Source organism: Schistocerca nitens, chromosome 3, assembly GCF_023898315.1.
Source record: "Schistocerca nitens isolate TAMUIC-IGC-003100 chromosome 3, iqSchNite1.1, whole genome shotgun sequence".
In the NCBI taxonomy this organism is placed as follows: domain Eukaryota; kingdom Metazoa; phylum Arthropoda; class Insecta; order Orthoptera; family Acrididae; genus Schistocerca; species Schistocerca nitens.
The window spans coordinates 747,209,788-747,281,876 of record NC_064616.1 but is presented as its reverse complement, the minus strand read 5'-3'; the positions used below and the strand labels follow the sequence as shown (position 1 = coordinate 747,281,876).

Genomic DNA, 72,089 nt, shown 5'->3' with positions numbered 1-72,089 from the left:
GAAATATTCTGGAAGGTCAATTGCAGTCAAAGGAAAAGAGTTACATAAGGCAATGATGAAATATGCTGATTAGTACTTTCAGCCTGGAATCAAGTATACAGACTGACAACATGACACATTGTGCACCATTGTACATACGATGATACTTGATCAAACACCTCCTTTGACTTATTTATACAGTGTTTAGCTTTCATGTCTTTTATTTATGAGAAGCAGTCTTTTTATAAGAGTAAGGAATTTAAATTTTTAATCTTAAATACCTACTGATATATTAATAATGCTGGTAATTTCTTCTTCTTTGGGCAGAAAGGTACAAGTCCAATTAGCACAGTTTACCAGGAGACACTTATATCATTCTATCTGAAGGTTATTTATATTTGTGTATGTTCACCCCAACGGAAAAATTTCCTGGTCAAAGTATTCAAAATATGCTTATATCTTTTCAGCCCAAATAGAGTTTTTACTGTTCCCTGTAAGTGAGTCATAACTATCTCATTTCTCTCTGTTTATGACATATACCCTTTTGCCTAAAGAAGAGAGAAAATTATGTTTTCCCTTACAAACAGAATTCAAGTGGTATAAAATATAAGGCCACTGTCTCCATAAAAATATTAACCACCAACTTTGTTTTTCCAATAGGTCTATGTATCCTTTTCCTCAATTACACCATGTGTTGATGGGATAGATTCAGTGATACAACTACTTTGTATGACAAGAAATAATGGAGAAAATTATTTAAAATTTGAAATGTCAACTGTTCTTGGAAACAAAATACTGTAAGTAAGCTTCAGCACACTTAACAATGAAATTATAGTTTTAAACATGCATTCCATCGTACTCCATTACATCCTTTGAGAACTACAAACAATAGGGTATCTACTATCATAGCAGAGCATTGTACCACTGACATATACAAAAACTTGCAGGTTATGCATAATTCAATCCACAGAAAGAACAGGAAATTTAAATTTTAAATGTATTTTTAACTCTTTTACTTCAGTGTCACAGGTACGAAGTAATTTTATCACTAACTCTGCCTAATTGAGTGCTGCTATCCTGTAGTCAAAAAGCAGCTTAGCTCTGTATGGGGAAAAGAAAAAGATTACAACCTAGGATGTGACAACATGCACAGTTAAAATGTGAATGCCATTTGACAATGTTGGCCAGAGGGCCTCTTAGGGGTTCCATTGCAAACAAGCAGATTTGTTTTCTGAATGTCATGATTCTATTACTCAGCTGTTCGGACAAGCTGTTTATTACACAGCCGGTTTCAATTTTAAATTGAACATATCTGATTACATAAAGATCTGACATACACACCTGACTTCTATGGATTTAATGGTCTCTCATAAGACATGAAAGGCTAATAGAATTTTGGAAGGTTCCTCAACCTTACATTAATGCTGACCTATTTCAAAAACATCCAAAAACAAAAAAAAAAGGAAGGAACAGAGATCACCAAATGCAGAACTAGGAGAATTTCAAATAGACCATGTAGCAATATCCGAACTAAAGCAGAAGGAAATTGTGTACGTAAAAGTCAATAAGGGAATGAATATTGAAACAGAACATTAGTTATCAAAAATAAAAATCCATATTATCCCTTGAGCAAATACACAAATGAAAACCCAAAAAGTACAGAAGATAGATAGAAAAAACCTTTAAAAAGATTCCTTTGTATTCAGACAATAATTATAAGAAACTAAGAGTGAAAACTGAAGATACATTTCCAGGTTAATTACAGAAGTTGGCAGGGAAGTGGCCCCTCTAAGAAGAGCTCTGAAAACATTTCAGAATGCAGATTGTGATGAAGTTTTAGACAACAGCATACTGGCATGGCAAACATGGCAGAGGAAAATGAGGGCATGCTGAAAAGAGATGCCTCCAATTTTTTTTGTGTGAAAATTCTTAGAGCTTTTTAAATAAAATAATTGTTATTTACATTCTACATCTTCATTCCTACATATTTGCAGCTTTCTGCCAAAAGAGGGCTCCGAATTGTAGCCTGTAACTTGGTGGTGTGTAATGTAACTATGTTGGTGCAGGAGAAAGAGTATGCTGTAATCGAGATTCCAGGAGTTCACCCACACATGGAGCGCCCTCTCCTTTACCATGACACAGCCAGACCACACACGAGTGCTGCAACATCTGCAACAATCCAACAACCTGTATGACTGTCATTGATCATCCTCAATATGGCCCCAACTTGACCGTATCTGATGTTCATTTGTTTCCAAACCTTAAAGAACACCTTTGGTGACTTCACTTTGATAGTGTCCAAGCAGTGCAAGCAGAGATGAAGTTGTGGCTCTGTCAGCAAAGTCAAACTTTCTACAGAGAGTATGTTGTGAAATAAAGATGTAGACATGAAGAATAAAGATGTAGAATGTTAATATATTTTTATTCAAGAAGCTTTAAGGATTTTCATATTTAAAAAAATTGGGGGGCATTACTTTTCAGCACCCACTCATAAGAGCCAGGAATATTTTCAAAACTTCAAAGAAAAACAGAAGTCAACAGCCAAAATACTATGAAATGTTTTGAACATGAAGTAATTTGACTCTATTGAAGAATATTTTCAGTAGATCAACACAATAGACTCATAAAATATTTAATAAAGAGCTACACAAATATCAGTTTCCACATTTATGCTTTGGGACAGAAAATGGAGAAACAGCACTGAATAACATAGAGAACTGTGTAATGCTAACTGACAACTCTGGAAAACTGCTCAACTGTGAAGAATGAAGGGAAAGACCAACCTTCCTCCCCCTGGCTTTGTAAAAACTCAGGAAATTGACAAAAAACTACGACGACATAAATCATATGGAGAAGATGGCATACTGTCAGAAATGTAGAAAATAAAGCATATGGAGAAGATGGCATATTATCCAAAATGTGGAAAATAGAAGGTCCAAACTTTAAAAAAAATTTACACAACATATTCAAAAAAACTTGGTGTACAGAAGAAATAATGGAAAAATGGAAATGTGCACTAATCCATCTCCTCCACAAAAAGGTGGCTTCTTCAAAGGAAGATTATGCCTGGAACAAACCTTTAACCTTAATTCAATAAAAAGGCACTTCACAATACCAGGCTACACAACACCAGGGCAAAACTATGTCATCACCTTTGTGGATTCCCATCAACTGATCAACCATATTATCTGCATTACAAGAAATGCAAGTAGATAATAAACTACTTACAGGGTGACAATTATTGAACTATATGAAATAAAACTATCATAATTTCTGTACGGTTTGCATTAGGACATTCAAATTGCATGGTTGGCTGCAGGGCATGATGGGAATTAGTAAGTGCTGTATGGTTTGGTTTGGCGACGAAGCCCACTTTCATTTAGATGGGCTTGTCAATAAGCAAAACTTGCACATTTGGGCGACTGAGAATACGCATTTCGCGATTGAGAAGTCTCTTCACCCTCAACATGTGACTGTGTGATGTGCAATGTCCAATCACAAAATAATCGGTGAGATATTCCTCAATGGCACAGTGACTACCGAACAGTACGTGAAGGTTTTGGAAGATGATTTCAACCCCATTATCCAAAGTGGCCCCAATTTTGACAAAATGTGGTACTAATGCAAGACAGAGCTTGACCTCATTAAAGCAGGAGAGTGTTTGATGCCCTGGAGGAGCACCTTGGGGACAACATTCTGGCTCTGGGGTATCCTGAGGCCACTGGCATGGGCCTTGGTTGACCGCCATATCCCCCAGATCTGGACACATGTGACTCCTTCTTGTGGGGCTATATTAAAGAAAAGGTGTACGCAATAACCCCAAAACCATTGCTGACCTGAAAACAGCCACTGAGGAGGTCATCGACAGCATTTATGTTCCGACACTTCAGCATGTTAGGCAGAATATCACTATTCATCTGCGCCACATCATCGCCAATGAGGGCATGCATATCGAACATGTCATAAACTAAATCTAAATATCTGTAGTGATGCTTACATGTTGAATAAAGTGAGTGCACACTGTAGTTTGTAACTAATTAAAATTTTTTATATAGTTCAATAATTGTAACTCTGTAAATTGATTAAAGAATATCTCAAAAAAACTAAATCAAAAGTTAAATTTCAAGGTAATATTTCTGAATCAGATAGACACTCCTATTTACTCTTTTAATTTTTGGAAAAAATCATTAAGAGAATGGGAACTGCATCACAAAAGGCTGGAATAAATCAACAAATAAAAATAGGAATGAAACAGAAAGGAATTAAAATCAACTGCCTGTTCTTTGTCGATGATCTTGCAGCATTTGCCGCAGATTAGCTATCAGCCAAATGAACTTCCTCAAAAGAATACCAGCAAAAGTAGGCCTACACATTCTAACATCCAAAACAGAATATATGACAAATATCATGGGTGACCCTAAATCAATCAAAACAGATTTTGGAAAATTAACAAAGTTCAAAAATATCTAAGAGAAATCCTTCAAACCAAAGGGTTGGCCAAAGGAGCACACAACAGCAGCAGAGCAAGAGAATGAAAAGAGTATTCAGACTATAGGAAGAAGAACCTCATTCAAAAGAACAATTATTCTGAGTAATAATTTTACGTGTTCTATAGTTGGCCGGATTCAACACAAGAACAAGGTGTACATGATGTAAGCTTCATGAAGAGCTAAGAGACAATCAGTGTTAGCTCATCATGCAGGTTACAATGCATTGGACATCACTCAGCATTAATCATTTTGTTATTGATACTCAAGGCAATGGCCTTGCCGCAGTGTATACACCGGTTCCCGTGAGATCACCGAAGTTAAGGGCTGTCGGGCGTGGCCAGCACTTGGATGGGTGACCATCCAGCCATCATGTGCTGTTGCCATTTTTCGGGGTGCACTGAGCCTCGTGATGCCAATTGAGGAGCTACTTGACCGAATAGTAGCGGCTCTGGTCAAAGAAAACCATCATAACAACCGGGAGAGCGGTGTGCTGACCACACGCCCCTCCTATCCGCATCCTCACCTGAGGATGACACGGTGGTCGGATGGTCCCGATGGGCCACTTGTGGCCTGATGACGGAGTGCTTTTATTGCTACTCAAATATGTGATTAATTCTTTGGACATTTTGACTCATACGAAGAGTATCATTAAACTTATAGAGTTCAGTTAAATACATCAGATCTCTATGTAACCTGATGAGTGTTGATTTCAGTCTTAAACTTTGTGTAATAAAGATTATTCTGTCTGAACAGCTAAAGGACTCCATTCAAAAAAATATTTAACAACTGTTCAACATCACCAGATATGCTTTCTTTATTCACACCCACTGAGCTCCTTGTCATTGTTAAATGGATGTTGTCTCTTACAACCGGACAGTATCCATTTATAACATTAAAAGTAAACTTTTGGAGTGTCACAAGTCATTGAAATATTTACGGGTAGTACTATGAACATATGAAAATAGGGAAGAAAAATGGAAGAGTTAGATTCATTGAGAGGGCCCCGCTTAAGCACAGTGTCTCTGTAAAGAATGCTACATATGTGACACTAATGTGACTTATTCTACAGTACTGCTCTAGTACTTGATGTGCTTATCAAATAAGATCTCACAGCAGGTATCAAGTGAATTCAGAGGCACAATGCTAGGATAACAGGCTACCATATTCCACATTAAAGTGTAACAACAATAGTTGGGAAACTTAAATGAAAGTCTAGAGAAAACACAATGCTGAACTGGCAAAACCCTTTTGTGTATGTTAGAGAGAATTTTGTATTTCAGGCAAGCAATATAACAACTTTGGTGCCTCCTTTACATACCTCATACACAGAACATTAGAATAAGATGAGAGAGATTGGAGTGTGTACAGAGGCTTACACAGTCATCTTTTCCTCACTCCATATGTGACTGGAATAAAACAGTGTGCACTAATATGGCAAAAAAGTACTCTCCACAATATACCCTACAGTGACTTGCACTGTATATATTTTGAAGCATAACTGTTCAGTTGATCCTGGTGAGTGCATTTAGAATGTGATGTTGTGCTTGTGCTGGTGGCTCTTTTTGGGAGCTGGCGGTGGTGGTGGGTGCGGGGATGGAGAGGGCGCGGGGGGGGGGGGGGGGGGGCAGAGCATCCAAGGCTGACAGGTAGGTCATCAGCAACAGTGTCACTTGATCTAATTCTGCAATACACTGCAAAGATATCTGGGATATAACCCATAGTATCGGTGCATAATCCAGTGATCAGGAAGTTAATGTACCACATCTCTTGCTGTCGGCCAAATACTGCTGTTGTTTTTGTTGTTGGAGATCCAGACACTATATTATGTGAGGCAAGAATGCTGTAATTAGCATACTTGATCTATTCGGTTCAACAAATCCGTACATGCGATTTTACATGAGAAGGTGCAACATCTGTGATGAAACAGTTTCAGATGACAAATGTTCAAAAACTACAATAAACATGGATATAATTCCCATCTACAATTAGGGCTCACCAATTATATCAGACCTAAAAAAGTATGGCTTAACAGAAAAATATATTAAATCAGATATTCTTCCCTCTTCACCTAACATTGAAGAAAAAGCTTCAGCAACACATTACCTTAGAAAAGCCTTTAAAAAGCCCTAGCAAGAAGTTTTGTGTAAGTCTGGAATTGTGTGTACATTTTGTGCTAGTGTGTTAGTGGAAATTTCACCACAACAGTGTATTCATCACTTTTTTATTGTAAGCAACTGATTCTTGTGAACTAAAAATATTAATAAGTAATGCAGCCTTTGTTTAACAGACATGTTTAAATGAAAATACTTTTGGGATACTGAAAAGTGATCACAAAATACAATGAAGCACAGCTGCTCACTACTTTACTATATTTCAAGCACTCCATATGACACTCTGTTATAGGTTGAATAAATTAACTTTCTGACTGATAGATCACAACAGAACTATGATTGGTTAGCAGGAGCCTCATACCATTTAACTCACTGAAATGTCAATCAGAAAGTTATTTTAATTGAACTATTAAGCATGTGGCCTCAGAAATAGAATTTACACATTTCATTTATTCCTGTCCAACTATCATAATTTTCAAAGAGTAAATTCATTATAATGACAATTATTCTAACTTCTTCTTGTGCTGTAATGAACCACACCGTTTACACCTATTTAAAATAAGAAAACATTGAGGTATTGTTGCTCGTTAACATGCATACATGCATTTTTTTTTGGGTGGGGGGGGGAGGGGGGGGAATTGGTTGTTAAAACGATTTTCTTATGTTATTTCACCAGCAACAGATGATGAAAAATCTTCATAAATGCCAGCAACTGTGCTGGGTAACATTAGTAAATTATCCAAATAACTACTGGGTTGAGGAAACTAAAATGCATATTATCATGCAGCATGATAACAACAAAGAAGTAATTTTGATGTACCACCATGAGCTGCAGTTAAAATAAACCTTTATTCAGTACCAATTCCCACTGAAACAGTCATTCTGAGGCAACAAAAATTGATAGTGAACAGGGTTTATTTCATTAGCAGCACTTGGTGGTACATAAATATGACTTTCTTTAAACACCTATGAGTACTGGGCACCACCTGTACAAAATATAATGCAACCTGACAAACTTCTATGAGAGGTCCAACAATTTTAAACTATGTAAATGCCTTGCAGTTTACTCTGTACATTTAACTTCGTTAACATGACAAATAATACAAATTCACTAACTAGAAATAGTAAAAGATTAAGAAACGGAAACAGTAGGGTTTAACATTGTGTCAGTGATGGTGTCATTAGAAATGGAGCACAAGCTCAAATAAGACAAGAGAGAGGAATAAAATTGGCCATGTTCATCTCAAATGAATCATTCTGGCATTAATTTTGACTGGTAATAATAATAAAAAAAACTCTAGAGATTCTTAATCCACATGGTTGGACAGAAATTTGAACTCAAATTCTCCCACATGCAATTCCAGTGCCCTAACAGCTGTGCCATTTTCACTCCATTACAGACTAAGAAGGAAATTGAAAACACATTGTGGATAATGAAGCAATGAATGATGCAAAGGACTATTACCATGGTTTGGTGGCTGCAATGGAGAGTGTGCTGAAATAAATCTCTGTGTTGAAGTGGTTCTTGTAAATACCACACAACATTCCTGCTTACAGCAAATATGATTTGAGGAGTGTCTGTTGTAAAGCATTAACAAAAACAATGAAGGATCTGTATCAACATTTTATTTTAAATATAGAATTAATGTCTACAGTACTTCCCTATGAGATAGTCACTTCCTGTGAGATAGTATTTTGATGGAGTCAAACTGAACAAGAGGACAGTGAGGAGGTTACTTTACATAGCACAGGAAATGATAGCAATCTACTGTAAATGAGAAACAGTAATGATGATATGGACCTCATGAACCAAGGTCTTTGCCATAGTCCAAGAGGCTGCCATATCAGTCCCATAACAGCTCACATTTTGGTTATCTACTATGGATTTGTATGATTTTAAACATTTCTAAAAAGATAACAACACTTTTCCATTCACATACAGGGTAGGACTATTACTTGTGGAAATGCAGCACATTGTTCTCTCAGAATGGAAAAATAATTTAGCAAAGTCCTAAACTGTAATTATATAACACTATAGTTGGAGTCACGAATGATGGCGGTCGAGTTTAGGCTTGTTCTGCACACCTATGTCACGCATAATCCAACAGCCAATGAGCATTCAGTACTTTTCTGAGTGCTCTGTTCTGAATGACGTAGCTAATGCGAGCATTAAACCTGATCATAGGGAGTGAATTTGGTGAATTTATATTTCATTTGTTGTGAGTTGTCACTGCTGATGGTGGTGGTGGTAAGTGACAAATTATGCATAAGCAAGTGAGAGACAGAATTTGCAGAACATATGCTTCTTTCAAGCAGAAAGCACACACAAGCATGTACCGCAACTGTCGCTTGGAATCGTCAACAATGCTATTCTTGTCTGTGCCTCGATATGCGTGAACTGCCATCGTTCATGGATCGGACTATAAGAATGGAAGAATGGTATATACATTTACTGCCCCTTTTTCTTTTACCTTTCAATGAAAAGATCATGTAATGCAACATCATGCAGAGGGTGGGCAGGAGAAGGTAGAGCAAACATTAACTGTGGTACAGTATGGGTTTCTCACAAATCTTGTTCACCAGAGGAGTTTCTCACTACACAAACCCAAGGCCCAACAAAAGAGAAACAAGAGTGCTTGGCTTAAAAGGAAGCTATTTGTCGTGGTGCACTTTGAACAATGTTGTTACACTGCAACTAGTTTCACAAAAGTTGATCAACTGAGTGGCATTGGAAGGAGCAGTGAATTACAGATGTATTCTTTCTCTCTGATGGAAAAAGTTTAGTATGTGCTCTCACATAGGAGAAACATGTATGATGTCGGACATTTTTGCACTTAAAAATATGTTCAATTATTGGTGACTGTCATTAAAATATGACCCATTTGAACGTATATACTTCTGCATTTGTTGCTTCCACGGTTAAAAATGTATCAAATGTCTTTTTCTATGAAGTTAAACAGAAATATCAAGTTTTGTATGTCTAGACAAGCACAAGAACATATGTGTGGCAAGCAGACAATCCACCATCACTGAGATCAGCTATGAATAAAATAGTTCAAGGTCAAAAAACAGTCATCCATTAAAAAAAGTGCCATGACAAATAAGAGAGGACTTTAAAAAGTAAGTTATACCCGTCGTCCCGTGTTAAGACCATTGCGCAACAAGAGTTGCGAATTGTCAGAAGAGATTACATTCTGGGTTTCCTGTAGAGACAGTTCTCCTGTCGTGCAGGTAACTGGTGAATCAATGGGTGGGAGCGAAATAGCACGGCAACTGGAAACTTACTCCAAAGCTGAAGTATTTGGGACAATATGATTCTTGTGGGCAAAGTGCCTAAACTGCACACAAATTCACAATGAAAATCTGCCAGTATATGGACCAAATGCAATGTCACATCCAGCTGCTGTGAAATGGTGAGAAACGTTTGACCAAGACTGCACAATGTTGGTGATGCAAATTGGGAGTGAAGGCCACTGACATTGACCACAGACAATGTCCATGCAACCAAGGAAGATTTGTAGCAATCGCAGATTCCTCAATGGTGAGGACATTCACACCGCAGTTCTTGAATGGCTCCACAACCAAGGAATGGATTTCTATAGTCTAGGAAGTGAACAACTGGCAAAACATTAGAATCATTGTTTAGAGGGACTTGGTAATTATGTTTAAAATAGTGTCATGTAACTCTGTCACTTTGAAGTGTACGGTGGCAATCAATAAAATTTACCTGGCCCACCATAATACTTACAACTCACTTTTTGAAGTGCCCTCACAGTTCCTTAGTGATGTATCCAGTCTTGTTTTCATACTGTCATACCTGGTATATCAGCTTTCCAATAAGTTTCACGAATTACAAATTGTCGGTGGTGGGCTACAGAGCACAGCATTTGTAGACTTTGATGGACCATAAGTACCACTGATGGTTCAGTTCACTGGCTACATAGTTAAATTATTTGAAGAAAGAGAAGCGAGAGTCACAAAATGCATGGTAATTCCATTACTCTTTTTAAAGAAATCCTAAATGTGCTAATGTGTTACAATCGAAGAAAAGCTCATCAGGAATAATATATTCTCTGCTTATACTTTCTTCATCATAAGAATAAGCTTGATGTAAACAAACACAAACATGATGATTGGTCAGAAGCCATTGATCACATAAAATAGTGTTGTTATGCTCTTGGAAGTAGGTTCTATTTACGTATTAAATATCTCATTACTAAGTTATGGTAAATGAATATTTAAGATAGTCTAATACATAAACAGCTATCATTGTTTGTTATTTTAATCACACTTTAGCTATATCATTTTTATTCCAAAAATTGTGTACAGTCACTGTTGTGCTCCGACTGTTGCAGTGTTAATACACAGTGTGAAAATGACCGGCCCTGCTTTGTTTTGTAGTGAAAGTCGCACATGGAACGCCATTAGAAAGCGGTGAAAAACACATTGTTTATAATATTTTTCACAAGTTTAATGAAAAAATTGGCTCTGAAGTTTTCTGAGAGTATTTACTATAGCGTAAGCATTTCATTAATGGCATGCGCAACTGAGTCAGTAGCAACGCAGAATGATAAACTAGTGTAGTACATGGGTTGATGGTTCAAATCTTGCTTTCGTCTTCCTTTTTTTTCTTGTTCAGTTTCAACTACCTACGTCTTTTAAATCTAAAATTCATCAAATTTGTGCTAATTAACACATATCTAATCATAATTTTTTATGAAAAATGCATTTCTTCCAGTTTCTAATTATATATTGAATGCAAGATTCCAGTTTTCATTAAAATATAAATTCTTAAGTATCAATATTTTATAAAAGATTGTTAATAAAGGTTGCTTAAAAAGAAACCATAACAAATTAAATTTTTGGGACGAAAATGACAAACAGTCTACATTTGGAGTATGTCTATCGTTTTATATCACAGATGTGGTGCCACATGAGCCAGAGTGATAAGTGTTGTAGAAACATGAAAAACAATCATTTTCACAGCATTGAGCATGCCATACAAACACTGCATTTTTACAGTTTGCTATATGAACCAAACAGAACTGATGGGCAGGCAAATTAGGGGATCTGTCACGAGAAATAAGATGACATTTAAGCTGCCAAACATACTGGAGCTAATGCATGAAACTTTGTCACACATCACTGCTGAACACTGATGAGATACAGAACAGTATGGCCAGTGCTGTCCAAGTTAAATGCACTTGTAAAGCTATTATCCCATACTATTAATCAGTAAATGTGCATGCAATGCACAGCATGAAATGTATCTTCATTATCGTGCTTGACTGTACTCAAGACAGCTTAGCTTCTGCTCCATGTGAAACGAAATCTAATTAGATTCCAGCAAACATGAAAGAATATGTGATGTGATGTTTACATCAGGTTTTTTCTTATGATTAATCCAGTAGAAGTGTACACTAGGCAAACCTCCTTACTTTATGTGGCACTACTTTCACTTCCTCCTTTCCTGAATGGTGTGTTGGAAATGATTTTATCTGTATATACAAAGTGAAGAAATCTTCAAATGTGTCAACACAGTTGCTCACATATCTTCTATGGCCAATATCAACAGTAGGATACATGGAGCTTCCACCTAGACCACTGAATTACTGTCATCATTACTAATGGCAATTGTGTCTGACTATACACAGAACACAAAGCAAATTTCTTCTGTGATGAATTTTCATGGGCATATCAATGATGCCCAGAACTCGTTCTGATCACTGCAGTATTATTGTTTCTTGTCATGGCTCAGTTTATGCCACACAACACTTTCCACTGTTTTAACCAAATCACATTTAGTTACACAGGGTATGCAAAACCTGGGCTTCATGTTAGTCCCACTGAAGCAAAACTTTTTCTTCGGGATATTATAGTAGCACTGATGGTATGTATAACATTTTGCTTTTTAGATGAGTCCATGGTCACATTATGTGAAGAAAACAGCCAGTATGTGAGGAGAGCTACAGATGAGAAGTTTTTCTTGTAATGTGGCTCAAACCACAAAAAATCTAATTTCTGCTAGGGTGTTGGGCATCATTTCTGTTAATGGTACAGCTAGTCTCTACATTGTTGAATGTTCAATGGCTCAACAGCAGTGTAAAAGGTATTGAAACAAAATCTTTGGCCTCAACTGGCATTTTCCTGATGGCAACCTTATCTTCATGTATGATAGATCACCTTGTTATAAAGCCAAGAAAATCACATGATTATTTGCTAAAAATAGTGCAAAAAATGTGTCATGGTTTGGGAACAGTTAGACCTGAACAAAATAGAGAATCTGTGGGTGGCTGTAAAGCAAAAATAGAAGAAAACCGCTATTATAATGAGGCTTAACTCATAGATAAGTTTACAGATAGATGGCACTCTGATGTAAACACCAGCCCAATTCTAACAGAACGCATGCCAAGGAGAACTGAACTGTTAATAAACTTGAAAGTCATACACACAAAACACAGGGATGAAGCATTTAACTGTTAAATAAATATCTAACATGGAAATATTCTTTTTTACATAACTTCTGCTAGAGTCTAATAATTTTCACAATGTATTTGTTGAAAGAGAGAATTTCTACATGGCTACATGGTACACCAGTTAAAATCTAAACTCACCACCATTTTGTAGTCAACCAAAGCCAAGTCCTCTATGCATTTACTAGTTATTCATTATAAATGACAGGACAGTCTATCAAACAAGGAACTGGTCAATCCCTTCCCCTTTTATTGCCAGATATAAGCAACAAGGGCAATGTTCTACTGTCACACATAGTAGGTCATGCTACAAAGTGCTCTCTCTCTCGGTGTTTGTATTCTGCAGAAGGGGGTGAGGGAGGCATAATATCAGATTCAGTTCAAGTTAAAAAACACGTGTGTTGTGAATGGTCCTATAGGAAATTAACCTGTTAACATTTTGACTAATGCTGTTACTGATGTAGTATGTTGATAGCTAGTTGAGGACATGTTAAACCCAGCCCACTGTAGCAGTGATTTGTCACACTTTATTTATCTGAAATGATAATTAAATCAAGACCCAGGCGTTGATATACATCAACGGGGACAGTTGAAAATGTGTGCCTCAACCGGGACTCGATCTCGGGATCTCCTGCTTACATGGCAGACACTCTATCTATCCTCTGTGCCCTCGGTGGCTCAGATGGATAGAGCGTCTGCCATGTAAGCAGGAGATCCCGGGTTTGAGTCCTGGTCGGGACACACATTTTCAACTGTCCCTGTTGATGTATATCAACGCCTGTCGACAGCTTAGAGTCTTGATTTAATTATCATTTCATTCTAAGAGAGCTGCATGGTCACCGATGGTATCTATTCTTTCAGAAATGTCCGAAAGAACAGATACCATCTTCATATCTTTATTTATCTTGTTGACCAATGACAGTGAGCATTTGTATCACATTTCTGGAAGCAAATGTGCCTTGCACCACTCTCAGGCAATACGCTGGAACCAATAAATTCATGGAGTACTAACAGGGTCGATAGCTGTGTGACACAATGTGGTACACTATTTTTTATCAGAAGATATTTTAATGGGGAACCATTCATGTAGTCTTCCACACAGTATATTATGTTATGTGGTTTTGCCAAGGACCAGGTTGGCTGAGGCACAAGCATCAAAGTTTGTTAGTAGCACCTCATTGTGAACAGTGGAAGCACAAATTAAATGTTCTGCCATCTCAAAGGGATCATGAACCATGAGTAACTCCTGAAGGCTGCCTAATAATGGTGACAATACATACTAAACAGATCAAGCTACAATCCCCAATCACCCCGAAAAGAAAGGGATCTCTAGCAGCAATCCTAGTGCTCTACTGAGAAAATCACAGTTCAGAAAATGCTAGTGGACATATATGTAACCTTCATAATTACACATTATAGACTGTGACTGTCTCAATACTGTTATTTACAATAGGGTTACATGCAAGGGCACTCTCCCTTTCACTGTTTCTCATCATGGGGCCTGGAACAACCAGGAAATGCCACTGGCCCTCCAACCTCACATTTGTATAGGTCGTCTATGCCAGCTTGTGAATTATTTGAAGCTGAATTTGGGTTTGACCCATTTCTGTTATTAACATTGTTAACATTCACAGCATTTACATTAGAAACAGAATTTACATTAACACTAGTAACATTCACATTTGAAGTATTTGGAGGTACCTGACTGTTCTGCACATTTCCAGTTGGATTATTTGAAGCACTAACAGACGTTCTTCCATACTTTTCATGTATACCACGGTGGCGCTTCAGAGCGAATCTGTCAGAAAAGCCAACCTCACAAATGTCGCATCGGTGTGGTTTCTCACCAGTATGGACCTTGGCATGATTTTTTAGGTGGGTAGCTTGATTGAATGCAGAGCCGCAGACTTCACATCGGTAAGGTTTCTCACCGGTGTGAATACGTCTGTGATTCCATAGTGTCGAATGGCGGGCAAATGTCTTGTCGCACACTTCACACTGGTACGGACGTTCACCCGAATGTATCCTCTCATGGTTCTTCAAGTGTGGGGACTGTGAGAATTGCATCCCGCAAACGGCACACTTGAAAGGTTTTTCTCCCGTGTGCACACGAGCATGGTTTTTCAGGTATGCCGCTTTCGCAAATGCGAGACCACAGATTTCACACTTAAAAGGTTTATCGCCACTATGTAATCTTTTGTGGCTCCACAAACTAGAATATCTTGAAAATGTTCCATCACAAACATTACAGTGGAAGGGTTTGTCAACAGCTGTTGCATTACGAGGCCCACCAATGAAAATGATGCCAGATCCATTACATTTATGACATTTTGTAACACTGGCCACACCTCTACGTTTCACTGGATGATGCCCAGGTTTAATCTCACCCAGATTTGTATTATTTGCAGCATTGTTGGTACCACCACTCTCACTCCCCGAACCACTGCTATTGCTGTACACAGGAGTGGAACCAGAACCTGAACTGCTGCCTGACATCATTTCTTGACATGATTCACATTTCACAAACTTTCCATTCTTCTTACCTTTCACCAAATTACCACCGTTATGTTCACAAGCTAATTCAACACCACAAGACTCGCAGCACTTACTTCCTATGTGCTGCTGATTCTGATTAGCTTTCCCATGAACTCCATTCTTGTGGCTCTTAAGTTCCCCTGCTAAACTAAAACTCACACCACACATATCACAAGTAAACTGGCGTTCACTTTCTGCAGCATTTTGAGCTCCAGTTGCCAGCATATTAGTTGTGTTATGTATCCTTTTATGATGATTTAAGAGAGAGAGATGAGCAAACACTAAACCACAAACATCACACTTAAATGTTGCAGTTGATGCAGCAGCTGCCAAAGACATCTGATTAACTAATGCATAATTGTATCCAAATGGTTGAGCTACATCAAATCTATAGCAGCCTTTGTCATCACCACTTATTCCTCCAACAGGTACAGCTGAATTGCTCTGTTGGTGGACTTTCTGAAGCATGTTCACGTTGTAGCAGAAAGGGAAATCCGCTGATGCACTGCTAGATGTTTTCTCAGGATCCTTATTTTTATCAGCTGAAGCACTATACATCTGTGAACTGGCGCCCTGCTGCTGCATACCTGCTGGGTCAAACATGGTAGATGAATCTGCTTTACAGTTACCTCCGTTACTGCCGTTTTCTAGACAAATGCCACCATACCTGGCAGCTGGATGTTCTGTCTGTGTGAACCTATAAAGAAAAAGGAAAAAAAAGGCAAAAGAGAAAAAGAAGAAATTACATGCTTACATACACCACATTTCATTGCACTAATGCAAGCATTCACAAGTGTTCAGGTACAGAGAGAGATAATATCATATGTAAAAAACAATTTTCTCTGGCAATATATTGCGCTATATTTTAGAAATAAAACTTGTAACTTACAAACATATTCTAAATGATCTTCATTTATTCCTGAGATGTAAATTATATAATTATTAGGATAGATTGCTATTTGCTACATAGATCTGTCACAGAACACCAGATAGGCACATTTAATATGACAGGTATCTGTGTGTGAGTTGTGCACTGTGAGTTGTTCCTACATATGATGGACTTTCTCTGATAGCTAGAATCTGGGTAATAGTCTACTATTACATGTGCCTGCCTGTTGTTCAATGCCACCTCTAGCAATCTAGCCTAATATTCATATTGATATTTCATCTATATTTTCCACGTTTTAAGATATACTGTAAAAGATATAAATTAGTATTATGTCACATAAAATATATTCATATATTTAATAATAGTTGCTAATCAGTCACGTTATAATCTTCTAAGTAATATTTTGACGTATCTCCTATATCTGTGTGTGTGTGTGTGTGTGTGTGTGTGTGTGTGTGTGTGTGTGTATGTGTGTGTGAGAGAGAGAGAGAGAGAGAGAGAGAGAGAGAACCCCTAAGGCTGTTGTAAGATATATTGCAGGGGACAATCAAATACTGGCTTGTCAACTATGAATACCAGCAGAGTCTGGGATAACTGATAACATTCTCGCAATCTAAACATTCCAGTTTTCATTTACTGCAGCAGGGAAATTACTGTAATTTTCAAAATCTCTGATGCTGTGGAGTTCATGGTTATGAAACTAGATGTTGCATAATAAAAATAAGAACTATTTGAGTATATTTTTGTAAAAGCTGCGTAGTGATGACCACATGAGGTAGACGGCTATCATCCTACTTCAATGAAAGTTTTTGTGAAGAGTACGAACTCAATGTGATATCAAAGAAACGTCTTCATCCATAAAGTACTCTGCTTGCTGCTGATAATCTACGTAAAGCAGACAGGAGAAATTAAGGTGCAACAAAATTAAAAACAAAATGTTGAAAACTGTTAAGACAATGAAGCAAGTTTCTTGACAGACATACATTTCCACCCCAATCCCTCTGGGGCTGCTACCAACTGGCCAGTACTCAGTAATTTAATCATTGTCACAGCAGAGATTTCATTTAGGGTAGCAATTCCCAGCTGCCACAGTTCGGTTTGATTTCGGAATTTTAGAACAGAAAGGACTGGTTATTGGAGGTTTTCCTTCACGGTAGATAAAATGGATAAGAATGAAGCAAAAATCAACTGATGAATTCAGAGAAAATATTTATGGATAAATTTTGCATTGTTTCTCCAAAACTAAAACAATATAGTTGTAAATCAATGGAAGTTTACAATACAAGTTACTTTTATATGGATAATCAAAAAATGGGTGAGCCATCTGCTGCGTAGGACATCTAAGTATCACAGGAGTAGTCCTTACAACACACAAATCTTTAAAACCTGTCTCATATTCATGTAATTCTTATCTGAAATGAAAGTTAAACAATCAACCAACAGGTGGCTGTTCTATCTGCATTTAAAACGCATGTCCTTAAAGTGTGATATATTGTAACTGGTATCTAATAAGGAACACAAACTGATGGTCTTCTTCACGAGGTAATCACGCACCAAAGACAGCATACTTTCTCTCATTATAGGATTTGTTACTAATCACAAAAAAAGTTCCAGTAGGTATTTCTCTTACACAACCACAACACAAGAAACATTTTCAAGCAGAGAATGCCTCCTTGTCTCCTGCAGAACTAGCAGGGTTCGCAGCAGAGCTTCTGTAAAGTTTGGAAGGTAGGAGACGAGGTACTGGCAGAATTAAAGCTGTGAGGACAGGGCGTGAGTCATGCTTGGGTAGCTCAGATGGTAGAGCACTTGCCTGCAAAAGGCAAAGGTCTTGAGTTCGAGTCTCGGTCCGGCACACAGTTTTAATCTGCCAGGAAGTTTCATATCAGTGCACACTCCACTGCAGAGTGATAATCTCATTCTGGAAACATCCCCAAGTATGTGGCTAAGCCATGTCCCTGCAATACCCTTTCTTTCAGGAGTGCTAGTTCTGCAGGGTTCGCAGGAGAACTTCTGTAAAGTTTGGAAGGTAGGAGACGAGGTACTGGCAGAAGTAAAGCTGTGAGGACGGGGCGTGAGTCGTGCTTGGGTAGCTCAGATGGTAGAGCACTTACCCGCGAAAGGCAAAGGTCCCGAGTTCGAGTCTCGGTCCAGCACACAGTTTTAATCTGCCAGAAAGTTGCAAGTGAGGACTTGGCTGCTCCAACTATACAAGGAAGTCAAAGAGTTGGAAAACAGTGTGACAATAGTTGTAACGTGATAGATAACTACTGCAGCTGCAGTGAGGAGGATTCTCCTGACGCAGAAGAAACAAATGAGTGAGGCTCCTGAGGCCACAACACAAGTGCATCTTTCTGAAAGGCCTGGAGAGACGTATGCCACACCTTAGTGGACCTTTTATCGCTCTCGTTTTGGGTCATAGTAGCCTGCATCCCAATTCCCAGAGCCTCAAATATTGCGTCAAAGTTGTAATTGTAAGTCTGGGCCTGGTAATCCGACATCAAGTTGATTTCCTGTAGTGGTGTCTTTAGCGAGACGGTCAGCAAGTTCGTTTCCTGGAAGGCTTATGTGGCTCGCTGTCTTTCCAGAGCTGTAGAGGTCAACCCATAGGTCCTAGATGTTGGGGACCAAAAGATTTTTGGGATAGCACAGGAATATGCCTTTTATGCAACTCATGGAGTCAATAAAGCTCAGAAAGTTTGTCGTGGCAAGGGATCTGATGTACTGCAAAGTCTGAGATATGGGAACCAACTCTGCAGTGTATACACTGCAGGCACTTGGCAGAGAGTGTTTCTTGTGTCACCTTGCACATGTGAAAGCATAACAAACCCTGTCACTGACTTTCGATCTGTCTGTGTAGATGCATAATCATGGAGGATGAAACGAATCAGGTGTCAGAGAAGAGTAGGATCAGCATCCTTCTTGGGACCACAAAAGAGGTCCATCCATATCACAGGACAGGGTACAGAACACAGAGGGGGGAGGGGGTGTTCGAGAGGGAGCCCTAGGAACACAAAACACAAACTAAAGGAGGCTGTTGGAGGTTCTTCAGAAGAGTATCGAGTCCGATCCCAACTGGTCTACCCGGTTTTGAGCAGTGTGTAAACAGTCTGAACTGTTGGTTGTGGAACAGCGTTGAAGGCATCTGACAGATGGTGGCTTGGAATTAGCCAGAAGCTGCCGCCATCTAACATCCCCCCCCCCCCCCCCAGCAGTGGGACACCAGCTTCTGCCAGGTGGCTGTCAACAGGGCACACACTACTGTGGTGAACCAGATCCAGCAAGCTCAGTACAGATGGTGCTGCCAACCCATAGGCAACACATTTCATCCAAGTGATATAAAATTAGTGCTTTGTAGAATCACAGAAGAACTATGTGGCCCATGCACCATGAGGAGTTAATAAGAAAATGAAGAGCATTTAGCTTCTTCAAGCAAGCTGCCTTGAGTCGGCAGACATGTGGCAGCCAAGTTAGCTTGTTGTCAAATAAAATACCTAAGAACTGAAATGTTCCAATAACTTCAGGTAACTGTTCATGAAGATAAATTTGTGGGTGCAGGTGCACAGTCTGGCATCAGCAAAAATGCAAAACTCTTGATTTTGCAGGAGAAAATTGGTAGCCATGATTCGAAGCCCAGTCATGTACTCTCCAAACATATTCCCTGTAGTACTCCCTGTAGTTAGCGCTCAGTGGTGCACAGTTGTGTGCAGAGGCATAGTACAGGCAAAGATCATCCGCATACAGAGACGGAGAGACTGTGGGGCCCACTGCATTAACAATGCCATTGATGGTGATAGTGAACAGTCTTACACTCAGAACTGATCCCTGAGGTACTCCAGTTTCCTGTATGCATCGGTTACTGAGAACTGAACCTATATGGACCCAAAAAAGTTGGAGAGATAGAAAATTCTGGATAAAAATGGGTAAACTTCCCTGAAAACCTCACTCGTGCAGTGTAGACAAAATTTGATGTTGCCAGATAAATCACATGCCTTCTGTAGGTCAAAGAACACAGCAATGAGATGTTGGCAATGTGCAAAAGCATTGAGCACTGCAGATTTCAGATGAACCAGGTGATCTGTGTTGGACTGGAAAGCCTGAAAGTCACTTTGGAATCATGACATATGGCCTCTGGCTTCAAGGCACCAACAAAGACGGTGCCTGACCATTTGATTGAATAGCTTACAAAGGCCATTCATCAGAGAGACTGGCCGGTATTTTGTTAAAATATGTGGATCGTTTCCCAGTTTCAGGACAGGAATATTAATACCTTCCCGCAATTGAGAGAAAAATTCTCCTTCCCACATAATACGATTAAAAAGCCCGAGAATATGTTTCATGCTGTCAGCATAAAGATGTCTGAGCATTTGGTTGTGGATTTTGTTGGGTACAAGGGCTGTATCTTGACAATCTGCCAAAGTCCTGCCAAGCTACCATTCACTAAAAGGAGCATTTTATGATAGAGAACCATATGCATGGAAGGCTACTGGGCATTGCTCACAAAGGTGTTTCTGGGTCAGGAAATGAGGATGGTAATTACTACAAGCAGACACCTCAGCAAAGTGAGCCACAAAACAGTCGGCATGTATCACGGGATCAGTGTAGACGTTACCATTGACAACGATGCCAGGAACCATCGTAGGTGATGGATGGCTGCAAATGCAGCAGAATTTAGTCCATACTTGGGATGATAGGGTATGGGATCGCACTCCTGCTTCCTTTTCTTTATCAAAAACTGCACTTTCACCTAGGGTCTCTTGAATGCTATTAACTTATCCATTGAAGGATGGAACTTATGCCGTTGACACACCTTCTGTCATTCCCTGATAGCTGTGACCACATTTTCACCACCACAGTACCGGCTGTTGGTGGGATGAGCCATAGGCGAAGGGAATTGCTGCTGCAGCATGAATAATAGTACCTTGTACTACTTTGTCAATATCTGTTACATAACTGGCTGCAAAGGTAGCTGTAGACGAGAAAGTCTGCCAGTCAGCTTTCCAAAGTGACCAATGAGGACAGGGAGAAAACAACAGAAAAATGGTCGCTGTCACAAAGATCACCATAGATGTACCACTGAATCAGGGGTAAGATACTTGGGCTGCAAACAGTATTCGTGTATTCAGGTTTCACTAAGGAACTTTTCATTATGACAGACGCAAGCCATCACGCGATCAGCATATACTTAGCCAAGAGCAGATGGGAAAGACCTGCCAATCTGATGACCCTTAACAAAGCTGAACAGAAGTGCAACATGGTAGAGCATGAAGTCTTAACAATAGTTTTGGCTGTGAAATATTTCTGTTCAGCGTAAAGTTTAAGATTATCATGGAGCACAAACTACTAGTGTTGTTACGCAGCACCTCTGATCCGTCTTCCTGGATGATGAAGTTCCACTTAAAACTGGAAGAGTATGATAATCAAATACTTTACAAGGAAGGCAAACAAAATCGTGTGGCTGATGCATTGTCGCGTATTAGAAGTATATGCAATGCAGGTACAGAGCCCAAACACAGTTGACTGAACCAGCTGAGGATGTGAGTGTTTGTGATGATAAGCCAGTCACAGCCGGGAACCTTGGAAACATGCACAGATACAGCTGGCAAAGCGATAAAAACAATTGCTGAGACAACAGAGCAGACAGCTGAGGGTGAAAACGTTGACACACCATTGCTAAGCACAGAGAGCACAATGAATCCGGCACACAAACTGGCTATTAACTCAGGTGAACATATCCCCTATAGGTGGACATCAGGGGATGGGGAGAACTTATGAATAGATTAAACAATATTGTACTTGGCCTGGGATGAAGGTTGATATAGAGGAATTTATTAAGACTTGTGAGAGCTGTCAGATAAACAATATAACACAGACAAAGACGAAGCAGCCATTGGAAATGACCCCTACACCAGAAGTTGTATTTGAAAGATGCAGTACTGACATCGTAGAACTGTAACCGCAAACAAATGCAGGTAACTGACTCATTCTGACATTTCAAGATATACTAACTTAATTTGTTTTAGCCAAGCCAATTGACCAATAAGACGCTGAAATGGCTGTGCGAAAACTATTTGAGAATGTAATTGTAAGGTTTGGGATACCAACTTCACTACTAAGTGACTTGGTCAGTAATTTTGTAAGTGGTACCATGCATGAGGCAGACATGTAAGCCATTAAAGATATAAAATGCCCAGACACAAGCTATCACCCACAAACCAATGGTGCACTGGAACACACCCACTGTATGCTAACAAAGGTATTACGATACGATAAAACTTCCGGGCTGATAGGCCGTGGTCGAACTATAAAACTCTCCCTACCTCCGAGGATGTCTCCCGCAGTCGGAGACGAAACGTCAGGGGAGAGTTTTATACTTCGACCACGGCCTATTAGCCCGGAAGTTTTAAGTGAAGACAATATCGGCCATGAAAGTTTACATTGTATGATACTATATTAGTCACAGTCAATCAGATTGGGACCATTTGGTACTATACACCTCGTTTGCATATAGCACGACACTTTGTAGCACAATAGGGAACACCCCGTTTGAATTATTTTTCGGTAGGAAATTTAACCTATAACTTTGGCTCCAGAAGCAACTGGCAAATGTGATTTGTAACTACTATGACTATGCAACTGAAATGTGGCAAAGGATGCAAATGCTGCATCAGGCTGCTCGAGTAGTGACATCAGCACAAGGAAAAGTATAAGTTAAATTATGACAAGACCCAGAGTCCAAAAGTGTTCCAGAAGCAAGACTGCATGTTACTTTATGATGAAAGTGTACAAAGGGGATGCAGTAACAAATTAGATAGCACACGGTGAGGGCCATATACTGCTGTGGATGTGAAAGAGCCAAATGTGATTATAAGATTATGGGAAAGAAATGTATAAAAGTGCATGCAAATCAATTAAAACAGTTTTTCTGGAGTGAGGGTACGACTAGTAGGCTGAGAGTTTCTTTCTATTACAGATGCCAGGGGGATAGGCACTCTGGGTAACAGCACTAATGGGAAGTGTGTTGGTGACCTGCCCCGCGGAAAGAGGAATGCAGTCACAAGATTTAAGGATACAACAGTTCCAGTTGGTTCCGGGAATATATTATGATAACCACTGTATGGTCAGTCTCTACACTAAACTTGGGGAATAGTTAGCTATTTTGACCTAAAGGAACTACATGAGAAGTTTGAGGAAATACAGTGAGTGGCCAGCCAAGTCTAACGCGCTGCCTTATGCAGTTGTATCTAGTTAAGGTAAGCAAAGGCAAGTGCAAAAGCGTACAGCAGACGATCACACAGCATGTAGGAAAAATTACACAAGCGAAAGAGTTAATTGGACGGTTATCTAGGCACGAGAATACAAGGATAAAATGAGGAATACTAAATTTTATTGGTGAGACTAGCAAGATATTGTTAGGTACACTAGATGAAGATGATGCATCCTTCTTTAGAGCAAGAAGAACAACAGAGAGAACTGTTGTGACTGTCAAAAGGACAAGTGACTAAAGTGACAGCATGACTAACAGGGATAAATCAAACAATAAACACAGTGACTAAGAATGAGTACACTATTAACAATGGGATTAGAAAACTGAGAGTGCATGTAGAAGAATACGAAAACACTACAAGTAAGAAGGTACAACACACCATGATCTTAATAACATTAAGAGCAACTAGTGCAACTTACAGCCATGTTTAATGAACTAGAATGACAATATGACTTGTTGATTTCTACCATAGTGAATGCACAAAAGGGCCTATTGAAGCCATACTCGATAAATTCTGTACAAGTTAAGCATCTTGAGCTTACTGAGGAGGGTTTGAAAGAAAAGAGATTTCCTATTGAACTCACTTAAGGCCAATGGTATCAGTTGCTGCAGATAATGGATTTAGACATATTTTTAGCAGGTACTATGTTGCATTGTGTGTTGAATGTACCCTTAGTTTAATAGCAATGTATATACTCTATATACGGTTTGGCCCTTATCAGCTGAATTTGATAAGATGAAGTGATTATTCAATTATATTCCTGACCTTAGACAAAGTGAAGTGACAGTATGTGGAGCTGCCCGGTGCTATGCAAAATGGTCACCCTAAGATGTCAGATATGTAGGCAGCATTTCGTGCCGATGTCCATGTACAATCACGAACAGTATGAAGCTGGCACGCTTCAGCCCGTAAGAGAAATTCCAAAAGATTGCAATCTTAAGTACATAGTATCTGGATGCAGATACAAGACAATGAATGGTTGTATGTTGCCTCAAAGCAAAAAGGTTTGACTATACTGTGTAACGATCTATCTCCTACTCACCTCATTGTGCAAAGCACGGGCAAAGCAAGCTTTCTAAGTAAATGTCAGGGCTATGCTACACAGATAATGTTGTAGTATAAACATATGATATGCAACAAAACCAGTAAAATAGATATAATATCTAAGTTAAATATAGATATGGATTGTTGTCTAGCACAGGAATAAAAACACGAAGTATCCCAGATTCCTATAATTTTACTATTAGAGCATGTAGTTAAGCATTTGGACCACCTTAAGGTTGCTGGACATAAAACAGAAGATCTACAATTTGAAATCGACTAATAACAACGCACAACATTCAGAAGTTGGTCGAGGAGCAAGTACTCCATGTGGTAGTACACTGGTACGATATTACTCTGTTTTTTAATTATAACTTCTTATTTGTGTATCTACTGTAAGTGCTGTCAGAGATGTGGTTGACAATTTTGTAAATTTGGAGGAAGATGTTGTAATAAGGTGTGTGTAGCTAATACAGTAGTTCATCAGTTGAAAACAAAAGTCTGAAAATGAGTCCATGATCATATTGCGGCACTTTATTTTAAAGGCCCGTCTTAATCACACGCACTTTTACACTTCACTATTACCGGTTTCGGCTACTGCCACCTTCAGATCTGTTACACACAAAAACAGGGTGTACCAAACTAAGATCAATTTGCTGACACCAAATCTATGTAAGACCTGGTGCTACATAAGGAAAATAAAATGTGTTTACACAATTAACAGCCATGTATACCAGCCACACATACCATAAAATATTCTGATGTAGGTATTAATGTCAAATTATACATGTAGGTACATAGTAAGTGCTAGTGATGATCAGGATGCATCTGGTATTTGTGCAAATAACTGAGGTCAGCATAGGGCACTATAGCTAGGGTACACGAGTAACCAGTATATCAAATGTAATGGTTAAAATGCAGTACGCACTGTCATTAATTAAAGTAATACAGTAGTGACCAGTAACACTCTTAAAAACATAGTAAGGTATACACATTCTCCCCAAGCAGAATGCTACGTTGAAGAGGAAGAGTTAGTTGAGTACAATGCTAGAGCAATCCAGCATACTACTCATTTTGACTGAGCGTTGTGGAAGCAATGAAGCTAGATGCCCCAACCTCCCAGAAAAGTAGAAGCAGAAATGCCAATGGTAGAGCCACCCAAGTTAAAGGCTGACAAATGGTACAGTAGGAGGTATCTCTACTGAGTCTAGTAAACTGAACATCGTATCATGTAAATATTTAAACTATATCCAACGATATTGTGTTCCAATGTGTTAATTGTAAAAAATGTGTTTCTCTATTATGATACCAATGATTCCAGTGATCTGAATTTTGTATTAAGTGAAAATGTAATCTATGTCCACAAATTATGTATAGTGATGTAGTATATGTTGAACACTCATAAAGAAAAATAGTAATTCTGTGAGAAAAGGCATCCAATAAGTCACATACTACTAAAAGCTATGATTCTATACTGTTCATGTGAACAATATACAAAAGTTTTACTGTGTGAAAACTATTTTATCATGAATCTGTACTAACACGCCTGTAATACCTAATTGTGTGTTTGGAAATAAAGCGATGGTACAATCCACTGGCATGCATGGTTAGGCCATGAAAATTTTATAACCTCAGAGGTCCAAGCTTACAAAATTTTCCCTGGGGGAAGGAACACGTCGCAAATGTAAGAAATATTCCAACAAATCCATTAATTCAGTTTAAGAAGAAGTTCTTGACCAAGGGGTGGCTGCGCAATTGCGCTGACTCTGGAAGGGGACAAGCTAATATTTGAACTCGATAACCAGTCTCAGATGCATAACAGCGGCATGTGACTCGCCTCTTTGTTGCAAGGTCCAAAAGATGTACAGTAGGAAAATTCCAAGTGTACCAAATAGGAAGGGCATTATGGGTTAACTGCTTGATCATACAGCAGAATCATTTAACCTTCTAGTAGTAGTGCTGAGTGCAAATGAAGGCATATAAATAGGACTTTCCTGTACTTCTGAGAAGAGCGGAATGAGCTATGAGCAGATGACACTGTCTTCACAGCGTTCGTCAGTCTGCTTATGAAATAGTGTCAGCTAAAGCGGAACATAGGGAATGTTGACTTAGGAGATCATAGTTGGGGAATTGTATATAGAGAAATGTGCAAGGGATATAAAATGCCTGACAGACAGCAATGTCAAATTTGAAAACAAACTTTTTAAGTTGTTCCTTGACACCTTCTCTATTCTGTATAATAATTTCTATTATTGCGATGTGTAAGCGGGTGGTGGTTAGTCATTACTAAGTCACATCTGTATATTTAAAAAAACTTAATTAATTTGGGATATAAATGTAAAATTACTTGTTGCACATCATTGCAGTTTATCTTGCAAATGATCCCCAGAACATGAATAATATGACTGACTGACTGACTGACAAACTACCACTCCTCCACCAGTATGGTTCCATTCCTCCACTAGTGTGGTTAATAACTGCTGGATGGTCACTTGTGCGTGCATGTGGACGTACTGCAATATGTCTCCCCAATGCATCCACACATGTGCAATGGGATTTAAGTTTGGAGAGTGGGCAAGGCAGTCCATTCACCAAATATCCTCTTATTCCAAGAGAACCTCCACCAGTGCTGTTTCATGCAGTTTCAAAAATAAAAATTAAGTCAGAGACAATTGCACTTATGAAGAGACAAATGTGGGGAAGAAGCACAGTGTCACAATAACACAGACTGATGTTCAAAGATTTGGAGGGCAGTACACCCATACAAAATTATGTCTCCCCACATCATAACAACTGGACCACCAAAACATGCATGTTTGAGGAGGAGGAGGAGGAGGAGGAGGAGGAGGAGTAGATTAGAGCTTAACATCCCGTCGACAACAAGGTCATTAGAGATGGAGCACAAGCTCAGATTAGGGAAGGATGGAGAAAGAAATCCACCATGTTCTTTTCGAAGGAACCATCCCAACAACTGTCTTAATCAATTTAGGGGAAACCACGGAAAACCTAAATTAGGATGGCCAGACATGTGTTTGAACCATCGTTCTCCTGGATCATGTTCAACAATGTTCTTGCGTGCATTGTGTGTTCCGACCCCTTGCCATAAGAGGCTGCACCCAGTACTATCGAACATGATTGTTTTGGTGGTCCAGGTGTTATGGTATGGGGAGGTATAATGTTGCATGGATGTACTGACCTCCAAATCTTTGAACATGTTATACTCACTGATTAATGTTGATTGATTATTCTGCTCCCGACTACCATATTTCTATTTTAACAACCAAACTTACAACCACAACAGACACGTGGGATCTGAATCTGACAGCTGGTCAATGTTAATATGACTCTATACTTCTTCCCTGTGTGTGTCTTTTCAGGAATGTATTCTGCCCAGACTTCATTTTTATGGATGACAATGTGTGACCACATCAAATAGCACTGGTGGAGGAACTATTGGAACGAGAGGATATTCTGTGAATGGATTGAATTGTCTGTTCCCTCAACTGAAATTCCATCCAACTCATATGAGATGCATTGGGGAGATGTACTGCAGCACATCCACATGCACCATTGACCATCCAGCAGTTGTCAGCTATGCTGGTGGAGAAATGGAATACCCTACCACAAGAACTCCTTACCAACTTGTGGCCAGCATGGGAGCACATTGCAGAGCAGGCATTGCTGTTCATGGTGATCACACACTCTATTGAGAAGCATGTCCTGCCTTTTGTAATGTCCAAGAGACCACCAAGAATCATGGAGACTACAGTGTAATTACTGTCTCTGAATGAAAGTGTCATTTCTGTTCATCTCATTGCATATTTCTTTCAGTTAGCTTCTATACTACACTGCAGCAGTTCTTTCTATGTATGGTCCAAGTTTCATCAAGCTACATTAATTGGCAGTGACACATCACGCAAAAGTTACTTTTGTTCTAAGGTCTTGCACACGAGTGTATGTTGAGCACCTAGCTTCTGCCCTGATACTTCTTTCCCAATTGATCACGTAAGTTTTAATTTTGTCCTGAGAGAGCCATGTTCTCTTCATGTACGGCACTTTTTTGGCCGGTTCGATTCCATTCTTTACCACTTTTCACTATTATAGGCAGCAAATTATTGTAACTGGGCTTTGTCCTTCATACTACAATACAGCACCCACTATGTTCTACATGATATTGTAATGCCATTTGTTAACATGACTTGTTACTCAGCAGTAGTTCTGCTTGTAAATTTTTAATGGAAAAGAACAATTAACTAAGGTGATTGTCAAAAGTGCCCACTGAGATTTGCATTACATGTTTGCTTTTTAAGCGAACCCAAATCTCTAAATACTTCGCTCACTACCTTGGAATATAATTTCATTAATTTCTTGTGCATTATGATTTAGCAGGTCATTACCATTTTCCTCTGAGGATCCCAGGCAACTAGAAAAAAAAAAATCTACGGAGAAATTTTTATGGCTATACTTCTGTTCCCCTATACTCAAATTGGAAAGTACACTGTATGTGCCTGGTTGTAAAACTCTAGAAGATCAATTTATCTTGGAGAATCAGTCGAAAAGTTAATACTGATGTATGGACACCAAATTAAGTGTGTCTTTCTTAAAGTTTGAGCTTAGTACAGTGTCAGATATGAAAAGGAAAAATGTGTAGTGAAATATGAGAGCTCTTCAGGACTATACTCAAAAAGCTTCTTTTCTTTTTAAATTCAAGCACTTGTGCAAGTTCTTAAATATCTGTTCAGTACAATGTTTTAATATGTTAATACTTTAGAATATTATATTATATTTGGTATAATTGGCCACTCATCCCACTCATAAATAGCGTCTTGCATATACATAAGATATTCTAAAGTTGGCATGGCATCTTGTGACCCCAAGTACTGTCACACATCTATTAGAGATTGAAGAATGTTGATATGAAATGCTCCTGCTGGAAGGTTCAGGTTCTAACATCCAATTTAAATCAAGGTGACTTGAGATACAGCACAAGCTCAGACTGGACACGGAAGGTGAAGAAATTGGAACTAAAATGAAATGTCTTGAGTTTTGTGGAATATTTTCTGTGATGTACACTGTTAATACATTGGAACTGTGTGCCAGATCAGGACTCAGACCTACACACTTGCCTTGCTCTGCTAATACCTTCCCAATAATGCCACCCAAGCTTGTCTCAATGATAGTCTCAAAGCTTCAGTTTGCCACCAACCTTCCCTCAAATTGCAGAGAGAGCCCATAGTTCTGTGGTACTAGTATCAATATGGAAAGGATTATAACCTTGAAGTTGTTACCAAACCAAAACATCCTAAGCAGCCCCCAGTGAAGCATGATGCTACTGATATACTGAGAGAGGAGAAAGTTAAAAAGGGGAAGCAGAAAGCATGCCTCAATGAAAAACTTTCTAATGACAAAGTGGCACACAGACAGTACCATAAAGTAACAACATTTGAGACTATTACAAAGTAGAACAAATTTAGTGCCTAGCTATGACTGGAATCAATGGTACAGTATTCTACACAGAAAGCTACTCTGAACATAACAGTTACCCATTACAACAACATACAGTAAACAGCATCCACCAAGTAAAATTATTTCATGCTTTAGGGTGTCCCCAGTGGGTGAAATGGTAGAAGGTTACCTGTTTGTGTGTTCAGTCTGTGTGAACATGGAACATTTGCCAACAACTGATGATGGTATTTTCAGCAAACTTCTTTGCTGATTATCATCTGCTCCAATGAAATTCTGGCTACCATGCTGTGGAACTTGACCAAGCTGATCATCACGTGTCTTTACAACAGCTGTATGCTGTGGAGGAGGTGGCGGTGGTGGCGGTGGCTGCTGCTGCTGTTGCTGCTGCTGCTGCTGTTGTTGTTGTTGTTGTTGCTGTTGCTGTTGCTGTTCCCTTGCTGTTGTACCTGCAGCTGTACTGTTGGACGAGAGCCAAGCATTTGACTCTAGGGCCATTGATGTTCGCACAGATGCCTGCCGGTAATCAAACCTTCAACAGGAAAAGAAACACTTCCAAGATAAAGAGTCAGCTACAACAAATATAAATCAGAATCACGTATATGGAGATGGTTCTAGAATGAAGCAAAGTCTATTCATAAGACAAAACTACAATAAAAGGTAAACATTTAAAAAAAGATTAAGAGAAATATAAATGTTCAGTTTTCAACAGATACTACATAACAACTTCATCTGCTCTCTATTAGAATCATTGGTTTTTCACAAACAACAAATTGTACACTCCTGGAAATGGAAAAAAGAACACATTGACACCGGTGTGTCAGACCCACCATACTTGCTCCGGACACTGCGAGAGGGCTGTACAAGCAATGATCACACGCACGGCACAGCGGACACACCAGGAACTGCGGTGTTGGCTGTCGAATGGTGCTAGCTGCGCAGCATTTGTGCACCGCCGCCGTCAGTGTCAGCCAGTTTGCCGTGGCATACGGAGCTCCATCGCAGTCTTTAACACTGGTAGCATGCCGCGACAGCGTAGACGTGAACCGTATGTGCAGTTGACGGACTTTGAGCGAGGGCGTATAGTGGGCATGCGGGAGGCCGGGTGGACGTACCGCCGAATTGCTCAACACGTGGGGCGTGAGGTCTCCACAGTACATCGATGTTGTCGCCAGTGGTCGGCGGAAGGTGCACGTGCCCGTCGACCTGGGACCGGACCGCAGCGACGCACGGATGCACGCCAAGACCGTAGGATCCTACGCAGTGCCGTAGGGGACCGCACCGCCACTTCCCAGCAAATTAGGGACACTGTTGCTCCTGGGGTATCGGCGAGGACCATTCGCAACCGTCTCCATGAAGCTGGGCTACGGTCCCGCACACCGTTAGGCCGTCTTCCGCTCACGCCCCAACATCGTGCAGCCAGCCTCAAGTGGTGTAGCGACAGGCGTGAATGTGAATGGAGGGACGAATGGAGACGTGTCGTCTTCAGCGATGAGAGTCGCTTCTGCCTTGGTGCCAATGATGGTCGTATGCGTGTTTGGCGCCGTGCAGGTGAGCGCCACAATCAGGACTGCATACGACCGAGGCACACAGGGCCAACACCCGGCATCATGGTGTGGGGAGCGATCTCCTACACTGGCCGTACACCACTGGTGATCGTCGAGGGGACACTGAATAGTGCACGGTACATCCAAACCGTCATCGAACCCATCGTTCTACCATTCCTAGACCGGCAAGGGAACTTGCTGTTCCAACAGGACAATGCACGTCCGCATGTATCCCGTGCCACCCAACGTGCTCTAGAAGGCGTAAGTCAACTACCCTGGCCAGCAAGATCTCTGGATCTGTCCCCCATTGAGCATGTTTGGGACTGGATGAAGCGTCGTCTCACGCGGTCTGCACGTCCAGCACGAACGCTGGTCCAACTGAGGCGCCAGGTGGAAATGGCATGGCAAGCCGTTCCACAGGACTACATCCAGCATCTCTACGATCGTCTCCATGGGAGAATAGCAGCCTGCATTGCTGCGAAAGGTGGATATACACTGTACTAGTGCCGACATTGTGCATGCTCTGTTGCCTGTGTCTATGTGCCTGTGGTTCTGTCAGTGTGATCATGTGATGTATCTGACCCCAGGAATGTGTCAATAAAGTTTCCCCTTCCTGGGACAATGAATTCACGGTGTTCTTATTTCAATTTCCAGGAGTGTATTTTTTCAGACAGTTATGTTTAGGACCTATAGCCTTTCTTGTGCTACATTTCCATTGTATATTAGCATCAAACACTCCATTTAACATGCACCTTACATATACAATTTTTCACACTATTTATTCCTAACAACTGGTATGCAACAATTTGCTTTTGCAGACCTTATATCTAAGTATGACAAAATGTCTTAACCTTCAGTCTTGTGAACTGCAGAGAACTGTTCGGTATTGGGGAAATTTGATAATTAATTTTTTTTATTTCATCTGTCTCAGTTGCAATGATATAAAATTCAGCTGTAGTGGTTACCGGTTTCAGGCTGACACATCAACCGTATTTCTATGGACTATATACAGGACAGCAGCGTTGCATCTCACAGCTCCGCAGTGAACACATTAGGCATGTACGCTTGGGTCAGACCAACAAATCTGCTGTGGCGGAACATAGTATTGACGAGAAGCACATTTTCGATTTCGAGGACACAAAGAAAATATGCAGTACAAATGGTTTTTGGGACTCAGTAATCAAAGAGTCCATAGAAATACGGTTACACGACAACCTAATCAACTGCAACAGTGGCTACCATCTCAGCACAGCCTGGGAGCCTGCAATCAGGAAAATCAGAGAAGAATGTTCCGTTCCACCGAGGGCTGCGGACGGAGCAGACAGAGACGGACGCTGGGACTCGAACCCCGCACATGTGTGACTCCCCCCCCTGCCCCCCCCCCCCCCCTCACCGGCCGATCCAGGCGCAGAGATATAAGCCTGTGACCGATGATATCCCGACACTTTGCCTGAAGATGATGGAGACGCATTCCATCAAAATGTTGCTACGAGATGACGATGCTACTCAGCTAACAACCCGTGAAGACTTCATATATAACTTCAGTGCTATGGTAACAGATGGAGTAGCAACAGCTGCAATTCTGACTCCTTAACCGAGGTCACTAATGCATGCCTTTGTGGAGATGCTTGACTTGTTGGTAGCTGGTGGTGGAAGAAACTTGCACCACCAAAATCTGGCTGACAATCAGAGGAGGGGTGGTAGTGTAAAGCTCATGATAACTATACTTGGCACCAATGTTCTGCATAAAATTCCAAACCTCTCCACAATGTCTCATGAGATGAATGCATGTTATGCTACTGATGGTGAGCTGTCTGTCAGATGTGGATGTTAAGTCTGGAGGTCTCCTTAATGTTATCTGAGAGGTGTAACCTATAGCAAGAACTGGGTTTCACCCTCTGCCTTCTCTCATCTTCATACAGTGCAAACATGACACCACACTATCACACACCCAATATGGTCATCTACAGATACACTTAAGACACAACTCTCACACAATGTGTGGAAAATGAAATTGAGGCTGTAGGAAGAAAATGCTTTGTGATTAGATGGCTAACCCCACCCCTAAGGAACTTACAGCCAATAATGCCATATGACTCCTTTTTAATAGCTGTAACAAAAGCAACCACTTTAGCAGTATCAATAGCTTATCCAAAAACTTATATTGCAATGTTCACTGTTTCCCCTTTCCCCACCACTGGCCCAATGGTTCCTTGATCTATTCCCTAAATTATGAGAGGGGCTGCAAAGATTGAAATAACTAATCCACACAGTTACAGCACCACCACATGGCAGCTCATAAGAGAGATACTGTTCCTGACATGATTATTTCCTACATTGTTGTGGCACACAAGTCTTTTAATTGTTGCAAAAGCTTCTTTTGACCTTTAAGAACTAATAAAGATGCTGGTCCAATACTATGATCAGCAAGTGTATGGGATGTCCAAGTATTTTTGCATCTTTAATTAAAAGAAAAAACCAGGCTAATCAAATTTAGAAATGGCTGCTAAGATGATATGTATAAGTAGGCCCTTGTTTTGTCTTCTCCAGCTCATGGAAAGCCTCAAAAAGATCATCTGATACAAGATGAAGCTACCTGAAGCCTTCAAATTGGACACTTTATTGATCAAGGAAATACTCAAAAGTACTCAGTCTGTACCACATCAGATAGATAGATAGTTCATTATCTACACGTTCCATAGATTATCTGATGCAGGTGAAAGGGAATAAAAAGTTTAAAAAATGAGACCACCAGGAAGTGAAAAATGGCTAAGCAGGAATAGCTAGATGATAAATGTAAGGATTTAGAAGCACATTTCACTAGGGGAAAGACAGATACTGCCTACAGGAAAATTAAAGAGGCCTTTGGGGAAAAGAGAAGCAACTTTATGAATATCAAGAGCTCAGATGGAAAACCAGCCCTAAGCAAAGAAGGGGAAACTGAAAGGTGGAAGGAGTATATAGAGGGTCTCTACAAGAGAGATAAACTTGCAGGCAATATTATAGGAAGGGAAGTGGATGTAGATGAAGATGAGATGGGAGATATGAAACTGCGAGAAGAATCTGATAAAGCTCTGAAATATCTAAGTTGAAACAAGGTATTGGGAGTAGTCGATATTCTGTCAGAACTACTGGTAGCTTTGGGAGAGCCAGCCATGACAAAACTCTTCCCTCTGATGTGCAAGATGTGTGGGACAAGTGAAATACCCTCACACTTCAAGAAGAATGTAATAATTTCAATTCCAAAGAAAGCAGTTGCCGACAGGTGTGAAAATCAGTTTAACTAGTTATGGCTGCAAAATACTATCACAAATTCTTTACAGAAGACTGGAAAAACTAGTAGAAGCTGAACTCGGGGAAGGTCAGTTTGGATTCCGGAGAAATGTAGGAACTCGCGAGCCAATACTGACACTATGACTTATCTTAAAAGATACATTAAGGAAAGCAAACCTACATTTACAGCATATGTAGACTTAGAGCAAGCTTTTGACAATGTTGTCTGGAATACTCCCATTAAGATTTTGAAGGTAGTAGGGATAAAATACAGGGAGTGAAAGGCTATTTGCAACTTGAACAGAAACCAGACAGTAGTTATAAGAACTGAGGGGCATGGCAGGGAAGCAGTGGTTGAGAAGGGAGTGAGACAGGTTGTGGAATATCCCTGATGTTATTCAACTGCACATTGAACACGCAGTAAGGGGGGGGGGGGGGGGGGAAGAAAATTTGGAGTACGAATTAAAGTTCAGGGAAAAGAAATAAAAACTTTGAGGTTTGCAGATGACATGGAAATTCTGTCAGAGACAGCAACGGACTTGGAAGAGCAAGGATAATGGAATGTAGTTGAATTAAATTGGGTGATGCCAAGGGAATCAGAGTAGGAAACGAGGCATTTCAAGTAACAGATGAGCTTTGCTATTTGAGCAGCGAAATAACTGATGATGACCAAAGTAGAGGGGATATAAACGCAGACTGGCAATGGCAAGAAAAGCATTTCTGAAAAAGATATTTTGTTAACGGCAAATATAGATTTAAATGTTAGGTTGTCTTTTCTGGAAGTATTTGCCGGGAGTGTAGCCAAGAATGGAAGGGAAACATGGACAATAAACAATTTAGATAAAACGAGAAGAGAAGCTTTTGAAATGTAGTGTTACAGAAGAATGGCGAAGATTAGATGGGTTTATCGCGTAACTAATGAGAAAGTACTGGTTGGTTGGTTTGTTTGGGGTGTAAAGAGACCAAACTACAGGGTCATCAATCCCTAGGAAGTACTGAATAGAACTCGGGAGACAAAAGCAGATTCAGAAGGATGTAGGTTGCAGTAGTTATTTGGAGGTGAAAAGGTTTGCATAGGATAGAGTAACATTCAGAGCTGAATCAAGCCAGTCTTCAGACTGAAGACCATGACAACAACAGATTCTTTTATCAAAATGATGCTGAATGAGTGAGTTTACAGGATATGTATACATGATTACTGTTAGCATTAATGAAGATATTGTCATTTTATTCCTACTTATGCAGCTATACTTAAAAACAAGATTTTTTAAATACTGTATACCAGTTATTAAATAGAAATTTGTCAATGGAATAGAAAAAGTTGTCCAGGAGATATGATTTTAAATTAGATTTAAAACTTGCTTTTCTACCTGTCAGATATTTTATGATATTGGGCACATGATTAAACATTTTTGTTGCTGCATTTTGAACTTCTTTCTGAGGCACTGAAAGCTTTAACAATGGGTAATAAAGGTCATTTTTCCCTCTAGTTTTGTAAGTATGTTCATCACTGTTCTTCTCAAATTGTGATGGATTATTTATGATGAATTTCATTTGTGAAAATGTGAACTGTGATGGCACAGTTAAATGCCTAGCTCCTTGAAGAGATACCTATATGACGTCCAAAAGCTTGCTTTTGTGATATCAATATTTTCTTTGTAAGTTATGAGTTAACCCAGAAAATTATTCTGTAAGGCATTGTTGAGTGGAAAAATGCAAAATATGTCAGGAGGTTGATACATTTGTTTCCAAGACCAGCAATTGTATGAAGAGCAAAAGTAGCAGAACTTAATTGTTTCAGGAGCTCGGTAATATGCTTCTTCCAGTTCAGGTTTTCATCAATATCTACAACCAAAAATTTGGAGTATTCTAAACTATTTACAGACTCCTGCACATGTGCTACATCCATTGTTGGTATGACTCTACTTGTTTTACAGAACTGAATGTAGTGTTTTTCTTTTTTCAAAATTTAGGGAGCGTCAATTTTCAGGGATCCACTTAATAATGCTATGGAACACATCATTTACTAACTCTTCCGTTGCTTTCTCTCTAATGGGATTGATTGTAACGTTAGTGTCATCTGCAAAAAAGTATGAATTTTGCTCATTGAAAGTTAAATGGAAGGTCATTCAGATATATAAGGAATAGGAGTGGACCCAAAATTGAACTCTGTGGAACTCCCTTCGTGATATTACCCATCACTAAAATTTTCTACCTTTACGACATTGTCTGAAATATTCAGCACAACCTTTTAATTCTGTTTGTCACGTATGATTCAAATCAGCATGTGTTAAGTCATCAATTCCAGAAAATTTGAGTTTTTGTAAGAGAGTATCAAGGTGTACACAATCAAAAGCCTTGGAGAGATGATAAAAATATCAATTGGCAATATATTACTATTTAATGCTTGTATTATTTGGTGAGTAAATGTATAAATAGCATTCTCAGTTGAGCAACCTTTGTGGAATCCAAACTGTGATTTGTTAAGTAAACTGTTTTCATTTAAATGTGGCACTACTCTTGAATACATTACTTTTTCATATATTTGGGAAGAAGATGTCAGTATGGAAATTGGATGATAATTACTTAAGTCCAAGCAACAGCAGAGAGAAGACTGTACAGGGTATGCCATTAACCTAGGCGGCTGCAAAACACGTGCTGCACCAAGTGAGAATATCTAGAGACAAGGAGGCCGTGGATCAATATCAACACAGCCAGTTGAAAGGTTCTTTTTAATTGGATGCTGAAGCAGCAGCAATATTTGGTCCCACAAGTTACTGGAAGCTAAATTCTGCCCTGCTGCTGAAAACCATAATAATATTGATTATGTATAGGTTGTCACCAGGCACCAGGTTAGTGGCCACCACACACAAGTCTGTAGTGTCAGCTTCAGATGAAATTGCAAATACCTTTGGCTTGAATTTATTTAATAAATTTAGATTTCCTGTGGGCAATTCGGTGTGCGTCACATCTAGCCTTACATCATGTATAAACCCAGTAACGTATACAAGGCATTTTCTTGCTTATTTCAGAAGGACATTGTACATGTGCAATACTTCACAAAACTACATTCCATCCCACTCTTCAGTTTCCTAGGGCATGTCATACACCATAACCCTCTGGAATGAGCTCACAGAGAACTCAATTGCCTGATGGAAATAGGAGTTCCATGACACATTCTATCCAGTATTTGAGCTCCCCCACCCCACCCCCAATAGCTGTTCACAAATCAGACAAGTCCTTGCAAATGAGTGGCTATTTCAAGATAACATATCTCTTGCCTAATACAAAAGAGTTGATTTCCAGACTGGAAGATGGTCCCTTTGAGTAATGGGTGCATATTTTCAGCTGTCCCTTGAAAAAGGATGCAAAGAAGGTCATTAATATGCTACCAGGTGCCTCTCAGTGTTGCAAGTGAACTCATTATTACTCAGCTTTTTCTAGAACAGCTTGTATTTGGTGCACCTCAGTTCGAAAATTACCTTCATGAGATAGTTATCACAAACAGTTGATCTGACCACCCGTGCAACATACGGCTGGTATTTTACTACAACAGCTGATAGGTCTGCACTGTGTCAGTTCTTTCATCCAGAAATCTAGCACCTGCAACATATTCCCTGAAAGAATGGAATGCAACCAACAAATTCCCATGAATCTAAAGCAATGGCTGTAATAAGTGCTAATGTTTCATGTATTTCACATTAGGCCATCCACTCATTTTTGCAATAGTGTTGATGAGGCCTGATGCTATAGCATAACACACGACTGGAGCAGAACATCCATTCACATACATTTTGAACATTCTGTCAAAATCTCACAAAAAATATTTACAAATAGAAAAAGTAGATTCACCGTAATGTATGGTATCTGTAAGTTACTTGATTACCTATAAATGTTCCTGTTTAAAATGTTTGTGGACTGCAATGTTATTCTGGTGAGTTTTGGACTTAGGCACAGTATTCCTGAATACAAGGAATAACAAGACTTGCTCCACAGACATTCTTCATGTCTTATCTAGGCTTCCCATGGGCCCAAAGTAAACTCTGATAGCTTGATGGAAATCTGTTTTCAGGTAGAAAATTCACCTCCCATGACCCTCACATTAAATACACAATGTAACATGGATGCACCAACAGAGCACTACACTCTAAAACCTGTAGCGTACATACAACTGTGGTTGGCCTTAAAAGACTCTGCTCCAGGCACACAAATGTCAAGAATTTCGGTTCCCTCTGCAATCTCCTGAGAATCAGTTAAGGTGTTTTTAGCATCCCCTTTTATATATACATCTATGTTCTATGAGTCACTATGAAATGTATGGCAGAGGGCACTTTTTACTGTACTGAATATTAATGTTTCTTCCTGTTTGATTCACAGGAGTAGCATGGTGAGAATGACTAGATGTATACCTCCCTGGGAGCTGCTATTCACCTAATTTTATTTCCAAAATTGATACAGTATAAATACACGGAAGACTGAAAAATATTTATAGATTTTGCTTTCAAATCCTGGTCTTGAAATTTACTAAGGAGGTCCTTGCAAGAAGTACGGCACCTTTCTTTGAATGTCTGCCTGTTCTCAACATTTCTGTTACTCTCTCTCACCAATGAAGCAAGCCTGAGACCATTTGCATTGCTCTGATTTATAAACCCTCTGGTAACCAGTTATTGTTATCTGGTGTGGGTCCCATACTAAGCTTTGTGGAAGTCTAGAAACACCAAATCAACTTCATTTCCACTACCTACACATGAAAAGTATGACAAGAGTTTGCACATGATCTAAAGAGCCAGTCAGATTCAACCCTATGGCTCAATTCTGGGTAGTCACAGCCTAGGTTGTCACAGAATTGCCAAAGTCTCTGGTTTATGTCTTCTAATTGGCTCAAAACCGGAGGTTCTCAGCAATTTTTAGGAACAATGCTACAGGCTGTGAGCTTCATCAAAGCATCACAAGCAACACTGATTGTTTTAATCTTCTCAGTCAGTTGTTGGAAGATACTACATATGACCTCAGTATCCAAGTGAAAAGCATTGTTTGTTCTGATGTGAACAAGAATCTACAACTGGCTGTAACCTGTGTTCAAGATTGCTGTTAGAATGAACACTTTGAGATGCTGAATAGATCTCCAATGTAGATCGAGTGAATACGGTGCTCGTTCCCATCCCTTATTGCCATATACCGTAATTTATTTGAATTACCAACTGTTTATGGCCCTTCCCTATCACCTTTGGCTTGTCAAAGGGTGAAGATGGCTTTGCAACAAAAGAAGTGTGTCAGCAAAGGCGGAAGAAAGGAAGGAAGATTAGAAGTTAGCAAGGGAAATCACACTGCTATCTCTACAATTCTCTGATTCAAGATCTTGGGAGAGTCTCCTACAAGGGACTACCAAATAACTTGCATAGAGATATGTCTACTCATTAGCAAGTAACAAGAATACCAAACAGATCATCGGCCAGTACAGCATTCGCATCTTATCTCAACTAGTACTGCACCAGTTCATGTCTTGGACTGTGTGTACACAGACAACATTACTCCTTTTTGAATCACATGCAGACCACTGAGTGCTGCATCATACATAAGTCATTTAGCCTATGTCAGTTTCTGTCAACTTCGTTTGTCATATATTTCTGCCTCTGGATTGCTCACATTTATCTCCTTCTGTACATTGATCTCTATCTTCTAATGTCATAGCAGCCTAAGCCATACACATGACAATAGCATTTATGGAGAAACTCAGTTTACAACATTCATGACCTCCTCGAGTATCTTATGTACAGCACTCTGAGTCCTTCCATGGCAGTTAGTGCAGGGCAGCATACTGGCTCCTATTAGACATGCAGCAGCTGCTCCCCTGCCCTTTTTTTTTGTTTTGAATATTCATTCCTGCTGCAGAATCTAGAGTTCTGTGCCCAGTGGGAGGTGTGGCTGCCAGCCTAGGTGGACAACTGGCACCACACTCATACTCTAAGGCCCAGTGCCAGCAGTGGTGCAGAGCCCTACAGGGGTGCAGTAGCATTCACCCACAAAAACAAGATATGGCCTTGATGTTTTTGTATCAGTGATGTGATGTCCACAATAGTAGGAAAATAAGCAATACCACTTAGTGTCCACATTAAATACTGGCCCACTATCTTCTCCTTTCCTTTTTTTTTTTGGGGGGGGGGGGGGGAGATGATAAACACTAAGGAACCAGTATCACAACCACCATCCACAGATGAAGGAGAGAAGGAAGACTAGGGTTTAAGGTCTAATCCATGAGAACATCATTACAGTTGGAGCAGAAGCTCTAATTCAGGAAGCATGGAGAAGGAAATCAGTAACCTATTTTTCAACAGAATCATCCCGATATTTTCTTAAATGATCTGGGGAAATCACGAAAAAGCTAACTCTGGATGGCCGGATGAGGACCATGCTAGGTCTGAAGGTGAACTGCCACCACCACCAGGTGCCTGACAGGACCAAAGCCAACTGCTGACCACCCCACAGATCACAATAGCACCACAGTCCATTCTAACCACATCCAGCATCACTGCAGTCAGAAGGTGAGTTTGGGAGCTCTGGTAGCTGTGTCCTCTACAAAACATGAGCAGCGAGTACCGCAGAGATGACCACAAATGATTCTAAACACTAACAGCAGTACTTCTTCATAGGAATGTATTAAAGAGGATGCAGTTCTATCTCAGCCAGCCATATTGTGAAACCATGAGGCAACAGTCATGGATAGTTCACCATTGAAGCCACCATTTTCATGTGGTGAATTTGTTATTCACTGTACCATTCCTGAGGTAACTGTCTCCGTATTTCACATTATGATTCCATGAAAAGCTCATCTGTTTATCCCTAGTTGTATCCAGAATGTTTACTGCTTGTTTTTCAGTATCTGGTATGGAACATGGATGAGAAACATGTTTATAGCAATTGTTCTGCTGTATTTGTTATCTTCATTAAACTTGTATCCCTGACAAGGGTTACCAGGTTTTCTAATTGAAAATAAGGGAGATTCCATACCTTCAGCTTCCAGTCTTTAGCTTAACCAACTTCACAATTTTGTTCCATGTGGCTACAACCTAATACCATGCACATCTGAGTCTATGCCTGTAAAACTGATGCTGATGTGCTGCACAGTAGGTTCATTACTGTTTTAGAACAATGCTATGCTGCCAATGTATAGTTCGATCTACAGCTCAGAATATTTTGATAAGCGAAGTTGAATAATTAAAAATTTTAAGAAATATTTAATTTCAACCACACTATAATATGTCAGACTGAAATATGGGAGAAATGTTCTTAACTATGTGAGACTAAAGAAAGAGTCAAAATAGGCGAAAACGTGAGAAATACAGGAGACCTGACAACCCTACCCTAACCAATGGCTAAGGTTAGACTGTTTTGAATTTTTGGAAAATGAAATAAGACATTGTTGTATTTTACTAAATAGTGAGAGATTTTTCATGAATTTATGACATGCACACAGCTCCACTGATGAAAAGGAACAGCTTTACAACTACATGAGAAACATACATTTCAAACCCACAGAGAGCTGCTGATAAAATAATTCTTTATTTGCTACTGGTTTCGATCATCTGATCATCTACAGGTACATAAAAATTTCCAATAACTGAATATGATCAGATGATTAAAACTGGTAGTAAATAAAGAATCAGTTTATCAGAAGCACTTAGTGGTTTTGAAATATAACTTTTTGCAAATACTTACGATATGTGGGGCATCACCTGCACAAAATATACAACACAAATTGCTTTATGTGATATTTGTGCTTTACACCCTACAGGTCATGTGTTGTATTTCAGGGTACCCCCACTCTCCACCATATTGAGATTGCAGTGGTGCATCACAAATCATGCTAAGCACCAACACCACGGAGCCAAGTTAACACTTTAAGATGACTCCTAGTTTAGATTAAGGATAACCACATCCAAATTTAGCTCTTCCACATACAGGTTTAATGTTTTAACCACTACACTGCCTTATAGAGTTTGAAACTGGTGAGGTCTCTAGGGTATGAAACCATTTCCAATAGATCCCCACAGCCATCAATATACCCCATTGGTACTTTTTTTTTTCAGTTTCACAGTACTTTTTGCCCATGAAATATGTTGTAAACAACTAAATAGTGAAAATGAAAACTGTTTTAAATGCCATTTTTTCTGAAAATGCATTTTCAGTGTTATTGTTTTCTCGGTACTCTGTTGAATATCCCTATATTTGATCCAGATGCTAAACCATTGAGAAAGTCTTTCAAATATGCGTTAGTAGATGGTGAATGGTCTTTGTGCCTAGCTGTACTTCCCTCTGAAGTTCCAAAATTTAAATATGAAAAAAGGTTTTTGTTGGTTACAGTTTTATTAGTTAAAAACCTAATGCTATATTTCTGTGCTTATATTATCACAAATAAAACACAGTGTTTCGGTATTAATGGCACTTGTACCAAAAAAAAAAAAAAAAAAATTTGCCTGCTATCTTGTTGAAAACTGACATTTTTGAGACTGTGCCTGTGTGTAAAAAACAAGTTGATTCTTGCAGCGAAGAAAACAGCAACCAGCCACTGTTAATAACACAACTTATTTACACAAATAGCACTGTTACCAGTTTCAAAGCAACAGGTTCATTTTCAGATGGATGTTCATGTTTTGTTTGTCTTTTATATTAGTTGTTGGAAAAAATGTTAACAACAAATACAATATGAACAGCTGCCTGAAGATGAACCTGTCATTTCAAAACCAGTAACGGCACTGCTTGTGTAAATAAATAGAATTATTACCAGTGACTGGTTGGTGTTTTCTTCTATGCAAGAAAAAACTTTATGTACCACGATAGATACATTGTTTTTTCATTAAAGATAGATACATTGTTTTTTCATTCTCCTGACAAATGTGTGATTTGGCACTTAGATGCTTTTCACATTCCACTCCTCAATTACAGTTTGGAAAGATTACTTTTATCCATTATAATAATACCAGAAAATAACTATAGCGCAGAAAGTTGTTGATAATTTTGTAACCATTAATCATTTACGTAATGTGAAATGACGGATGAGAAAGCCTAATTTGAAAAGAAGCTGAATGACATAGTGTAAAAGGATTATATACTTACTTCTACAATCTAAATGTTTGTGTGTTTATGGCAGTCAATGGTGAGGTTAATTTAGAAATTATTTTATACTTTTACATTAACACATTTGCAAGATGTTTTGCAAAGGAAAGTATTTCAATACTATTTATATTAAATAGCTCATAAAGTGACTATCTTCACATAATTATGATATCACCTACAAATGATCTGTGGATCCTGTAACTAATCTAGAAAAGCTCTTACCACTATTATTCCCCTAGAAGAGAAAACATACAACATTTCTCTTAAGTGATCAACAATAACTATGGTTAGAACACCACATTGCTTCATAAAGAATGACACTGGTAGAAGTGGTGAGACCAACAGGATACAGTTTGTTTTTCTCCCTCAACATAACTTTATTTACTGTATTAACAACATGGGTTTGTCTCGATATCACATTATTCAATTCTGTTTATGTGTTATTTACAATCAAAGTGACATATCAATATTTTAACACTGGAGTTGTAAGTTTTTTAAAGTTTGGTCAACTTAAATTTTCATGGACTCCTCCAAACCATTATTTGAATCACCAAATTTTGTATTTTCCCTTATTAATTTCGTTTTTGTTCCGATGGCAGCTAGCAAAGAATACCCCCATACACCTACATGAACATCTGCATTCTGATAAGCACTGTGCAGTCTATGGCAGAGAGTTGAAAGTGGACCACAATAATTTTGTCAACTTTCTCATTTCTGACTTGATTTGCAGACTGTGAAGATCCATTGTTGATACTCCTTTGTATATGGCTGAATTTTCCAATATTAACCTTGTGGCCAACACTAAATGTATACTGGAGGAAGTAACACTCTTCTTGGCTAATATTGGAACATAGGCTCTTGGAACTTTCAGAGTAAAGCTCTCCACAATGTACATCTCCTTTATTGTAGCATCTCTAACTAGAATTTGCCAAACACTTCTGCAACTCCCTCTCACTGATAAACAAACACAAGATCATCTCCTCTCTCTCTGTTCATTTAATACAGTTTCATTAGAGTCACAAACTGGCAAATAATACTCAAGAACTGGTCAGAGAGGAGTTTTTATAAGTGATCTATTTCATGGGTGAATTGCAATACACAAAAAGGATCAAAATGAGACAAAATGCCATTCAACAGAACAAATGTAAGTGCATATAATTCACTTTATTTGTTATCAACTGCATACACATTAACACCATATAGGTGGCTGTAGCTACTCAAATATTCTTATGCAGTATGGGGGCAGACAACATACGAGTGACAAATCTAATACTGTTACAAAACAAGTGTAGCCTTCTGAAAATGGGTATGATATCACGAAGCCCTTTCTGGCAGTACACTAAAGCTTTTTAAATGTGTTTGTTGTTGGTCGTGTTCTCCATCAACAATCCATAATTGAATACAGCCAAAGAGTCCAACAAGATCCAACATTGATAAAATAACTTTTATGGTGTTTTGAAACTTTGGCAGGCAGGATCTTGCTTTCAAATTTATTGAACACTATTTATGTAGCTGAACCTGTTTGTATTTTCTATGTCAAGCATTCATTTGTCAACAAGGATTCTGCTTCCTTGAAATCTGCCATAAACACTCTATTCTGTTGGGGACACAAGTGTCTTAATGAACAATCATCACTCCACCCACTCACTATCTTCCAGATTATGAAATTATTTAGCATATGGCAAAGAATATTTATGAATTTTTGCTGTAGATCTTCTACATTCTTCTAGACAGACTTCAGCATTTGCTGATCAGCTAGTTTGTAACCTTCCCTTGCCGCAATTGTTAAGCAGAAATATCTTCTAATTTCACTAACTTTCCATTCAAAACAAGTGATCATTGATGTTATAATAGTCTTTTAGTTCTTGACCCTTGTCTCTACATTCACTAAATTGATTGTTTTAGCAAGTTTCTTGCTACCAAATCTGATAAGTTAGCATCACAAATAGTGAATATAATATTCTTGAAACAAGTTTACCACAATGATGCATTAATCTTTGTCTCTGCCACCCATTTTAAATGTACGCCTTCCAGTCTTAGAAGTCAGGTAAAACTGTCTTCAACCCAAAGGCTTCTTTGAACACTGAATACCTTACTAGACATGACCAAGTTAGAAGTGGTATGCAGTTGAATGAGATTTTCACTCTGCAGTGGAGTGCACGCTGATATGAAACTTCCTGGCTGATTAAAACTGTATGCCAGACAGAGACTCGAACTAGGGACCTTTGCTTTTCACGGGCAAGTACTCTACCATATGAGCTATCCAAGCACGGCTCACGACCCGTCCTCACAGCCTCAATTCTGCCAGTACCTCGTCTCCTACCTTCCAAACTTCACAGAAGCTCTTCTGTGAACCTCGCAAAACTAGCAATCGTGGAAGAAAGGATATTGCGGAGACATGGCTTAGCCACAGCCTGGAGGATGTTTCCAGAAAGAGAATTTCACTCTGCAGCGGAGTGTGTGCTGATATGTAACATCCAGGCTGATTAAAACTCTGTGCTGGATCGAGACTCAAACTTGGGACCTTTACCTTTCGCGGGCAAGTGCTCTACCATCTCAGCTACCCAAGCACGACTCATGACCTGTTCTTACAGCCTCAATTCCGCCAGTACCTCATCTCCTACCTTCCAAACTTCACAGAAGCTCTTCTGTGAACCTTGCAGAGGTACGAGACAAGGTACAGGCAGAATTTAGGTTGTGAGGACGGGTCGCAAGTTGTGCTTGGATAGCTCAGCTGGTAGAGCACTTGCTCGCGAAAGGCAGAGGTCCTGAGTTCGAGTCTTGGTTCGGCACACAGTCTTAATCTGCTAGGAAGTTTCATATCAGTGCACACTCTGCTGCAGACTGAAAATCTCATTCTGGAAACATCCCCGAGGCTTTGGCTAATCCATGTCTCTGCAGTATCCTTTCTTCCACGAGTGCTAGTTCTGCAAGGTTTGCAGAAGAGCTTCTGTGAAGTTTGGAAGGTAGGCGATGAGGTACTGGCAGAATTGAGGCTGTGAGGACAGGTCATGAGTTGTGCTTGGATAGCTGAGATGGTAGAGCACTTGCCCATGAAAGGCAAAGGTCCTGAGTTCGAGTCTCGGTCCGGCACACAGTTTTAATATGCCAGGAAGATTCATTGGTATGCCCTTCCCTTTCTCCTGACTAAGAAGCCCAGTTAGAGGGGAACCTACAGTTTAATGTGGATTCCAAATCACAGTGTAACTTGACATTTTTCACATATACACACAGCTGACAAACTGAAATCTCTTGTTATTACAATAACATGACCAAGCCATTAAAAGCAATATTTCGCAGCTTTATCTGCAGCGTTGAAACTTATGCGGTTGGTCAATGCGATGTCTGGTTAACACACGGTCTAGTTACATTAATGTGACCACCACCTTAGTTTTACGTCAATGTGCAATAACTATGCACAGATGGCAAGTGGCAGCATTAGCAGTGGAGGGTATATAAAGTGTCGGGGAGGGGCCTGGGGAGGTGAGAGGGGAGGGGGGCAGCGAACAGTGCGCATATCATTGTAATGTGAAAACGGAACATTTCATCTGATGTCCAAAAGGGCTTTATCATTGACTTTTGTGCAATGTGTGGAAGCTTTTCTGAAATGGCTAAGTTTGTAAACTTTTTGCATGCCACCGTGGTTAAAGTATACGTGCATGGTGGAATGGTGCTATCAGAAACTGTGGTGCGCCACAGATAACAGATGACAGGTGAACGACTGCTGTGGTGATGTTTACGGGTGAATAGACATGCAACAGTTAACCAGCTGACCACCCAGAAGAACCAGAGGACTACCAAGAGTGTCTCCTCAATGACCATTGCTGCGTATGGGTCTCTGCAGCAGACACGTGGTCTATGCACCCATGCTGACTGCCATTCATTGGCGACAAAGGCTGGAAATTGGATGTCGATACCACAACTGGATGTCCACTGAGTGGTGGCTGGTGGCCTTTTCAGATGAATCACGTTTTGTGCTCCATCGGACAGATGGTCATTGGACTGTACGGCATGAAACATCTGAAAGCAAACATCCCGCAACAACTGTCAGAAGGGTCCGCTGGAGGGAGGAGAATTATGGTCTGGGGAATATTTCTGTGGCATTCCATGGGTGATCTTGTTATTCTGGAAGGCACAGTGGATCAACACAAGTATGCACCTATCCTTGGGAACCATGCAACCATGCAATTTGTTTTTCCTCAGCATGATGGCATCTACCAGCAGGACAATGCAATGTGCCATACAGTTTGCAGTGTATGTGTGTGGTTCAAGGAGTGCCAGGATGAGTTTACAAAACTCCCTGGATTTAAACCCAATCGAGAATCTGTGGGACAACCTCAATCAGGCTTGTCACACCATGTATCTTCAACTGAGAAACCACTGGAGTCGGCATGGCTCCACATCCGTGTTGGTACTTTCCAGGACCTCATCAACTCTCTTCCACCATATCTTCACATCTTGCAGTGATCTAAACTGCAAAAGGTGGTTATTGAGGCATTTGACAGATGGATTGGACAGTCTATTTTTGGACCACTTATGATGCTTATCTTCATCCAGATTATTTGGCGTTCCCAGTATGGATTTATCCCCTTACACATAAGTGAGACTTTTTCCATTGATAAATGCAGCACCACAATTGGAGACCAATCTGCTTTCCCCAACATAAATTCCATTCAAAATTTAAGAATTTACTGTCATTTATTTTTGTGTCAAGCTACCTTTTTATTCTAAGCTTTATAAGCACACTAGTACCATCAAAAAATGAGAGTAATTCTATGATCTTACCATGAATGTTTTTGCAGTTAGCAAATATAGGGTTAACATTTACTTCTTTTGATCTGCAAGGGTGTGTATTGCTCCATAACAAACACAGGTGACACATTTAGAGTTCTGTGATGTACAAACTGTTTGTCGAGCCTTCAAAGGGGGTTTCTCTGACCTAAAAAATATTCATGTGCATGCCATAGTTACTCTGTTGCTTTTAATAATTGCTTCTTGTATGAAGTGAATGACTTAATGCCTAATCTGTACAAGCTAATATGGCTCTATCTAACAGTGAATGTCAAGAAACATGCATTTGTTACAGAATTTGTTGTGCCTCTGGGGGACTGCAGTCGGTGTGTGGAATGGTACAATAAATTGCAAACTGTGCCTCCACCTCATGAGTGTAAGCAGCCTTCTTTACTACTACTTCCAATAGCTGAAAGGAACTGACAGTATCCTCTGAAGCCAGGCAATAAGTCTCACTGCTGCCAATATGAGCCATAACTTGTGGCTGGCTGTATCTTCTGGGTTCAATACCTGTAACCAGAGACTCCTTCATATTCAGAACATGATCTGTCAGGAACATACTGTATGAGAGCTGAACTTTTCCTGATCTGACTGTTATTTCCCAGAGGGGATGCATTACCTGCCTCACAACTGAGCTCCCAATAGTGAGAAATTCCTTGCTCGATGCAAGTCCAAGCCTTGCAGAAAGACTGGACCTAGTTCCAAAGAGGTGAGGTGACTCCTGCTGTTTTAGGTACCTTATCAGCAACAGCCACTGTCTCATAGCCGTTTTTAAGGTGTATGGGCACAACTAAGTGACAGGTGCCCAAATTAACCTTTAGCACGGAGACATACAATTTCTGCACAGTCCACCAATCACTCACAGATAATAGCAATCCATCCCTTTTAAAATCAGTATTGTGTCACAAGGCGGCCCAATTTTGAACCATTCTCTGCAACCTATTCTGCTAAGGGCAGCCAGTGAGATTTAGTCTTGTTTCAAGTGCACTGCCATGAGTGCCAATGGATGTAAATAACTGCTCTCCTCCAGACTGTAGCCTTTAGTGCTCATACATTTTCATTCACTGCTGTCTGCAGCAACAATTTGTAAGGAGAATCAACATGTCACCATACATGAACAAACCTCATCCTCTCCATAACTCCCTACTGCACACACTTTCTCCCCCTACACTTAGAAACACTATATGACAGTGTTTCCCGACCTTTCTGAATTATTACCCATGAGTGAGATCAGATATTAGCTAGTACCCCCCACCCCCAGATACCGGCAGTCTGGCATTCACTGGTGAAGGCTTAAAAGGTCAGACTACAGATCTACTTTGAGAAAACAGAGCACATTTCAAATCAAAAAGATCAGGACAAAATATGATAACATCAAGGGAGTTTACAAATTCAAGTACCTTGGGGACTTGATAATGGGCAAATGGGGTACAGAAGGAAACTGAAGAACAAAGAAATCAAAAGATCGAGTAGAGCATTCTTGAGGAATGGAAACATCTACATCATGCCTGTTACATAATGCAAAAGTGAGACATTACAACACTGTCATCATGCCAGAAACTGAACCACACCAGAAACATCCATCCTGGAGTGGAAAAGTGCACTAGGAAATATCAAGGAACCTGAGAGTCAGCAGAAAAATCCTAGGGCCCAATAAGTTGGAAGGAGACTACAGATAGTAAAGAAAGCAAGAACCCAAACAGATATATAAGATAATACGTGACATGAAGAAATGCTGACTGAAATTTTATGGGCATATCAAGAGAATTCCAGACACCTGACAAATTAAACAGATATTTGAGTATACAGATAGCATCAAAAACATGAAGTGGATTACTGAAGTCAGGAGAGATCTGAAGGATGGTGCAATAACAGAATCAGATATACATGACAAACATTCAAGCACAAAGTACTCAAGTGGAAAGTGAGCCAAGAGGTCAAGAAATTCGAGTCAGGAACAACCTGGCTGGATTAACGAAAGAAAATGCATAGTGAGAAGATGAAAGAACTGTGGCACATAAGAAGAACTGTGGCACTTAAGAAAATATCACCTTAAGTGGACGCTTCACATGGTCCTCTTCTGGTCTACACATGAATAATAATAATAATAATAATAATAATAATAATGTGCAGACACAATGGTAGTGTGGTAGCAATTACATAGTTACCATAGTGTTGTGCTGTAGATCAGCTTGTTTATTGTTGTGAAGTGAATAATGAAATAATTTCTGGTCTATTGTGGGAATTACTTACAACTCGGAGAAGACATTTTCATGAGATATGTAAGCATATGTGACACATATGGCACAATTATTTTACTGTCATAGGCATATGGTAGAAAGTATGTATGTAGTGGGTGGATTATGTAAGGAATATGTTCATGCATTTGTTTCACAAGCTGTAACCTCCATCACTGTATCTCATGTATTAATACTAGTATTTGACATTAAAGATGTAATTATTGGTAACTTTCACAATTAGTATTACAATCTTATGAAATACTGATCCATTACAAATAATTTAGTTTTGTGGCCAAATTTGTTTTATCCCTCAGGTAATTCCATTTTACCCCTTAGGGGTAATTACCACTGCTCTTTGAGGTGATGTGCACTATAGGACTGTAAGATGTCACTATAGTGTCAAGTGCTCCCAGGCGCCATGTGAGGAAGCACAGACATCACTGATGCAGCCGAGAACAGCAGCTTGAAACTTACTGCCCCTAAGCAACTTTCACAACAAAATACAACTCACTACTTGTATTAAAAAGACCAAGAGCCATCCAATCTGACCTAAGGATGTACAGAACTGAAAGACAGTTCGACACTTACTGCTAACAGGCACTAAAAAGCTAATGTGCTTAAAGAGTACTGAGCTTCTGTGCACTACTTTTACGTCTGCACACACACACACACACACACACACACACACACACACACACACACACACACACACACACACACACACACACAGAAAAGGGGGGGGGAGTAAGCTATGGAAAACAAGGAACAATCTAAAATATCTTTGCTGCACTTACCCTATGAAATAATAGCATGTAATCATGGTGTATAGAACACACAGACAGCAATTAGGGATTCAAAATCACTAATGTACACAGAAGGGGAGAAAGAATATTTCTATAGGACAAGAAAGAGGAAGGAAATTAACAGTATTGTTTTCAAAGTAACCATTCAATTTAATTAATTTAAGGAAATAATGGAAAACGTAAACCTAGATGGCTGGACAGTGCTTATTTTAGAAGCACATGATGATGTAACTAATGTAAATACTCTGTAGAAACAAAGTTCTGTGGTCGCTAATCGTACGCAGCTAGTTACTGTCTATGGTGAATGGTTTTACATTACTTGTAACTCTTCAATGGTCCTTTTGATGTTGTAATCATGCTACATTGCCATCAGCACTGGCATTAGCATGAAGCTACTACACTACAACACACTGAAGTGACAAAAGTCATGGGATAGCAATATGCACATATACAAATGGTGGTAGAATCATGTACACTAGATATAAAAGGGTTGTGCATTGGCAGAGCTATAATTTGTACTCAGATGATTCATGTGAGAAAGTTTCCAATGTGATTCTGGCTGCATGATAAGAATCACCAGCCTCTGAACACAGAATAGTGGTTGGATATAGATGCATGAGACATTCCATTTTGGAAATCATTAGAGAATTTTTTTATTCCGAGGTCCATAGTTACAGGTATTATCTCTCACCATGGACAACGCAGTGGCTGATAGCGTTTACTTAATGATTCTTCCATACAGTTGTCAGTGTTAACAGACAAGCAACACTGCCTGAAATAACCACAGAAAGCAATGTGGGATGTACAACAAATGTATCCATTACAACAGCGAAGTGAAATATGACGTTAATGGGCTATGGCAGCAGACGTGTGATGCGAGTGCCTTTGCTAACAGCATAAAATCACCTGCAGCACCTCTCCTGGGCATTGAAAATGTCTAAATTTATGATATTTCAAATGGTCAAAACAAAATTTGAAGCAGGTAGAGTATGATACAGTTTTTCTCTCTCATAAAAGTTTGTAAGAGGAATATATAGCTTTATGATTCAGAATGAATACAGTTAACACAGTAAGACCTGGTGGCAACTGATGTCAAATACGATGGCAGATGAAAGGAACACAGTGATCAGGTCAGAGTGAACAAGGATCAAAAGGAGAGAAAGTGAGGTGCGAATATACGAAGAAAAGCAGTGATCAGCAGACACATGAATTAGAAGCACTGGTAGAAATGGGGAAGCACTGGTAGAAAGAGAGAACATCGGAGGAAAGAATGAAAAGGGATGAGACCGGAGGATGAGGAGGCAACTAATGTGATTGCAAAATATGATGTTGAGTGAGGAGGTACTACTTTTAAGACATTTGATTTATATTTGAGAGGAATGGGTTCAAATCCAATATAACAATCCTAATATATATGTGTCTGTTTTCGTGATTTCCCAAAATTATCTCAGGTAAATGGCAGGTTGATTCTCCAACAAGACTATACCAGATTTCTTTCCTCATACTTATCCAATACAGCATGTTCTCAAGTATGGTTTATACAGGGAAAATGTTACTGCATTACACCCAGAAGATGTTAAACCGAGTAACCTCATACATCAACCATAGAAATCAAGGCCTCAAAGAACGTGATGAGAGCTGAACGTTAAGGTGTGTATTCACTAGCAAGTAACTTCTGCAAATGCTTAGACTAGCATAAAAACTTGTGACTGTTTAACTTCCACAAGTTGCTTTGAGAAGTTAATTTCAGAAACTTGCTGCAAGTACTTACAGAAATGTTTCCATTATAGAGCTGGGTTGTGAGACAGGCTAGTAAAAGTTTGCACCTTATCACCAATAGCATGAACGATACTAAGAAGTCTGTAGATACTAAGAGTCAGTGGATTTAACACAACAGCACTAAAAACTTATTCTATGTCATGCTTTGTCCTACATAAAATGGTGGAAGAGGGGGGATGAAAGGGGGAAAGAGCAGAGCAAATGTCCACCTTACATTTCATAAAAATGATAGTGATGGCAGAATGTTTAGGGTACTAAAATCATGTCTTCCTTTCAGGAAAACGTTTTCCACAGTTTCTCTAACCCACACAGGCAAAATTACCTGATCATTCTTTAATTAAGGTCACACCCTGTTCTTATCTTAGAGAGATAAAAATCCAAGTATAATAACTACCTATAGTCAGTCAGAATGGCAAATTTTGAAAGATAAAAATAAAATAAAACACAGAAATAAAAAAAAAACACCAGAATCTGATGGAGCAAAGATTTTATTGGGATGTCTTTTATTCACTTTAAATTCTTAATTTTATAATTAAATGAAATCACAGTGGCTAATCATTTGCAGTGTTCAAACCAAACTGCTGATATCTGGAGGGGAAAAAAAAGAAAAAAAAAGTGTCGGAACATGAGGACTGATTTAAACAATAATCTCTCCTGAAAATATTTTTGAAAACTAGTACAAATTTTTACTAATTTCAATTACAATAAGTTCAGAACATAAAATGCATTCAAATTTCCTACTTAATATTTTATCTACATGCATGTCACGACATCCAAGAAAAATAGGATGTTTGCTAAACAGAGCTCTAAATTACCCACGTACACATGTGTGCATACCTTTCATTTATTTTATTACGAAAATTAATGTCAAAGCCTTAAAAAATCTCATCTTTTAGGAATCATCTGTCTTTAAGGTTTGGGAAAAAATCACAACATAACAAGCAGATTTCTTTCTGTAATTTATGTCCGTATATTCCCCCTACTTGTTCAGCTTCCTTAAATTCATTAATGACACGCGACTGCGAATTATGGTTATATCCTTTAAATACATATGCAGAGGTGATAAAACAAAGACATATATCTGTTGCATTGATTTAAAGAATAACAGCGTTCGATATTCCTCCAAACAGATACAAGAAAACAACAACAAGACAAGAAAGAGATATAGCATGCTAAAAAATGAGGTAAACTTGACAGGTCAGAACTCATGCAGTACCCTCCACCATGCTACTACTTTTGAGAAAACGTATAACACAACACACTAATACTTTGCTGGGCTGTTTTCTTTTAACAATGCGGCAGATTATTTCATCAGAAGAATGTTCATTGTTGCTATTTCAAGAATACAACTTAGACAGCGTCCTTGTCAAATTAAAAACAAATAAACAGAAATGTATATCTGGCAGTATGGTGCCGAAAGATTTCGTGAGCCGTCATTAAATTCGAATCCTCGCTCTTCATACTATATGAAAATGACGATGTTATGTAAAAGAACTATGCACTTACATGTGGCAATGTAAAACTCCAGTAAGTCACCGAACAACTTTAGTATGCCGCATCTTTCCGACGATTAGCGTCTGCACTTAAATAAGTGGTAAGCTGCACTCTCTCACTCAACATACGGGAATACTCATTAAAGCAATAAGGGTTGGCTATACCATGCATAGCTTTTAGTGTTTATTTATAATTCAGCACTTGTTAAACAACGTTATGGCGTTTATTCCCTTGTGTATTTGTGATTCACGAGTATATTTTATTCATAGGCTGAAACATCCGCGTAGTAAACATCACTTAAAGTGACTCCGTTATTTAGATTGTTTACATGAAAAAACTTTACTAACATTGTATGTATATAACGTTCAGCGTTTCATGAAAACAATCAACCTACAACCGCCATTAGGAAGCACTATACAATATACACAGTGGATATCGATAGCCCATGCATTTCTGCTGCAAGCGTCGATATATTCCACCAAGGCACCTAAGTCGAAAGAGGCACGATGACGATGTGACTCGTTTGAAGACGGCCGCAACATGGTCCTGTCATTGTAGAGTCAACTGGTTTACATGGGGCTCCCAAAACCGGATTTCGTTAACCAATTTCCCAATACCGATCCTGGGTGGTCATGTTAACACTTCAAAATCGATTCTGGAAATCCGCATGTAGTTGCCGGTTTTCCAGTTCCGCAAAGGATTTTCGCTCCTATGTAAACGCAACCGGCTTTGAAATGTGCTTGCGCTGTCAGGTTTCGTCTTGTTTTTAAAAATTTCGGTTAATATGAACGCAGTGGATTTTTTTTACAGTGACGGACAAGTAGAAATATTAGGCTGTAGCTATTTATACCGCGTCTGACTGAAGAGGAATAGCGATTGTGCTGACTAAATCAGAAACTGTAACAGCTGTTTTCGAGGCGCCATATTTAACTGGGCTAGTAAATCCGCTTCTGAGCTCAACATGTAAACTCGAAAGCAAACACGGTTTTCGAAATTAGGTTTTCGTCTTCCGGAAGATGTGTTGCATGTAAATGTAGTGATTGGTTTACATACACATACATTGTGATATTATGGAAATTTCTCATTACTGAATTTTACTGCAGCTCTTAGCTGTAATTCCATACAATTTTCAAGTCCGCAAAGAGCATAAAAAAACTGGCACGAAAAAATGCTAAGAAATGAAAATATGCAGAGAAGTAGAAAACCCCTTCCTCGTTATCAACATGACTAACAAGTAAGTCATCCATGAGCAGAGGGGGATCCATGCATAAATATGATTAGTCCACAGACAAGGACTATTTTTATCGTTGTGCTCATATAAATGAGAAGAAAACAACAGGGATCTCCTCCCACTGTATTAAAAAAAAACAATTCAAATGTGTGTGAGATCTTATGGGACTTAACTGCTAAGGTCATCAGTCCCTAAGATTACACTCTACTTAACCTAAATTATCCTAAGGACATACACACACACACCCATGCCCGAGGGAGGTCTCGAACCTCCACCGGGACCAGCCGCACAGTCCATGACTGCAGCACCTGAGACCGCTCGGCTAATCCCGCGCGGCTGTATTTAACAGTTTAACGATTTAAGTTCCACATACTTTAATAGATTACTTGTTGTTTTCTTCTCTGGTCCTTGTTAATAGAGTGCACACTTGTGTGAGTGTGTTCTTCTACCCCTCTGCCCTCACACCCTTTCATATGTTTACAGTGTCAGTGACTTGTATGGTATACTTTTCAATGGTTTTGTATATTTATATTTCATGACAAAAAAGGGAAGCACCCAGAAGACAAGGTCGCATGTCGATACTTTGCACACATACACACCCTCAGATGGTATGAAAATGCAGTTCTCCGTGACACACAGAACTGCCAGCATAGTGCATTAGCTTAGTTCGTTTTTAGTGTCATTACCAGGGCAGGTAGGATATATCAGTGGTGTGAACAGCGTCAGATGTTGAGTGATCACTGTGAATGATACTGTGTACTCATGTGAGACATCATTATCAGCACTTGATGGATTTTGAACAGGGTCTCATTATAGGTCTCCATCTGGCTAACTGGTTTAATGGTGCAATATCCAGCTATGTGGGGCTTTTGAATGTGACAGTGGCCCAGTGTTGGACTGCATGAGAATATGAAGCCAGGCATACTCATCCTCAAGGTTATGGTCGAACATGTCTAATCACCACAAGAAGGAATCACAATACTGTGCACTAAGTACACTTTGTAACCCCTTTACATCTATGCCTGGCATGTGAGAACAAGTAATGTGCTCATTGCAACATTCTGTGTCATCCTATACCATCGGCCAGAGACTAGCACCAGCCGGACAAGGGAGTTACTGCCCCATGCATAGCCTGCCATGAATATGCCTGTGTTGAGAGTGGTGCAGTGACCAGGAAGATGGATTGCTAATGAATGACACCACATTGTGTTCAGCGATGATTCACGTTTTTGCACTCACTGGATGATCATTATTGGTAAGTATGGCGGCAATATGTGGAGAGGTCACATTCTTCCAATATTTTGGAGAGGCACAGCATTGTTCCTGCTGGTACTGTCATGTGGGGAGCCATAGGATACGACATGGCTGGAAGTGACTGAGAGAACTCTGATGGCACAATGTCATGTCACTGACATCTTGTGCCCTTGTGTGTTATCTCTCATGCAGTGGTATTGTGGTGCCATTTTTCAACAGAACAATACTCATCCACACATGGCATGGGTCTCTATGAGCTGTCTGTGGAATGTTGAAGTACCTACTCATGTCCTTGACAGAACATGTGTGGGGGTTAGCTCAGCTGTCAACTTCATCCCAGTGCCAATATTCAAGAAATCAAGAACCAGTTGCAACAGTTTCCGACGAGATTGTTCAAGAGAGGATACAATGGATTTATTACATCGTTCTCAGTCGAATCAGTACATGGATCCAGGCCCGAGGGGGTGCACCATCACACTGTTAAGTGGTCTCCTAATGACAAGTCTTTGTATTTTATTCGATTTCGTAATCACTGAAATAACATGGCTTCAAATGACTCTGAGCACTATGGGACTTAACTTCTGAGGTCATCAGTCCCCTAGAACTTAGAACTACTTAAACCTAACTAACCTAAGGACATCACACACATCCATGCCCGAGACAGGATTCTAACCTGCGACTGTAGCGGTCGCGTGGTTCCAGACTGTAGCGTCTAGAACCGCTCGGCCACACCGGCTGGCACTGAAATAACATCACATGCCCTCTTGACCCATAAAGTTTCATTTCATTCTTCTTAAACTTGTGGGAGCTTTACTTTTTCTGTCAGGCAATATATTAAAGACTTATTACTCTTTTTGTATTTCCTTGAAATTTGTCTCAGGTAGTGTGCAGCATTTGTTGCTTTTAATGGTTTAGGGATGAATGACTGTTTTAAATGTTGATATTATCGTTGTGATGTGATGTACATCATGTTTATTGAACACAAGGCACAAGAACAGTTCACACTAACTACAAGTCCAAAGCACAGATTTGAGTCTAAGACATAGCCATCAGTAACCTGCAATCGAAAATCAGTCCAATACAATAATCCATGTGTCTGTAGCGTGTGCAGTGACTGGGTGTCAGAAATGCATAAACAGTGTAGAACTAGTCTTTTACATTATTCAATAACTTCTTTACAAAACAGTATTGTACATTAAGGATAAACCGAATGAGGTACGTCAGGATATCCATGGTTTCCCTAAATTACTTCAGACAATAGCCAGTATGGTTCCTATTTTAAGGCTGCAGCCGACTACCTGTGCAACCCATGTCAAACTAGAATTGCATGTAAATGCCTGTGTATATGAACTATGTTATTTTTGTTGTTCTTAAATTGTAATACCATGACGTGATCAGTATCCTAGTAAAAGTGATTTTAGGATGAATAAAACTGCTACTACCACCACCACCATAGTGAGTCTGTGTGAGATAGGTAAAAGTCGTCATCTGTGATGTGGTCAGAGCATAACATAATAAGATTAAGCAAGCAACCACATACGCATGCTTGTGCTTTGCTGTGCAGGCATACATCTGCCTTGGAGAACACTGGTTAGTACTAAATGACCCGACATTTAGTCATTGGGTGTGTCCACCGTCTGGATCACTGCCTGTGGTGTGATCTGTCAAACTTTGTCATCTGCATCACTGTCACTGTTGTTAATGGATGCAGCATTTATCAGCAAAAATATTTTGAAGACTGTTGTTGGTTTTACTAAAATATGAAAACTACAAGGGCGTACTGAAAAGTAATAGCTCCAAATTTTTGATGTAGATCCTCTTAAAGCCCTATAAATAAGACAAACATTATTAACTTCTACACATTTATTCATCATCTGTAGACATTTATTCCTCAACATAACCACCCTGGTAACAAACACAATTCTCCCAACGAGAGACCAGAAAATGTTGGAGATTGGAAAACTCTACTTCCTGAAGTTCCTGACATCTTAAATCAGAATGTTTTCAAGTAAGTATATATAATCTAGCACATGTTTGCAAAAACTTTAATGACAGTACTAATAATAATAATAATAATAATAATATGTAAGTACATACTGGTATGTAAAATAGTAATCCCATTTTTTCAGGTAGAGAAATGGAAATGAAACATGGGGAAATAATCCTGTTAGATTACACGAGAGATAACAAGCACGGAATATACTGAAGACATCTCCAGGTCCCATGAGGCATACTGTAAGGAACGTAAATACTATGCAGTCAGTATTTGAATTATTTATGAAGCCCAGCATTTTCCAGATTATTTTGAAGTGGACCAACAAAGAAGATAACATTACTTTCAGTAATAAATGGACAGATCTTGACAGAAAAGAATTTGAATGCTTTCTTGGCCTGCTTACTCTTGTGGGAGTGTAAAAAGGTCACAATGAGGGCATAGTGGATTTATGAAACGAAGACCATGGCCGACCTATTTTCAATATTTCTATGGCTAGGAACCGCTTTATGGAAATATCACGCTGTATTCGATTTGATGATGCTCAGCACTGGCGACAGAATCGTAACCTTGATAAGTTGGCTCCTATAAGGGATTTGTAGATTTGTAGATTAAAACTGAAGAAACTGCAGAAAGGTGGCAATTGGAGGAAATGGGACCTAGATAAACTTAAAGAACCAGAGGTTGTAGAGAGCTTCAGGGAGAGCATTAGGGAACGATTGACAAGAATGGGGGAAAGAAATACAGTAGAAGAAGAATGGGTAGCTTTGAGGGATGAAGTAGTGAAGGCAGCAGGGGATCAAGTAGGTAAAAAGACGAGGGCTAGTAGAAACCCTTGGGTAACAGAAGCAATATTGAATTTAATTGATGAAAGGAGAAAATATAAAAATGCAGTAAATGAAGCAGGCAAAAAGGAATACAAACGTCTCAAAAATGAGATCGACAGGAAGTGCAAAATGGCTAAGCAGGGATGGCTAGAGGACAAATGTAAAGATGTAGAGGCTTATCTCATTAGGGGTAAGATAGATACTGCCTACAGGAAAATTAAAGAGACCTTTGGAGATAAGAGAACCACTTGTATGAATATCAAGAGCTCAGATGGAAACCCAGTTCTAAGCAAAGAAGGGAAAGCAGAAAGGTGGAAGGAGCATATAGAGGGTCTATACAAGGGCGATGTACTTGAGGACAATATTATGGAAATGGAAGAGGATGTAGATGAAGATGAAATGGGAGATACGATACTGCGTGAAGAGTTTGACAGAGCACTGAAAGACCTGAGTCGAAACAAGGCCCCCGGAGTAGACAACATTCCATTGGAACTCTGACGGCCTTGGGAGAGCCAGTCCTGACAAAACTCTACCATCTGGTGAGCAAGATGTATGAAACAGGCGAAATACCGCCAGACTTCAAGAAGAATGTAATAATTCCAATCCCAAAGAAAGCAGGTGTTGACAGATGTGAAAATTACCGAACAATCAGTTTAATAAGCCACAGCTGCAAAATACTAACACGAATTCTTTACAGACGAATGGAAAAACTGGTAGAAGCCGACCTCGGGGAAGATCAGTTTGGATTCCGTAGAAATACTGAAACACGTGAGGCAATACTGACCTTATGACTTATCTTAGAAGAAAGATTAAGGAAAGGCAAACCTACGTTTCTAGCATTTGTAGACTTAGAGAAAGCTTTTGACAATGTTGACTGGAATACTCTCTTTCAAATTCTAAAGGTGGCAGGGGTAAAATGGTTCAAATGGCTCTGGGCACTATGGGACTTAACATCTGTGGTCATCAGTCCCCTAGAACTTAGAACTACTTAAACCTAACTAACCTAGGGACATCACACACATCCATGCCCGAGGCAGGATTCGAACCTGCGACCGTAGCAGTCGCGCGGTTCCGGACTGAGCGTCTTAACCGCAGGGGTAAAATACAGGGAGCGAAAGGCTATTTACAATTTGTACAAAAACCAGATGGCAGTTATAAGAGTCGAGGGACATCAAAGGGAAGCAGTTGTTGGGAAGGGAGTAAGACAGGGTTGTAGCCTGTCCCCGATGTTATTCAATCTGTATATTGAGCAAGCAGTAAAGGATACAAAAGAAAAATTTGGAGTAGGTATTAAAATCGATGGAGAAGAAATAAAAACCTTGAGGTTCGCCGATGACATTGTAATTCTGTCAGAGACAGCAAAGGACTTGGAAGAGCAGTTGAATGGAATGGATAGCGTCTTGAAAGGAGGATATAAGATGAACATCAACAAAAGCAAAACGAGGATAATGGAATGTAGTCGAATTAAGTCGGGTGATGCTGAGGGAATTAGATTAGGAAATGAGACACTTAAAGTAGTAAAGGAGTTTTGCTATTTGGGGAGCAAAATAACTGATGATGGTCGAAGTAGAGAGGATATAAAATGTAGGCTAGCAATGGCAAGGAAAGCGTTTCTGAAGAAGAGAAATTTGTTAACATCGAGTATAGATTTAAGTGTCAGGAAGTCATTTCTCAAAGTATTTTTATTGAGTGTAGCCATGTATGGAAGTGAAACATGGACGATAAATAGTTTGGACAAGAAGAGAATAGAAGCTTTCGAAATGTGGTACTACAGAAGAATGCTGAAGATTAGATGGGTAGATCACATAACTAATGAGGAAGTATTGAATAGGACTGGGGAGAAGAGAAGTTTGTGGCACAGCTTGACCAGAAGAAGGGATCGGTTGGTAGGACATGTTCTGAGGCATCAAGGGATCACGAATTTAGTATGGGGGGGGGGGGGCAGCGTGGAGGGTAAAAATCGTAGAGGGAGACCAAGAGATGAATACACTAAGCAGATTCAGAAGGATGTAGGTTGCAGTAGGTACTGGGAGATGAAGAAGCTTGCGCAGGACAGAGTAGCATGGAGAGCTGCATCAAACCAGTCTCAGGACAGAAGACCACAACAACAACAACAACAACAAGGGATTTATTTGAATAGTTGGTAAGCACATTACATGATGCATACGAACCACACGAGAATGTTACAGTTGATGAACAACTGGTAACTTTTAGGGGTAGTGTCCATTCTGCCAGTACATCCCCTCATAACCTGGAAAATATTGTATAAAGGTATGGGTTGCATGTGACAGCACTGACTACTATGTCACTCACCCGCATGTGTACACAGGAAAGGGAGGAGGCCAGTTTAGAGAAACAAGTCAGGACATTTACCTGGGAGTGGTAGAAATATCACAACAGATAATTTCTTTACTGGTTTGGAGTAGGCAAAGGAACTAGAACGAAAACAAATGACTCTGCTAGGAACACTAAAAACAAGTCGTCCTGAACTACGTGCAGAATTTATCGAAGCAAGGAGAAGAATTGCAGCTTCATTTCTCTTCAGATTCCAGGAATCAGCTACAATAGTGTTCTACTGCCCAAAAAAGGGTGAGATAGTGACATTGCTGAGTACTATGCATTTCAGAGAGGAAACCGGTGACTGTTAGTCAGTACCTACACCACAAAACATATGACAAGAAGTTGCTCCATGGTTACTTTCTTGTGTGCTTATATACATAGTTTACCTGGTTTCAGTCAGTAATTTATGCTTTTATGTCAGTTCATTAAAATAAACAAAATACTGCCAATATATCCTGCGTAAATTACTTGGGGTCATATTGACCCCAGCGGTACTCAGTGTAACAAAAAAAAATCCTGGTAGTAGGAGGGTTACCTGAATTAAAGATGAAAAGGACATATTTGTGCTTTCCACAGTAAGTAGTGAGTTTAGTAAGAGAAATATGCCCATAGTGGTATAGGTGAGAGTGGAGATAGGATTTATAATATCCTTCGATAATATTGTTGTTAACTGAATTCCTTGTATAGAGTATATCAAACATTTCAAGGCATTGGGATACAATACAGACGAAAAGTGAACGTATCTATGTTACGTTTGCAGAATGAGATTTTCACTCTGCAGCGGATTGTACGCTGATATGAAACTTCCTGGCAGATTAAAACTGTGTACCGGACCGAGACTCGAACTCTGGACCTTTGCCTTTCGCGAGTAAATGCTCTACCATCTGAACTACCCAAGCACGACTCACGCCCCATCCTCAGAGCTTTACTACTGCCAGTACCTCGCCTCCTACCTTCCAAACTTTACAGAAGCTCTCCTACGAAGAAGAGTTTGGAAGGTAGGAGGCGAGGTACCGGCACTAGTAAAGCTGTGAGGACGGGACGTGAGTCGTGCTTGGGTAGCTCAGATGGTCGTTGTTGTGGTGTGCCGGCACGGTAGCTCAGCGTGTTCGGTCAGAGGATTTAGCTACCCTCTGTAATAAAAAAAAAACTGAGTGAACGGATCAACGTACAACCTGAACTAGTGTCCGCCACGAACGAAGTCAACGAACAATATAGAACAAAATTGTTGAGGTCATCTTTGAACAGAGCCCCTCAAAGTCAGCAAGTCAAGCTGCTATGGAAATGGGCTTGTCACATCACACAGTAATGACCATTTTAAAAAATGAGCTTTTTTAAAATAATAAAAAAATGGTAGAGCACTTGCCCGCGAAAGGCAAAGGTCCAGAGTTCGAGTCTCGGCCCGGCACACAGTTTTAATCTGCCAGGAAGTTTTATGTTACGTTTACTTAAATCAACGGAAGTTTTTACATATAAGTAACCAAAGCTAAAATTATTACAAGGTAACAGTTACTAATGGACTTCATAATTTTCCTCTGCTCTTCTGTTAGCAGTTGGCTGTTTTCACTAGACAACATTCCCATAAAGATATTGTCATTTTATATCACATGGTTATACAGGGTGAACATTAATAAAACCGACGAACTGCAGGGACGGATTCCTGACTGTAAGTGGAGGAAACAATGTGCTAAGAACATGTACTTGGAAATGGACGGTGTGCGTGCAATGACAACAAATCGTCCTGGAACACTGTACAGAGTTGCACGCCACAACAGACGTTCAAAGAGGCCTCTGTAGGATACAATGCTTGCGTTCACACGTCGCCTCATGGACTGTCGCAATCTTTCACACGTTCTGCCCTCTCTCCAAATAGTGCCGCAGACATCGTGAAACGCTGTTAAAGAGTCTGCACATCAGGAACTGGTGTAGCATACACAATAGTTTTCGGATGCCCCTGGAGGTGAAAATCCAGGGGGCTTAAGTCCGGTGATCTAGCAGGCCATGCTATAGGGCTTCCGTTTCTTATCCAGTGTCCGGGGAATACCTTGTTGTGGTGTCAGCGAACCATAATGAGGAACTGAGGTAGTGTTCCATCATGCAGAAAACACATAACCTGTCATATTGCCAAAGGCACATTCTTAAGCAGCCCAGGCAAAGTATTCCGCAGGAGGTTCTGGTATGTTCCTCCATCGAGGCATTGCGAAATACGAACCAGCCAAGTACGTGGTCTCCAAGAGACTTTGCTCATACACTGATGCTGAACTTATGCTGATGAGACGCCTCAACCATTCCCTGAGGATCGGCTGTCGCCTACAGATGACAATTATGCAGATTGATGATGCCAGTTCTGGTAAAGGTTGCTTCGTCGGTAAAGAGGACTGCTGTCCCGATGGGCTGGCTCGAAAACCATCGACAAAATTCTTCACTTAGAGGGAAATCCGCTGCTGATAATCCTCACACTCATTTCAGGTGATAGGGATAGCAGCAGTTGTCAAGTCGGATGCACATGATCGTACTTTCGCTTACACCATGTTGACAGGCCACTCATCTGGAGCTTGTACTAGGGTTTGTGTCAGTATCTTGTAGACCCCAGTCCTCCAAATCCGGTGTATGCACAGTCCATCGCCTCCCTGCACGTTCGTCTGTCCTAAAGGACCTATGATCACCCAGAAGCCAAAAAAAGGGCTTGAAATGTAGTGTGATGTGGTTGGTGTCTGTGAGGGTTCTTGTGTAGCTATAGCTGTGCCGCCTCTCGATATTTTCCATCTGCTTTGCCATTCACAAACACCATATCGGTTTGTTCCTGACACGAATATCGGGCCATTCTGCTGCTTACAGTACGCTGCATCAATCACACAGCCTGCAACACACAAGGAACACATGGGACGTGGTCAGAGGAACTTTGATTCGTCAGCGCTATCTATCGTGGCAATGATACATTTCTGGACACATTTTCATAGGATCTTTTTTCCTTCATTTTCAGTTAGGAGTGTGTCCCTGCAGTTTGTAGGTTTGATTAATGTTCACTACGTATTTTGCTATAACGGAAAGTTACATTCAGTGTGTGGTGACTGTTGGTGTTATCAGTTATGTAAATTGGTCAGCTTTCTCCTAAACACAGAGATTGCTCAATTTATAATTATTGCTCTTACACAAGGAAGGTTATAACATGGTGCGCCTTTCAATCAACGCACAAATGCCGAAAAGACAGGTACTGGGGTAAGTAAGTGATCATGGAATAAGAAAATCAACTAAACTGTCGCTCAACAGAAGAAAGGCAACTGAATATCATGAGATTTCTACACAATTTTATGCAGACTATACGTAAGAACTTTCTCCACTTCTAGCATCATTTCGTTGTAAGTCATTGGAGCTAGAAAGGGTTCCAAGCGATTGGAAAAAGCAACAATTATTCCCATTTTCAAGACTAGTCATCGGACAGATGCACATATTTGTAGGCCTGTATTGATGACATCAGTCTGTTGTAGAATCATGGAATACATTTTATGCTCGCACATTATCACTTTTTTTGCAAAAGAAATACCTCCATTGTAGGAATTAACAGAGATTCCATAAATTCATGTGACCCAGGTGCAGTAGATTTCCAGGAAACATCTGACACAGTTTCCACACACTCCCACACTGTTATGTCGTGAACAAAATATGAGGTTATGGAATATTGCGTCAGTTTTTTAGCAGGATCCAGGATTTTATAGCAGACGAGGAGTTTTATAGTAGACAGAAATCAAAACGTCGTTCTTGACAGGATGGAATAAATAACTGTGAAAGTAAAGGGAAGGAAGATTAGGGTTAAACATCACATCGACGACAACGTCATTAGAAATGGAGCAGAATTTCGGTTCGGTGAAGGAAATCTGCTGTGCCTTTTTACAGGAACCGCCCCAAAATTTGTCCTAAGAGATCTATGGAAAACACAGGAAACCTAAATCTGGATGGCGTAAAATCCATCCCAAATATGAGTCCCGTGTCTTACCACTGTCCATCCTCCCTTTGTGGGATTTAATAATAATAATACTGGGAGTACTAAAAGGGAATCTTATAGGAACATTAGTGTACATGATTTACGGGTGGAGTCATAAACTCAAGTGATTCATCCATAGTGCCATATAAAGTCTCAGAGATATTGAGAGCCGTACCATAGGTGAAACCATGTTACATGGGTATCAGTGGAGATGCCAGACTAACATATTGTTCCTGAATGGGACAACAGATTTTTCAGTGTTGCAGGGATAACACTTCATATGATGGGATGGTCTAGCCTTGTAACATTAGCAAACAAGGCTTTACTGTGATGGTACTGCAAACACCTCGGAACAAGCAGAAACTACTACCATTATGTTTTATGACTATATTTAGCTTTATTAAATAGCTTAATAATGATGACATCCTCTTGTGTAAAATATTCAAGTGATAAAATAGTCCACTATTTGGATCTCAAGGTGGGGACTATTCGGGAACAGAGCCACGTGTTGTGAACTGATAGTCCACTGCTGCCTTCTACGGGTTTGCCAGCCTATACCAGGCTGTCCTATCGCTCGCTCTTCTGCCAACCCATCTAAGTCTGACGAGCCCATGGTGACGCAATGCTGCCCTAGAAAGCCCCCCCCCCCCCCTCCTGTAGGTCACGATCTGGCCTGGCCATGGGTACAAAGCTCACTCCATGTGCTACGTCTGCATCTGTATTGTAGGGCTCATCTCTTCTACTTCTTGAGTGACCATAAACTTTCATGTATCTTACCCCAGTTTCTAGGATAAACTAAGGCTGCAAGAGCTATTTTGCCGTAGTGTAAGCAAACACATGTACTTTTACGTTTCCATGCAGTAGATTTGAAGAATATAATTTCTTTTTTGTTCTTCATTTTGTTGTGCTTTTGTACCACAGCGGCACAGGATGTGCATTGCTATTCACAGATTTACAGATTTAAGGGGTGGCTGCATGCTCTTCCTGTCGCCACTCCGTTAGCCCCGTGTACCTCAACTGTCTGCATGAAGCGTTGTTTATGTGAAAGTGAGCGGGAGTTTTTTGAAATGTTTGCGAATCGTGTTACTGAGGCGAGAGCTGGGTACCAGTCTGGTATTCACCTAGTGGGATGTGAGAAACCACCTAATGGCGCACCTCTCCGTCCCTTAAATGGCGCCGGCTGGAGTGGCCGAGCGGTTCTAGGCGCTACAGTCTGGAGCCGAGCGACCGCTGCGGTCGCAGATTCGAATCCTGCCTCGGGCATGGATGTGTGTGATGTACTTAGGTTAGTTAGGTTTAATTAGTTCTAAGTTCTAGGCGACTGATGGCCTCAGAAGTTAAGTCGCATAGTGCTCAGAGCCATTTGAACCATTTTTGAACCTTAAATGGCTCCTTAAATTCATGGCTGTCAGGGCAGGTTAACGAAATATAATTTTAATAATTCCACTGTAGTCTGTATTTACATGAAAGGAAGCTATAGAATTTTTCAATAAACAATTTTGTTTAGAATTTTACTAAATATGCTTAGGTGACAAAAGTCATGGGATACGTCCTAATATCGTGTCAGACATCCTTTTGTCCGGCAGAGTGCAGTAACTCGACGTGGCATGAACTCAACAAGTCTTTGGTAGTCCTCTGCAGAAATATTGACCCATGCTGCCTCTATAGCCGTCCATAATTGCGAAAGTGTGGCCACTGCAAGATCTTGTGTACGAAATGACCTCTCGATCATGTCCCATAAATGTTCTGTGGGATTCATATCGGTCGATCTGGGTGAGCAAATCATTCGCTCGAGCTGTCCAGAATGTTCTTCAAACCAGTGAAGAACAATTGTGGCCCAGTGACATGGCGCATTGTCATCCATAAAAATTGTATCGTTGTTTGGGAACATGAAGTCCATGAATGGCTGCAAATGGTCTCCAAGTAGCTGAACATAACCATTTCCAGTAAATGATCGCTTCAGTTGTATCAGAGGAGTCAGTTCATTCCATGTAAACATAGCCCACACCATTATGGAGCCACTACCTGTTTGCACAATGCCTTGTCGACAACCTGGGTCCATTGCTTCGTGGGGTCTGCGCCACACTCGAACCCTACCATCAGCTTTTACCAACTGAAATTGGGAGTCATCTAACCAGGCGATAGCTTTCCGGTCGTCTAGGGTTGCAAGCCCAGGGCAAGCGCTACTGGCGAAGTGTGCTGTTAGCAAAGGCACTCGCGTCCGTCGTCTGCTGCCATAGCCCATTGATGCCAAATTTCGCTGCACTATCCTAACGGATACATTCCTTGTACGTTCCACGTTGATTTCTGTGGCTATTTTATGCAATTTGCTAGTCTTGTAGCACTGACAATCCTACACAAACGCCGCTGTTCTTGGTCATTAAGTGAAGGCCGACGGCCAATGCGTTGTCCGTGGTGAGAGGTAATGCTTGAAATTTGGTGTTCTCGGAACACTCTTCACACTGTGGAGCTCGGAATACTGAATTCCCTAACGATTTTCGAAATGGAATGTCCTATTCCGCGTCCAGAGTCTGTTGATTCCCATCATGTGGCCATAATCAGATTGGGAACCTTTTCACAGGAATCACCTGAGTACAAATAATAGGTCCAGCAATGTACTGCTCTTTTATACCTTGTGTATGTGATACTACCGCCAGCAGTATGTATGTATCTTATGACTTTTTTCACTTTAGTATGATGTGTATAAATAGAATGTAATTCACATTATAATACTTTTCTCTGAAATAACAATTCAGGCAAGGCTAAAACTATATCCTGTCGAGCCACAACATCTAAAGGTACATGATTACTCTGCAATTCACCCTTTAGCGTTTGGCAGATTAATAATCTCGAATACCACTGTGGTCGTTTCTAACTGATTGAAATTTCATGAAAATATCTTGGCGCAACGAAAAACATGTTTATTTTAATTATTGCCTCCTTCTACTTGCTTGTCATGCCTGTGACACTCTCTCAATATTTCGCAATAGTTCAAAACGAACTGCACTTCTTTGAACTTATTCGAAGACCTCTGTCAATCCTATCAGGTAAGTATCCCCTACCATATAGCAATACTGCAGAACATTGACAAGCGTAACACACGAATAGGCAGTCTATTTTAGTAGATTTGTAGCACATTCTAATTGTTTTGCCAGTAAAATGCAGTCTTTGGTTCACCTTCTTCACAACATTTTCAATGCTATGGCCCCAATGTAAATTGCTTGTAAATGAAATCCGTAGGTATATAGTTAAATCTAGAATCTTAACATATGTGTTATTAATCTTTTCAACAATACTTAACGAAACTTTTTAGTGCTCATGTAGACGACCTCATACATTTCATCTTTTAGGTACAATTGCCAGTTTTTGCGATTAATGGGGCTAGACACATCTTGCAGTCTGCATTGTTTGCCAGGGTTCTGATGATGTCATCAATGATTTCACCAGGCATTGTTGTTAGATTTCTCTCCCACCATCCTCTCCTCACCCTCCCCTCTGACAGCATAGGCCAATTATCCTACGTATAAAATGACAGGATGGTAAAAAATTGGTGAGAAGTTTAAAATAACCGAATTTTGCTAGGTGTAAAGTGGAGAGAAATTAAAAAATACAGGATGGTGAACATAACGTAATTGTTCTAAGCATAGAATCCAAGCTGGCGGACTTTATGATGTCAGAATCCAAGATGGCGGACCTAGTCCAATTGTAAAGGATTGAGGGCCTTTGTGCAGCCATATGATGTCAAAATAATAACTATAGAAATTCAAAGTAGCTGACAACACAGCTGTATGATGTCACAATCGAAGGTGGTTGACCTTAGTGCAGGTTTTATAGTTGTCATATTTCCTGTGTTTCCTGAGCCCTATGATGTCACAATCCAAGAAGGTGATCCAAGATGGCAGTCCTGAGGATTATAGTACAGCCTGCATGGTTGCCAGGATTTACCATGAGGTCACAGCTCACTTGTGAAACCTCATGGTGGCCAGGTCACTTGAGCTACATATAGAATCCAAGATGAAGGACCTGGGGATATTGGTGCAGCATACATGGTTGCCAGGTTTTCAGCTCACTGGTACAGCCTGCTTAGTTTCCAGGTCACTTGTGCTAAGATCCCAGTTTTCCTAAGTGTAAATTGTGGGAAACTGAAAATCCCAGTGGTCCTAAGTTTGAATCCACTTGCACTATAAACAGTTACCCCACCCCAATTGGCAGCCCTCTTGTGCAGTTTAAGCGTTTGCCCTCCTAGGTTAGGAATCCCAAAAACTGACTTGCCCTAAGTTAAAAACTGTTTGCTGTTTAAACATTTATGGTGCGTGTTAGTAGGATAGGAGAGAGATACCTGTGTCTTTATTTAAACAAATGCAGCACTTGAGGGCCTCTGGCACAGCAATGAGAACTTCTGCAGTCCATGTCGATAACCCACACTGGGATGTGTTTTGGTACCATCTCTGCACTCGTCTGCATGCTGCTAACAGACAAGTCATCTGCTGCCACCTGCAGTCTGGTGCTGCATACATCAGGTTGTTGCGAGTGCCCACACCTACAACCACAGCACACTTTGCTGCTCCATCCAGCTCTGTCGACCCCACTGCATCACAGTGCAACCTCATAACCTAGCTTCCCCATCTCCACTAAGCGCCAGCGTCACTTTAGGCCAACAGTGAGATTAAGTGTGACATCAGTGTTCCAGCATAGCCAGACTGCGATTTTCACAATCTTGATGAATGTCTCTAGATGCATGTCAATACCTGCAGGAATGGAGTTTGGAATGTTGGCAGATGCTTGCCACCTATTATCTGCTATGTGTGGTGCCCCCGCACCACAGCGGGCATAGCTGGCCGGTGTGGCCGAGCGGTTCTAGGCGCTACAGTCTGGAACCGCGAAGCCGCTACGGTCGCAGGTTCGAATCCTGCCTCGGGCATGGATGTGTGTTATGTCCTTAGGTTAGTTAGGTTTAAGTACTTCTAAGTTCTAGGGGACTGATAACCTCAGAAGTTAAGTCCCATAGTGCTCAGAGCCATTTTTGAACAGCCGGCATATTTTCACGTATATATCTAAGGTTACATAACTTTACACTTAACCTGCTCTAATTTTATAACTAGACAACAACGTGTAAGTGCAGCATGTGGCAGCATCTCTCTGTAATGCCTTATAGGGCTATTTCCTGTAATA

The 72,089-nt window shown here is 40.0% G+C and overlaps 1 protein-coding gene across 1 annotated transcript; it reads right to left on the bottom strand.

The window, feature by feature from the left end:
• Positions 1-13,889: 13,889 nt before the first annotated feature.
• On the bottom strand, positions 13,890-55,683 carry LOC126249745 (zinc finger protein 492-like). The gene is made up of 3 exons (XM_049951425.1): positions 55,303-55,683; positions 30,422-30,781; positions 13,890-16,285 (listed from the first exon to the last, which is right to left on the bottom strand). Coding segments are annotated over exons 1-3 (2,115 nt in total). The 5' UTR covers positions 55,305-55,683; the 3' UTR covers positions 13,890-14,532.
• Positions 55,684-72,089: the final 16,406 nt, after the last annotated feature.

Excerpts from the sequence above, each read along its gene's own strand:
- LOC126249745 (XM_049951425.1), bottom strand. Across the intron at positions 16,286-30,421 it reads CAGACTGAACACACAAACAG|GTTCACACAGACAGAACATC; the intron begins GTAACCTTCTAC and ends TTTTCTTTATAG.